Raw genomic sequence first — 72,089 nt, 5'->3', positions numbered from 1 at the left:
TCACTCTGCTAAACAAATAATTCCCTCAACACTGTCAAACTATTTAAGTCTGCACTACTATTACTACTAGTTTTTTTTCATCATTCTTATCACCCATTTCCTTCCATTTATGACTGTATGACTGTAACCTGTTGTATTCTTAAGATTTTATTAATGTTGATTGTTTCCTCATTGCTTATTTGACCCCTGTGACAATAATTAAGTGTTGCACCTCATGATTCTTGGCAAATGTTTCTTTTTCTTTTATGTACACTGAGAGCATATGCACCAAAGACAAATTCCTTGTGTGTCCAACCACACTTGCCCAATAAAGAATTCTATTCTATTCTATTTTGTTCTGTTCTGTTCCGTTTCGTTCTATTCTACCTGGTCCTGAATTCCCTTCATTCAAAGAACCATTGGCCACCTCTATAATCCATTTCACATGACACTGCTCTAGGTTATTTCAACAAGACAGGAGATTCATGGATCTAAAGAGCAAATGGCAAAGTTCATAGTCTGTCAGGTCTCCATAAATCCCTATCGGGATGCTGCCCAATGCTGCTGATGGGGAAGACCAGAATGCTCCTTTACAACCTGGTTTAAAGAAAATTGGCACATAACAGAAAAAAAGAGAACAAAATAACATAAGACACTGTACAAAATGTGGACATAATAGTGTTGTGAGTGAGCCTAGATCACTCCTACTTGGTTGCCAATTGGCTGCCATTTCGAGCCAGGGCCCAATTTGAACTGTTAGTGATGGTATTTAAGGCCCTGTGCTCAAACACACCAAATTACCTGGTGACCTATTTATCTTGGTATACACTATCGAGGGATCTACGTTTGGCAGGGAAGGGTCAGTTGACTGTTCCACAGACACGTACAGCAACATCAAAATTGCGGGCCTTTCAAGATCTGGCCCCATGTCTGTGAAACAGTCTTCCTTTAGAACTTCGGTTTTCTCCACTTCCGCAAGGCATTAAAGACATTCCTCTTTGATTCAGCAGATTGAAACATCCTTGTTCTGGGGATCAGCAAGAGGGAAGACATTGGAGAGGTTGGGAAGGTTTTAAACAAGTTTTGTGGTTTTATTAGTTGTGTTTTAGCTAAGTGTGTGTATTGCCTACTGTCCTTAATTTAAAGCCACGATTTAAAGTGGTAAACAAAGAGTGAATTTAAAGTGTAAAGAGTAAAGAATAAATCTAAACTGGTGAACATTTAGGGCAACTGCCCTTGTTTGCATAGGAATCTTCCCAAAGCCCAGAAAATTTTCTCATCAACCATGCCAAACAAGAAATCAAAAACCTCCACTTACAAACATCCCTAAATGGAAGATACAGCTACCAAACATACCATTTGCTATAAATGCAACAAAAATACCTTAAATATAGAAGAATGTAACCAATGCCAAATGTGCTCAAATTACACCCACAATTCCTGCCTGGAAATAAACAAAAACATAAACAACTCCCTTCAAAAAGGTCCCGCTTTTATTCATTTTACCCAATATGTCTACCCTAGCCAAATGAACTAATTACCATGTCCAATAAATTTTACAACCTCAAATCAACTCTATCCTCACTAAAAAAAATTATTTATTTATTGTTACATTTGAAAGGGACCATTAAGGCCATCGAGTTCAACCCCCTGCCCAAGCAGGAACCCTATAGTACACCAGTCAAGTGGGAGTTCAATCTTCTCGTAAAAATGTCCAGAATGTTGGAGTTCACAATGCGCGCTGGTAGGTTGTTCCACTGGTTGATCGCTCTGACTGTCAGGAAGTTCCTCCTTATCTCCATGTTCCTCCATGTTTAAAGCCCTTCATGGCATTGGACCAGAATATCTCCGAGACCGCCTCCTGCTGCACGAATCCCAGCGACCGATTAGGTCCCACAGAGTGGGCCTTCTCTGGGTCCCGTCAACTAAACAATGTTGGTTGGTGGGCCCCAGGGGAAGAGCCTTCTCTGTGGCGGCACCGGCCCTCTGGAACCAACTCCCCCCGGAGATTAGAACTGCCCCTACTCTTCCTGCCTTCCGTAAACTCCTTAAAACCCACCTTTGCCGTCAGGCATGGGGGAACTGAAACATCTTCCCCTGGGCATGTTTAATTTATATATGGTATGCTTGTGTGTATGTCTGTTAGTATATGGGGTCTTTTTAAATCTTTAAATTTTAAATTTGTCAGATTATTTATGATTTGTTTCCACGTGTTGTGAACCGCCCCGAGTCTTCGGAGAGGGGAGGCATACAAATCTAAGTAATAAATAAATAAATAAAATAAATAAATGTTGAATCTCTCCTTGGTCAGCTTCCAGCCATTGTTCCTCGTCCGGCCCTCTGGTGCCCTGAAGAATAAAGTGATCCCCTCCTCTCTGTGACATCCCCTCATATACTTGTAGACTGCTATCATGTCTGCTCTGGCCCTCCTTTTCTCTAGGCTATCTATGCCCAGTTCCCTCAGTCTCTCTTCGTAAGTCTTGGTTTCCAATCCCTTAATCATCTTGGTTGCTCTTTTTTGCACCTTCTCCAGAGTTTCAATGTCTCTTTTGAAGTGTGGTGACCAGAACTGAATACAATACTCCAGGTGTGGTTAGACCAGGGCGTAGTAGAGTGGTATTAAGACTTCCCTGGTCTTGGAGTGTATTCCCCTGTTGATGCAGCTTAGGATTGTCTTGGCTTTTTAAGCTGCTGCTGCATATTGTTGGCTCATGTTTAGTTGATTGTCCACCAAGACTCCATGGTCTCTTTCGCAGTCGCTATTGTTAAGAGGGGTTTCTCCCAGGTTGTATGTGTGTCCAGGTTTTTTTCTGCCTAGGTGAAGGACTTTGCTCTTGTCGATGTTAAACATCATTTTGTTGGTGTGGGCCCATTGTGTTAGTCTGTCTAGGTCTTTCTGTAATTTGAGCCTGTCTTCTAGGGTATTGGCTACCCCCACCAGCTTGGTGTCGTCTGCGAATTTGATCAGTTGCCCTTCTATTCCCTCGTCCAAGTTGTTGATGAAATTGTTGAAGAGCACAGGGCCCTGTGGTACCCCACTGCCTACGTTCTTCCATGTGGATTTGGAACAGCTGAGGACAACTCGTTGGGTGCAGTTGGTCAGCTAGCTATTGATCCATCTGCATGTGTTGTAGTCTGCTCCTTTTTTTCTAATTTGTTGATTAGAAGATGGTGGTGGACTTTGTCGAAAGCTTTGCTGAAGTCTAAGTATATGAGGTCCACTGAGTTACGCTGGTCTACTGATTTGGTTATGGTGTTGAAAAAGGATATGAGATTGGTTTGGCATGATTTGTTTCTGACAAACCTGTGTTGACTGTTGGATATTATCTTGTTTGTTTCCAGGTATTTATTTATTTTATTTATTTATTTATTTTGTCCAACACATAATACACATTGAAGAGAAAGATATGTAATAATATAAGTAAAGAAAAGAATAGAAGAAAAGATATAAAAGTATAGGTGAATGAGTCTATGGAGAAGGGCGGCATAAAAATCCAATAAATTATTATTATTATTATTATTATTATTATTATTATTATTATTATTATTATTATATTTGAAAGGAAGAAGATAAATGAGATAAGGAGAGACAATTGGACAAGGGACGGAAGGCACACTGGTGCACTTATGCACGCCCCTTACTGACCTCTAAGGAACCTGGAGAGGTCAATCATGGATAGTCTAAGGGAAAAATGTTTGGGGTTAGGGGTTGACACTACTGAGTCAGGTAATGAGTTCCACGCTTCGACAACTCGGTTGCTGAAGTCATATTTTTTACAGTCAAGTTTGGAGCGGTTAATATTAAGTTTGAATCTGTTGCGTGCTCTTGTGTTGTTGCGATTGAAGCTGAAATAGTCATTGACAGGTAGAACGTTGCAGCATATTATCTTGTGGGCAATACTTAGATCGTGTTTTAGGCGATGTAGTTCTAAGCTTTCTAGACCTAGGATTGATAGTCTGCTTTCGTAGAGTATTCGGTTTCGAGTAGGTAGTGGCAAAGCTGTTTTTTTATTATTTTCTCCAGTATTTTTCCAGGTATTGAAGTCGGGCTAATAAGTCTGTAGTTGCTTGGTTCCGTCTTTTTCCCCTTTTTGTGGATGGGAACTACCTCCGCTTGTTTCCAGTCTTCTGGTAGATCTCCAGTGGCCCAAGATTTTTGGTAGATGAGGAGAAGAGGTTCTGCTATGGTGTCTGCCAGTTCTTTTAGGACTCTGGGGTGGAGTCCATCAGGTCCCGGTGATTTGTACTCATTAAGCTCCCTCAAGTAGTCCCTAATGGTACCTTTGTCTGTGTTAAGTTCAGTTCCGGGGCTGTTATTTGCAGTTAGGTTGTAGGTTGGTTGGTTGGTAGTTCTTTTGTGTGTGAAGTAGTTATTGAGCAGCTGTGCTTTGTCTCTGTTGTCGGTGATTTCGTTACCATCTTTGTTTATTAGTATGGTGACTGTTTCCTTGATTTTTGTCTTGTTGTTTATGTGATGGAAGAAGCTTTTTTTGTTGTCATTACTTTTCGTTGCGAGGTGCTGTTTGTGTTGAGCTTTTGCTGTTCTTATGTTTTGCTTGCAGGTTCTGGCTGTTTGCTGATATTCCATCTTGGTTATGAGTCCTTTCCATTTGTTGTATTTGGCTTTTTTTTCTTTTACGTTGTCTGAGAGGTCCTTGTTTAGCCATGCTGGTTTCATTTTAGTTTTTCTGCTTTTCTTTTTTGTGGGGATTGAATTGTTTTGAATGATAGTGTTGATTGATTGAATGATAGTGTTTTTTAGGGCTTCCCAGGCATCCTGTGTGGATTTACTCTTAAGAAGTTCCTTCCAGGGTTTATTCTTCAGGTTTGCTCTGAGCTTGTTAAAGTCCGCTTTTCTGAAGTCTGGGACTGTAGTTGAGTTGGGTGTTGTAGTTAGTGATTGCACAATGCTGAATTTTAGGATGGTATGGTATGGTCACTCTCACCTAGCGTCCCTTCTCCTTCTATTCCCTCAATCATTTCTTCTCTGTTTGTTAAAATTAGGTCTAGTATTGCAGTCCCTCTGGTTGCTGTTTCCACTTTTTGAGTTAGAAAGTTATTGGCGAGGCTGGCGAGAAATCTGTCAGACTTTCCACTTGGTGCTGAGTTTGTTTTCCAGTTAATGTTGGGGTAGTTAAAGTCCCCCATTATTATTGTGCTGTGCTTGTTGCATATTGCTGATAGTTGGGTTGTAAAGAGGTTGTCCATTGTATCTGTTTGGTTTGGGGTGAACTGTAGTGAACTCCAATTGTAATGTTGTCCTCTTTTTCTTTTATGTAAACCCATATGGTTTCAAGGGGGTTATCTTCTTTGGATTGACATAGCTCAGTGGTGGTGTAGTGGTCTTTTATGTATAGTGCAACTCCACCTCCTTTCTTGTTTGACCTGTTTTTCTTGAAGAGATTGTAGCCCTTTATCTGTGTGTTCCAATCATGTGATTCGTCCCATCATGTTTCTGTAATGCCAATTAGATCATATTGGCCCTCGTGCATTAGTACTTCTAGTTCGTCTTGTTTGTTCCCCAGGCTTTGTGCATTAGTGTACAGACATTTTAGGTGTTTGTGTCTGATTCTGGGTGGGTATTTTTTTATCCTCTGAAATGTTAGTGGGCTTAATTTGCACTCCTTTCTTATTTGGTTCGTTGTTCAGTCTCTTACTTTGGTCACCCATCCCTCTCAGATCTAGTTTAAAGCCCTCCTGATAAGTTGTTTCCAAGGAGGTTCTTTCCAGCTCTGGTAAGGTGTAGTCCATCTGTTGCTAGGAGCCCTTCTTGAAGGTATTGTAGACCATGGTCGAGGAACCCAAAGTTGTTTTGGTGACACCATCTCTTTAGCCAGTAGTTTATTTGTGGGATTTTGCATTCTCTGTCAGGATGTTGTCCTCTTGTGGGTAGAATAGAGGAGAAGACGACCTGCAGGGTTTTGAGGTTTCTCTCTAGGTTTTCTATTATTTCCTCAAGTAATTGGATTACTTTACATTTATTGCAAGTGAAGTTTTGGACGTTTGAGGGTAGGAGTGTATACATGGAGCATAGAAACATAGAAACATAGAAGTCTGACGGCAGAAAAAGACCTCATGGTCCATCTAGTCTGCCCTTATACTATTTTCTGTATTTTATCTTAGGATGGATATATGTTTATCCCAGGCATGTTTAAATTCAGTTACTGTGGATTTATCTACCACGTCTGCTGGAAGTTTGTTCCAAGGATCTACTACTCTTTCAGTAAAATAATATTTTCTCATGTTGCTTTTGATATTTCCCCCAACTAACTTCAGATTGTGTCCCCTTGTTCTTGTGTTCACTTTCCTATTAAAAACACTTCCATCCTGGACCTTATTTAACCCTTTAATATATTTAAATGTTTCGATCATGTCCCCCCTTTTCCTTCTGTCCTCCAGACTATACAGATTGAGTTCATGAAGTCTTTCCTGATACGTTTTATGCTTAAGACCTTCCACCATTCTTGTAGCCCATCTTTGGACCCGTTCAATTTTGTCAATATCTTTTTGTAGGTGAGGTCTCCAGAACTGAACACAGTATTCCAAATGTGGTCTCACCAGCATTCTATATAGCGGGATCATAATCTCCCTCTTCCTGCTTGTTATACCTCTAGCTATGCAGCCAAGCATCCTACTTGCTTTCCCTACCGCCTGACTGCACTGTTCACCCATTTTGAGACTGACAGAAATCATTACCCCTAAATCCTTTTCTTTTGAAGTATTTGCTAACACAGAACTGCCAATACAATACTCAAATTGAGGATTCCTTTTCCCCAAGTGCATTATCTTACATTTGGAAACATTAAACTGCAGTTTCCATTGCTTTGACCATTTATCTAGTAAAGCTAAATCATTTACCATATTAAAGACCCCTCCAGGAATATCAACCCTATTGCACACTTTAGAGTCATCGGCAAATAGGCAAACTTTCCCTACCAAACCTTCCCCTATGTCACTCACAAACATATTAAAAAGAATAGGACCCAGAACAGACCCTTGTGGCACACCGCTTGTAACCTGACTCTGCTCAGAATACTCGCCATTAACAATAACTCTCTGATGTCTATGCTTCAGCCAGCTGCAAATCCATTGAACTATCCAGGGATTAAGTCCAATCTTCACTAATTTATCTATCAGCTCTTTATGTGGAACCGTATCAAAGGCTTTGCTGAAGTCCAGGTAGGCAATATCCACGGCACCACCTTCATCCAACACCTTTGTGACATAGTCAAAGAAATCAATGAGATTAGTCTGACATAATTTGCCTTCAGTAAAGCCATGCTGATTTGGGTCCAATAAGTTATTGTTTTTTAGGTGCTGATTTATCCTCTTTTTCAGTAGAGTCTCCATCATTTTAACTACAACTGATGTCAAGCTAACTGGCCTGTAGTTACCAGCTTCTTCTCTACTGCCCTTCTTGTGAATAGGCACAACACTGGCCATTCTCCAATCCTCAGGAACTTCTCCTGTTAACAAGGATTGGTTAAACAAATCAGTCAGGGGGATAATAATGACAGATCTGAGTTCTTTAAGAACTCTGGGGTGGATGCCATCTGGACCCATTGTCTTATTTATCTTTAATCGTTCAAGTTCTTCTAAGACATCGGCTTCTAAGATCACTGGAGCTGAATCCGTACAGCTGGAAGCAACTGAACAGAAGTAGCTATTGAAATGGTCAGCGATCTCCTTATTCCCATTAATGCATGTATTATTCCCGGTACTAAGCTTCGTGATGCCGCAGTTTTTCTTCTTCTTATCACTAATATATCTGAAGAAGGTTTTATCCCCCTTCTTTACAGATTTGGCAATTTCTTCCTCTTGTGTGCAACTCACTAGGAAGTCAGCTCTTTCATCTTCTTTGTGTGTGGTGGGTTTGTCTTCCATGTGGGTAGTAGGAGTGTCTTTTCTCTGAGTGCGTGATTCGTTCTTCATGGTAGCCCCAAATCTTTCCAAAAATTGCTGCCCCAAAAGCTTCCTATCTAGCCCCAAATCTCTCCAAAAGTCACTGTACCAAAAGCTTCCTATGTAGCCCCTAAATAATATATTGAGTCCATGGAAACATGGATAGAAGCACGAATACAAGCATGCTTCACATCCTTGGACAATAAAATCTCAGCACAGGCAAACAGAAATGTAATTGATCATCAACAACCTGTACCTCAACCAATAACCCATCATCCACTACCTCCACCATATCACCACATCAACCACTTCCTCATCAATCCACCAACCACCCAAATAACATATCCCTACTAATCAAAGACACCCATGAAAGGGAACAAAAATGTAACAGTGTCATCTTATTTGGCCTGGATATCACAAATGAACCTGATATCAACAAGATTCACAATATCATTGCACCAGTAATCCCTGTGGATGAAATCATCGAAGTGTCCAGAGACGGTCCTGAGTTCAAATGCAGAAATGGCTCAGCAGCCCCTCAATTCTACAGAGTCATCTGCAAAAATAAAATTAGCAAACGTAAATTCATCAATACTATAAATTCCATTAATCGAAATGACCCCAACCCCAAGAAACTTCATGCAAGATCAGACTTATCCATATTGCAAAGAATCCAATCCAGAGAACTTTGTGCAGAACTTAAAAAACGTCAAGATCAAGGACAAACCAACCTATACATCGACTACCGAGCTGGCTGCATCAAAACCATATTGTTACAATAATATAGTTGCAAGGAGGGGCGAAGCAGCTGTGAGAAGGATCTCTCCTCCCCATGACTGCTATTTCCTTCGATTTCTGAGACCTTTCGGGGCACAGTTCGTTTGGAGGGCGACATGGGCAATGAGGGATCATCCAGACATCGATTGGTAAAGGCATTTCACAATCGGTGCGAAGGACACCCTCTCTATCGGAGATCAAAGTCGTCTGTCAAGCTGTCACCAGCATGGCGGACCTGAAGCCTCAATGAGCCACCGCAGAGGGAAGCAAGTGAGATAAACAGATTTTCAAATCTTCAGCTTATATTTGTACTGTTGTTGTTAACTTTAAGAAGAACAAGCCTGGCACAATTAAAATTAGACTTACTTTTATTTTGAAAAACACCCACCCCTAATCGGAGATCGGAAGAAAAAAAAACCTCACTTAAATTAATAAAAGCGGCGAAGGCGAGAGGAGGGAAATGCCTGATATCTGACCAGATTTGGAACTAAAAGATCTGAGAATCAGATCTCTGTAGGGGAAGAGAATATTTCCAAGCATATCAACTTTGTGATTCTTTCATCTTTGCCTAAAAATAAAAAACTGACGCAGACATCTAATTGACATTCACTTTCGCTGGGATTTATGAACCGGAAATTGCCTGGGTGAGCCGGAGTTCAACGTGGGAACTTTCTCTGTTTGTTATGGTGATCAAAACCTTGAAGACTTAAACTGCAGCAGATAATTATTATACAACGGGAGAGACGGTGATTTATAACTGAAGCGACGGTGAGGTTTGACAAGCAGCCGATAAGAAAAGTGAGTGGAGAAAGTGGGTGGAGAAACCGGAACAGCACAGGGAGAAAAATCTGACAGAGAGAGTGACCCTGAACATAGCTAAACAGAAAGGAAAGATTTGTTTTGGTGAGACTCTGCTGTCGGGTTTTGGATTATTTGAATTAGTGAGACTTTACAAGATCTTATCTGGCGGCAGAAAGACTGTGACAGGAGTAAAAGACTTTAGAATAATGGCAAAATTGCAAGAGGCGAAGAGAACAGTAAATGAACTGACATCATATCCGGCTATTAAGTTGCAGTAGAAGATTTGGAACTTGCTTATTAGGGGAGTAGGAAATGCTAAGCAGCAAAGAAAGTGTTTTCACAGTTTAAAAAGTTAAAAATTTCCTTCTTTCCTTCCTTTTTCTTCCCTTTTTCTCTCCCTTTTTCTATATTCTATGTTACAACATATTAGTTCTCGTTTTATTTAAATTAATACATATATATTAAGTGTTTAGATAAATTATAAAATAGAAGTCTGTATTAATAGATTAATAGCATAGATAATACATAAGTATAGATTTAGACATAGCCTTATAGATACAGTGTTACTTTTTTTTAATATATATATATAGCATATATATATATATATATATATATATATATATATATATATAGTATAAAAATATTAATTGTTTATAATTTTTTTTGATTCTTAGATATATTTACATAAATTGTTAATAGATTAATTGTTTATAACTACACTGATACTCAGATATACTTATATTTAGATATTTAGATATATTTAATATACTAAAATAGTTATTAAGTCATTAAGTGCTATAGAAAGTTTAATTAACTAACTATTATAGAATTTTACATTCAATTAAGATTTGTATCCTTGTAAAAAACGTTAACATTTCTAAGAAAAATAATAGAACTTTTAAAGTGCATAAATATTTCCTATGGTCATATGGAATAGAATATATATTATTTTAGAAAAGCAAAACCAGATTATAAAAGAAATGGCCAATTACCAGCCCAGAGGTGGTAAAAAAACAACCCCAGCCACACCTGCAAATACACTATCTTCAGCTTCTTCAGCATCACAAAGACAAATAGATGATATGTTAAATCCAGAGAAAGAAAAAGAGAAAGAAAGTTCCTCACTAATGCAAAATATGAATAAAACATTGACAGTTATGCAAGAAGCAATGCTGAAACTACAAGAACTTATTACCAATAACCACCTAGAGTTAAAAACTGATATCCTTAGGTTAGAAAACAGACTGGAAACAGCGCAACTTGCAACACAGAAAAATGAACAAAAAATTACACAGGTGGAAGAGAAAATAGAACTGAGTGAGAAAAAAATTGAACATGTAGATCAAAAACTTAAGGAATCCCATAAGGATCTCGAAAACTCCCTGATTCAGCTGGAGTTGGAACGATCTTATTTTTTAAGATTTCAAAATGTGATAGAGACAGAGAATGAAAACTTAGGGGAGATTATGATAACCATAATTTCAGGAATATTACAAACTAGTCGGGAAGAGGTAATAAGTGAACTGGATGAAATTTACAGAATTAACACTAATTATGCCCGTAGAAACTGACTCCCGAGGGAGATCCACCTGAGATTTGCCAGAAGGATCATGAGAGACAGGGTATATGCAATTTCTAGAGGAAGGAAAATGACATATAAGGGTAAAGAATTAAATATATTAAAGCAAATTCCTAGAAAGGTAAGAGAGAGAAGGAGAGATTATAAGACACTAGCCTCTGTCCTAAACAAAAAAGAAATTACATTTAGATGGATTAATCCCGAAGGGATGATGATAAATATTGATGGCAGAAGAGTTAAAGTGGACTCCCTTGAAAAAGCACAAGAAATATACCAACAATTGGTTAACACTGAGATAGAGTTAGAGAGCGGGGAGAGATTAGAATCTAGCAAAGAAGAAGAAATTGAAATTGACAAACAAACAGGTGGAAGGATGGGGGAGACGGGGGGAGAAAGAGAAAGGGAAGAAGGGGCTAAGACCAGATCCCAAACAGCAGCAGCAGACAAATAGAAACAAACAAACAAAAGGAACTAAAAACAACCAAGAAGGAAAAGCCCTCTTTCTTTTATTCTTGTTTATATATTCTCTTTCTACCCATTCAAAGCTAAATGCCACTGGGAACTAAACTAATTTCAATAAACATAAATGGTCTCAACAACGATCAGAAAAGAAAAAAGGTTTTCTCCAAACTCCTGAAACAGAAAGCACAGATAATATGTCTACAAGAAGTACATATCAAACTTGCACACAAAAAAAATTTAGAATACACCAAATTGGGAGAGCTATACACTTCTCTAGATGAAAAAGAAAAGAAAAGAAAAGAGGGGTAGCCACATATGTGAAAAAAGAATTAAACCCAAGAGAGATAAAAACTGACCCAAAAGGAAGATATATTATAGTAGAAGTAGAAATCAAAGGAGAGAAAATATTATTAGTAAATATATATGCACCAAATCATGAATTGAAACAATTTTATAAAAAAATACATGAAATATTATTACAATTTAACCAAACAAATATATGTATAATAGGAGACTATAACGTAATAGTGAACCAAAAACTGGACTACAAAATAGAAACCAAGAGTAAAATAAAAAGAGCCACACTACCAACCACATTTGAGAAAATGACGGATGAACTAGATCTGGTAGATATGTGGAGATTAATACATCCAAATGAAAAACAATTTACATTCTACTCTGCCCCACACAACTCTTTCTCTAGGATAGATATGGTATGGCTAAGTAACAATATGCACAAAAAAAATAAAATCTGTTGACATAGAACCAAATACGTGGGCTGACCATAACCCAATAACAATCACTTGGCAGGGGGAAAAGAAAGAATTTAGAAGATGGTCATTAAATACAAACCTACTTCAAGATGAAAAATATACAGAAATGCTAAACAAAGAAATAAAATTATTTCTAGAGGAAAATAAGAAACACCTCAAATACTATGGGACACAATGAAAGCATATACTAGGGGAGTTACTATATCATATACAGCTAAAAAACAAAAAGAAGAGAAGGCAGAATATAATCACTACGTAAATAAAATAGCCAACCTGGAAAAAACTCTTCAACAAAACCCAACTAACAAACAGATACAAATATCACTAAGGGAAGCTAAATCCAAAATAAATATATTAGAACAGCAAGAATTTATTAGAAACTTAAAACAAACGAAACAAAAATACTTTGAAACAGCTAACAAACCAGGTAGATGGCTTGCACAGAAAATAAAAAAAATGAGAAGCGAAAAATTAATTTATCAATTAGAGGATAAAGACGGGACAATACAACACATGGAACAACAGAAAAAGGAAATAATACAAGATTATTACAACAACCTATATAAAGAAGAACCAATCGAAATGGTAAAAATTACTAAATACATACAAGAAAATAATACCATACAAATTGAAGAACTCGATAAACAAATTTTAAATGAAAAAATTACTTTACAAGAAATTCAATTAGCATTAAAAAAACAAAAAAACAATAAAACCCCAGGGCCGGATGGACTCCCAGGGGAATTCTATAAAGGAAATAAAGATCTATTTGAACCCATATTACTGGAGACATACAATGAAATATTAGAACAAGCCAAAATTCCAGAATCCTGGAGAGAATCATACATAACGATGATACCAAAGAAGGGGTTAGACAAACAGAAAATAAAAAACTACAGACCAATTTCTCTGCTCAACGTGGATTATAAGATCTTTATGGTAATCTTAGCAGACAGAATAAAAGAAATATTAAATAAAATCATCAACACAGACCAAAATGGTTTTCTACCCTCCAGACAAATTTTCAACTGCACCAGGACAGTTTTAGACGTCTTAGAATATGGTGAAGCCCATCCAGGAAAACAAATAGCTCTTGTCTTCCTGGATGCCCAGAAGGCATTTGATAATGTTAATTGGCAATACTTAAATGAGTTAATTAGAGAATTAAAATTAGGTAACAGATTTGAAAACATTATCAAAAATATATATACCACCCAAAAGGCCAGAGCAATAATAAACGGAGACACTACAAAACCAATTTTGATAGAAAAAGGAGTCCGCCAAGGCTGCCCAATGTCACCCTTATTATTTATACTGACACAGGAACCACTACTAAATAAAATAAGAAATAATAAAAATATACAAGGAATTAAAATTTAAAAAGAAGAATATAAATTATAGGCATGTGCGGATGACATGGTGTTCTTTTTAGAAGAACCAACCAGCTCTGGCCCAGAGCTAATCAAAGAAATTGAAAATTTTGGGGAATTTGCAGGTCTAAAAATAAATAAACAGAAAACAATGTTAATGACAAAAAACGTGAGTATACGACAAATTAGGAAATTAGAAGAAACTAATAAACTACAGACTACCAAAAAAATGAAGTACTTAGGATTAATATTAACAAACAAAACAATTACACTTAAAAAAGACAATTATGACAAATTATTGCAAGATACCCAAAAAAATTTTGAGAAATGGAAAGACCTACAAATATCAATGTTAGGCAGAATATCTGTAATAAAAATGGATATTCTTCCCAATTTTTATATCTTTTTCAGACAGCTCCGATTAACTTGGAACCAAACTTTTTTAAAGAAATCAATAAAATCATCTCCAAATTCATCTGGCAAAACAAAAGGCCAAGAATAAAATATGTGTATCTCCAAGATAATAGAATTAGAGAAGGCCTGGGGCTCCCGGATCTAAAATTATACTACAAAGCGGCAAGCCTAATTTGAATAAAAGAGTGGATTAACTTAAAAAATAAGAGAATACTTGTATTAGAAGGCCATGACTTACAAACAGGCTGGCATGCGCATTTATGGAAAGATAAATTGCAAAAACAAACTATATTTGACAGGCACTTGATCCGTAAATCACTACTAAAAACCTGGTACGAAATTAAAAATAAACACTACGACAAAATTCCAAGATGGCTTTCCACTATGGAAGCCATCATCTACCCAAATTTGATTGACATAGCCAAAACCATCCAGTACAGAGACATATTACACCCAAATGGAGAACTCAAATCTAGACAAGAACTGGAAAGATTAAAGCATAAAATGGATTGGTGGACATACGCCCAAATAGAATCCAGATTTAAGAAAGACAATCAAACATCCGGTATTCAAAAATCTATGAACCCATTAGATAAGATTCTGATAGGAAATGAAAACAAACAAATAAGCAGAATATACCAAATACTTTTAGAACAGGAAAGAATAAAAGATACGACCAAAACACCAATGATAGCGTGGGGAAAAAATCTGCAACACGCGATCCATATTGCCGCCTGGGAAAGAACATGGACCACAATATCCAAAATAACCCTTTCGGCAGCATATAAGGAAAACTATTACAAATTATTCTACAGATGGTACCTCCCACCGGCGAGATTAGCAAAGATCCAACCAACATTATCAGACTCGTGTTGGAAGTGTAAAAAGGAAAGAGGTACGTTTTTCCATATGTGGTGGTCCTGCCCCATGATACAAAAAATTTGGACAATAACTCATACTTGGCTCACAGAGATTACGAAAGAGGAAATAGAACTCACACCGGAAGCTATGCTTTTAGGAGTTTGGAGAAAACATTATTCAAAACAAACAATGCTCCTCACAACACATATAAACACCGCCACGAGAATTGCGATAGCACAACTCTGGAAAAGTGATCAGATACCAACGGAAGATTTAATTATAGATAAGATATATGCATGTGTAGAGATGGACGAATTCACGAACTCAATTAAGGGAAATAAATTAATAGAATCAAAAAGAACATGGCAAAAATGGCATGAATGGGTTCAAAAGAGAACATAAAAGCAACATAATATGAAACAACAGTTACCATGTATAATTAATGAACGTAATAGATTTTAGAATTTAAAAATATGAAATACAATGTATATAATGAAATGAAACTGGTCAAAACTTACTGTCAGAATGTTAACTGAGAATATGTATAATCTGTAATTCAAAATAATATGTGATGGGAATGATATAAGAAAAATTAATAAAGAGATTTTCAAAAAAAAAAGAATAATAGGTAATAAGTTACGATATTGTATTATCAATTGGATGCCACCTTAGACATATTAATTTCAGAGGTATGAGAAGTTCCTCTAGGATGTCAAGCATGACTACTATCATAAAAACAACAAAAAACAGGCATTGACTCCATCCTCCACTCCACAAGGATCTCCAGTACCATCTCCATTACAACAAAGTTCAATAACAACTATGTTGGCCAAGGAAAAAGAAAAAGAAAAGGAGAAAGCTCCGACAGAACCAAATTTTCAGACTATTCAAGATTCCTTGGTTGTTATCCAAGATTTCATGCAGAAAACTCAAATTTCTATGGATACAAATAGAGAAGAAGTGAAAAACTACCTTGAAGAAATGAAAGTTGAGATGGGAGATCTCAAAGTTGAAATGGGAGAAGTGAAAGAAAGCATGAAAATAATGGATTGAAAAATAGAAGTTATACAACAAAATCTGAATGATAATGAACAAAGAATTAAAACAATGGAAGACAAAGTGGAGAACACAGGTTAGAAGATGGAAGAATTTGAAGAAGATAGTTACATAATCCACAGAGACTTCGACGAAGCAATAACACATCTGGAATTACAATCTGCCTCACACTGATTGAGATTTCAAAACGTGAGTGAAGAAAAGGATGAAGATTTAAATGAAAAGATGGCAGAGATAATAGGGGAGATTTTGCAGATGGACCCACAAGAACTCCTAAAAGAAATAGATGGAATTTACAGAGTGCAGACCAGCTATGCCAGGAAACACAATCTGTCAAGAGAGGTCCATATTAAGTTTTCTAGGAAAACAATCAGAGACGACATCTTAAAATGGAGAAGAAATCAAAATTTGAAATATAACAGAAAAGACATCATAATCCTAAAACAAGTTCCAAAAAGAGTAAGAGAAACTAGGAGGGAATATTATTTTCTTACTAGAATATTAATTAAAAAAAAACATAACCTTTTGATGGTTGGTCCCAGAAGGACTCTCCTTAGAGTCTTAATCCTAGCAAGGAGCTAGGATTAAGATAGAGAATGTAGAAGAAGCTAGAGCATTTTTTGCACAAAGTGGTTTGAATAGAACCGAACAACCATGCAAAGAACCAAAAGATAAAGAAGAGGAACAGGGGGCTGCCTGTAAAGAGAGGGAGGAAATGCAATATGTCAGAAGGAAACAGCCACAAATACAACAAGAACTGGTATTAAGCAGTAGACTATGAGAGCCCAAAGAAACCAAGAAATACTATAAATAGAGATGTTATCAGATCTAAAAAAAATTCGGTTAACGTAAATGGATTGAATAACCCATAGAAAAAGAAACCAAATATTTACTAAACTCAAAAAACAAAGAACACAAATAAGCATCCTGCAAGAAGCACATATTAAAAAATCAAATAGAAAATTACTAAGTAACCCAAAATTAGGAAATATCTATACAAGTTTAGCTGATTAAAAAAAGAGGTGTGGCAATGTATATTGATCATGCAATAGATTCAAAACAACTATATAGTGATCAAGAAGGTAGAATCTTAATTGTACAATTAAAATTAGAACCAAAACGTCTCATTATTATATCTATATACGCACCAAATCAAAAACAATTTTATAAGGAATTAAATGACAAAATAATTGCATTATCAATAGAAAATATGATAATAGTAGGCAACTTCAACACAATTTCTAACAGTCAAATTGACTATTCAGGTAAAAAGAAAGAAAAGGAAAAAAAAGACAATTCTACCAACAACTTTCTGGAAAATGAGTACTCAATTACTTTTTATTATTTATTATTTATTATTTATTTATTATTTGGGTTTGTATGCCGCCCCTCTCCGAAGACTCGGGGCGGCTCACAACAAGTGAAACAAATCATAATAATCCAATTAATTAAAATATTTAAAGATTTAAAAAACCCCATATACTAACGGACACACACACAAGCATACCATGTATAAATTAAACGTGCCCAGGGGGAGATGTTTAATTTCCCCATGCCTGACGGCAAAGGTGGGTCTTAAGGATTTTACAGAAAGCAGGAAGAGTAGGGGCAGTTCTAATCTCCGGGGGGAGTTGGTTCCAGAGAGCCGGTGCCGCCACAGAGAAGGCTCTTCCCCTGGGACCCGCCAACCGACATTGTTTAGTTGACGGGACCCAGAGAAGGCCCACTCTGTAGGACCTAATCGGTCGCTGGGATTCGTGCGGCAGGAGGCGGTCTCGGAGATATTCTGGTCCGATGCCATGAAGGGCTTTAAAGGTCATAACCAACACTTTGAATTGTGACCAGAAATTGATCGGCAGCCAGTGCAGACTGCGGAGTGATGGTGAAACATGGGCATACCTAGGTAAGCCCATGACTGCTCTCGCAGCTGCATTCTGCACGATCTGAAGTTTCCGAACACTTTTCAAAGGTAACCCCATGTAGAGAGCATTACAGTAGTCGAACCTCGAGGTGATGAGGGCATGAGTGACTGTGAGCAATGAGTCCCGGTCCAGATAGGGCCGCAACTGGTGCACCAGGCGAACCTGGGCAAACGCCCCCCTCGCCACAGCTGAGAGATGGTTTTCTAATGTGAGCTGTGGATCGAGGAGGATGCCCAAGTTGCGGACCCTCTCTGAGGGGGTCAATAATTCCCCCCCAGGGTAATGGACGGACAGATGGGATTGTCCTTGGGAGGCAGAACCCACAGCCACTCCGTCTTAAAAGATGCTTGGCGAGAGTGTCATCCACAAAATAAACAATATACTTTTTAATCAAACCCCCACAAAATTTGGATTAGTATAGACATGGCTTGGGCACCAGCCCACACGATGGAATGGATTACGGATATTGAAATAGAAACTAATAGTTGGGCAGACCCAACCCACTAGTTATATATTGGAAAGGTAAGAAAAAATTCAACAATTGGCATATGAATAGAAACATCTTGCGAGATCCCCTATATAAAGAATGGATCAAAAAGGAATTAGAATTCTTCTTTGACACAAATAAAAATAATGAAAAAACCCCAGAAAATCTATGGGATACAACAAAGGCATATATTCGGCGCCTGACAATTTCTTTTATGGTAAAAAAAAAAAGAGAGAAAAAGAAACAATATCAAAAATTAGAGGAGGAGTTAAAAAAATAGAATTAGAACTGCAACGTAACGAATATGATAATAAAGTTAAAAACCAGATGGAACTATTAAAACATAAAATAAATTTGATAGAACAAGAACAAATAGCTGAAAAAATAAAAGGAGCAAAACAAAAATATTTTGAGCATTCAAATATACTGGGAAGATGGTTGGCTTATAAGTTAAGAAAAAACAGAGAATCTAAAACTATTAAAATATTAGTAGATGGTAAAGGTACAATAAGACATAGAACAGATGAAAAGAAGGAAATAGTGTTAGAGTTTTATAAAAAAAACTTGTATAAAAGAAGAAATAAAAGATGAAAAGATCTTTGATTATTTAAGTTCTATAGACTTACCTACATTAACAGAAGAACAGCAACAAAAGCTCAATAAATCCTTTACAAAGCCTGAATTACAGCAATCCTTTAAAAATCAGAAAAATAACAAAGCCACAGGCCCAGATGCAATACCTGCGGAACTTTACAAATTAGACAGTAACATACTCGCTTCGAACATGTTAGAGATATTTAATTGCAGATGGTAAATTGCCTAGATCCTGGGCAGAAACTTTAATAACATTAATACACAAAGCTGGAACAGAAAAAGAAAAAAATGAAAATTACAGACCGATTTCGTTATTAAACATGGATTATAAAATTTTTGTATCAATATATGCATATAAACTTAAAAACATTATGAATGAAATAATACATGAAGACCAGAATTGATTTTTGCCAGGCAGACAAATTAAAAATAATTTGAGGACAATTATAAACACATTGGAATATTACGCACAACAACCGGAAAAACAAATGGTACTAGTATTTCTTGATGCCAAAAAAACATTTGACAACGTAGATTGGATTTTTATGAAAATGCAATTAAATAAGATGAATGTGGGAACCAAATTTTTTAATATAATAGATGCTATTTATTCAAACCAATCTGCTAAAATTATATTAAATAATGAACAAACAGAAAGATTAGAAATACAAAGAGGAGTTAGACAAGGTTGCCCCATATCACCATTGTTATTTATTTTAACACTGGAAACATTATTAATAAAGATAAGAACAAAAAATGACATTAAAGGATTACAGATAAAAAAAGAATCATACAAAATCAAGGCATTTGCTGATGATGCCGTCTTTATAATAGAAGATCCCATGACATCAATATTAAAATTAATAGATTTAATAGAAAAATATGGGAAAGTGGCAGGTTTGAAAATTAATAAGGAAAAGACGCAATTATTAATAAAAAAATATGATGGATTCACAGATAAAACAATTAGACAACTTAACAAATATGAACATAACAAAAAAAGTAAAATATTTGGGTATCTGGGTCTCAGCCAAAGCTATATCCTTAAAAAAATGATAATTATATAAAACTTTTAGGTCAAATTAAAAATGATCTGGAAATATGGAATAATCTACAGTTATCTTTACTAGGAAGAATTTCTACAATTAAAATGAATATTCTCCCTAAAGTATTGTTTTTATTTCAGGTAATTCCAATAAATCCAGGAGGGAATTTCTTTAAAGAATTAACCAAGATTACTAAAAAATTTATATGGCAAGGTAAAAAACCAAGAATAAAATAAAGTTCACTAGAAGACCGGAAGGAGAGAGGCGGGCTCGCCCTCCCAAATTGGAAGTTATACTATCAAACGGCAGCTTTATCTTGGATAAAAGAATGGTTAACTTTGGAAAATAGAAGATTATTAAATTTGGAGGGTCATGATTTAATGTTAGGTTGGCATGTCTTCGTTTGGTATGAAAAGTTCAAAAATCACTCATATTTTAAAAGACACACAATTAGAAAGGCATTATTAGATGCTCTGGTAATGCCAGAATGGATTTTGCCAATAGAAGCTATAAGTCCCCCAAATTTATTAAAAGAAGGTAAAATATGGAAATATAGAGATATACTTGATAATCAACTAAAATTGAAAACAAAACAAGAATTACAGGAAGTAGGCATAGAAATTGATTGGTGGCAATACGTTCAGATTAAATCCAGATTCCAAAAAGATGTAAGAATATTTATATTTAAGAAAGGTAATAATATATTAGGGAAATTATTAATTCAAAATCAAGGAAAATTGATTGGGAAGGTGTATAAATATTTAATAAATTACAAGACAATAGGTTGGATATTAAAAGACAATATGATTAGTTGGTGTAAAAACTTAGGAAAAGAAATAGATTTAGACATGTTGGAAAAGGTTTGGATATTTAATTGGAAAATAACTAAATCAGTCTCTTTTAAAGAAAATCAAATTAAGATGTTTGATAGATGGCACTTGCCACCCAATAGAATCTCAAAGATGTTTCCAAGTACTTCACCCAATTGTTGGAAATGTAAAAAAGAAATTGGCACATACTTTCATACATGGTGGACATGTCCAAAAACAAAGATCTATTGGAATAAGATGGGAAAATGGTTAAGAGAAATTACAAACAAAGAAATTAGGAAGACCCCAGAATTTTTCTTATTAGATATCAGGTATAAAAAAGAAACATATTATTTAATAATACATATTTTAGTAGCTGCAAGGATTGCTTTTGCACAAAAATGGAAAGAAACGGAAATTCCAAAAGACGAAGAGGTCTTTAGGAAGATTATAGAATGTGCAGAATTAGATATGATGATGAGGCGGTTGAATAACCAAGTTGAAACAGAATTTTATAAAACTTGGCAGAAGGTTTACAACTGGTGGAACACGAAAAAAGATTTTTAAAGCTATCAAATTAAAGTGTTAAATAGTTAAATTTACCAGATTGAATATACCAAATAGAGATACAGTGGTACCTCATGATACGAACCCCTCGTCTTATGAACCTTTCGAGATACGAACCCGGGGCTTAAGATTTCTTTGCCTCATCTTAAAAACACTTTCCGTCTTACAAACCTGAGCCCGGGTTCGTGGGCTATCTTACTGCGCATGCGCTCTTACTGACAGAGGGATTCCCCTGGTGGGAGGTGAAGCGCTGGAGGGGGGGTCTCAGGCCAACCCTCCTGCCTCCCCCGAGCCAAAATCCCAAAGCCTCGCTGCCGCCGCCCCCCGCCCCTCGCGTGTGGCTGGCAAAACTGCCTCCCGAGTGCTCTTGCCTGGCAGGAGGTGAAGCGCTGGGGTGGGGGTGTCAGCCCGACCCTCCTGTCTCCCCCCTAGGGCCAAAAGCCCAAAGGTCCCCACCACAGCAACCACTGCAGGAGACTTAAGCCTCCCGATCCTCCTCGCCCGTGGCTGGCAGAACTGCCTCCCGAGTGCTCTTGCCCGGCGGGAGGTGAAGAGCTGGAGTGGGGGGTGTCCAACACCCCCACCCTAGTGCTTCCCCTCCTGCTGGCCAAGAGCACTCGGGCAGCAGCTTTTGCCAGACACAGGCAAGGGGCTAGGAGGATCGGGAGGATTAAGTCTCCTACAGCAGCTGCTGCGGCGTTTTTGGCTGCGGGAGTTGAAGCACTGGGGTGGGGGTGTCAGGACAGCCCTCCTGCCTCTCCCAGCCAAAAACCCAAATGTCTCTGCCACAGCAGCTGCTGCAGGAGGCTTCCCCACTCCTCACCCGTGGCCGGCAGGACTGCTTCCCAAGTGCTCTTGCCCGGCGGTAGGCGAAGCACTGGGATGGGGGGTGTCAGGACACCTCCCACCCAGCGCTTCACATCCCGCCAGCCAAGAGCACTCGAGCAGCAGCTTCTGCCGTACACGGGCAATGAGCGGGACAGAGGGGCAGGGAGAATCAGGAGGTTTAAGCCTCCTTTGGCAACTGGGGGCTGCCCGGCTTTGTGTTTTTGGCTGGGGGGGAGGCAGGAGGGCCGGCCTGGCACCCCCCACCCCAGCACTTCGCCTCCTGCCAGGCAAGAGAGCTCGGGAGGCAGCTTCTGCCAGCTTTTCTCCCTTAGGTGGACCACCTCTTGGGAAAGAAAAGGAAGGAAGGAAAAGGAAAGAAAGAAAGAAAGAAAGAAGTTAGGAAGGAAAGAAGGCAGAAAGAGAAAGAAAGTGGGCAGAGAAGAAGGAAGAAAGAATTAAGGAAGGAAAGAGACAGAAAGAAAATGCCAGACCGTAAATTGCCTGCGATTTCAAGGAGGGAAAGGAGAAGGTGAAAGTGGAGAGAGAATCAGGTCACCCGGGCGACTGACTTTGCATTGAAGAGCTTTGCATGGAGATAGAGAAAGGGGGTGGGGAAACACACAGCCACTTTTTCAGTTGCAAAGACTGATTTGATGTCCTTGATTGTCATTCGAGGGAACTCCCTTCCCAGCCCCCCCTTCTCCGTCTTCCCAGAGCAGTCCGGAGTAGAAAGCAGGAGGAGGAGGCGTGTGGATTCCGCCTGGCTCAGCAATCATGGGAGCCTCCGAATCAAAAGCGGCCGCCAGGAAGGCTGTGTGCTGGCCAAGCCAAGCTTCCCAGCTGGCTGCTGTGGAGGTGAGGGGGGCGCGGCATCAGGAGCTTCTCCCTGAGCTTTTCCCCACCAATCGGGAGGGCAAGGACACCGTGGGGAGAAACTTCTGATGCCCCCCTCGCCACCACAGCAGCTTCTGCTGGCTGGGAAGCTTGGCTTTGTACGAAGCTTGGGGGAGCAGGAGGGGCATCCGGACCTGGAGAATTGACACCTCCCCCAGCACTTCATAGCAGAAAACTTTCAAGGAGGGTGGGAGCGCCGCCGGTTGACAAGTCGCAAGGCAGCTTCCCTCACATGTCAATGCACCCATGAGGCTTTCTCCAGGCAGCCTGTGCTGTCTCCCCCTTCTCCCCCCGCCTCCCCCCAACAAGGACCCGAATGCTGGCAGCAATGAGGCAAAAGGGGTGAATTTTGGGCTTGCACGCATTAATCGCTTTTCCATTGATTCCTATGGGAAACATTGTTTCATCTTACAAACTTTTCACCTTACGAACCTCCTCCTAGAACCAATTACATTTGTAAGATGAGGTATCACTATATTTGATAGATAAGTTTATTTTTCCGAATTGGCATAAACGACAATTATATAACTGGTGGAAAGTATTGAAAAGTTAAAATTTCTATGATAGCATATATTATATAGAGATATTTTATTGATATGTTTTCTTTTCTGTATTGATCTAAACTATAATTAGTTGGTTTTTTCTGTACTAAGACAACTTCTATGCTGAGCGGAGCAATTGTAGCTCCTTTTTGTGTTAAATGTTGTACGTTTTGTTATGTCCTTTATTTTGAATATTAATAAAAATATTTTTTTAAAAAAATAGAAAACCTCAAATTATTTCCCTAGCTATGTACTATTATTATCATTCAGAAAGAGTTTTTGTCTAAATAAAAGACACATATCAGTTGACTAGCCAAGCCAGGTTTAATAGAATATAAAGAGAAATGAGGTGTCATGCATTCCTTCTATCTCTCTAATTTGTGAACACATTCGCTCTATTTCAAGAACTTCTTTTCTCACAACACTATTTTGCATCCACCTTTTAATAATTTTAAGTAAAATCTCTGGCCCACTCAAGTACAGGTTTATCCTGTTTATTGTTGTTGTTGTTGATGGTGATTATTTTTTCCCTCTAGATCTTTTGAATACAATGAACATTTAAAGGGAAATTCCTCTGCCTCACATTTCTGCATTTCTTTTGGTCGTAAGCTGTTCCTTTGTATTCAGATCTGGCCTCAGAATGATAATGTAGCACTTGGGGATGAAGATGCAACCCAGCAGACCAGCATTGGAGGACAAGATGGAGAAGACCTGAACAGCCACCGTGTATTTTCCTTTGGTACTCAGGTAGGTGGGCACAAATGTGACCCAGACACTGCAGAAGACCAGCATGCTGAAGGTAATCAGCTTGGCTTCATTAAAGCCCCCAGGGAGATTCCTGGTCAGGAAAGCCACCATGAAGCAGATGGCAGCCAGGAAGCCCAGGAAGCTGAGGGTGATGTAGAACATGAAAATGGACCCTTCATTGCACTGAAGGATATTCTCCCCAGGCTGGGAGTGGAGATCAGAGTCAGGAAATGGAGGAGAAACTCCTAGCCAAGTGGAGCAGATGATAATTTGGATAGCAGAACAAGAAAAAATTATGGAGATTGCCAAACTCTTCCCCAACCATTGCTTCATACTATTTCCTGGTTTTGTGGCCAGGAAAGCCAGCACCACTGTGATTGTCTTTGCTAAGAGAGAAGAAATGGCAACTGAGAAGATAATGCTGAAAACCGTTTGTCGGAGAAGGCAGGTGGCTTTTCTTGGTTGACTAATGAAGAGAAATGGAGATAAGAAGCAAAGTAGGAGGGAAACCAGGAGGATGTAGGAGAGGTCCCGGTTGTTAGCTTTGACAATGGGAGTTGATCGGTGTTTAATGAATATGACTAAAACAAGGCTTGTGATTGAGAACAGGAGCAAGGTAACAGAGGCCAAGATAATACTCAGATATTCTTCATAAGATAGGAAGGATATGACTTTGGGAATACATCGGACTCGATCCTCATTTGGATATTTTTCATCAGTACACTTGATGCATTTTTCCATATCTGACAAAAAAGAAACAAAAGATACTTTTTAAAAAATAAGGTCTTAGAAGAAAGTGCTATAAAAGAAACATTATCCAAACCCTTTTCTAACAGCGGTCGTTGGACAATTGACTTTTGTCTCAACATACGTCCTTACACAATCCACTATAATGATGGGTCTACCAAGAACAACTTTGAAAAGGCCAACTGTGACATAATTGAAGCTGACCTCTCATCTCTTAATTGGCACATTATTCTCCAGCTGTACCACTACTGCGGACCACTACAATGCATTTGGACCAAATGATAAAGACTATAAAGATGAAACAGCTAAATCTAACCTCTTTGACACATTCTTCAGCTCAGTCCTCATTAACAGCAATGGCTCATCTGCAACCTTCTCCTGTCATACCATATCCTACTTCAACGATCTAACACAAATTGATTTTACAGAAGAAAATGTTAGAAATACATTTCATAACTTAAAACCAACCCTTTCTATTGGACCTGATGAACTATGTGCTTTAAGAAGCTCTGCTCAACTCTGGCTGAAACTCTAAGCATAATTTATTATGAATCTTTCAGAACTAGTTCCTTACCTAAGCTATGGTCACTAGCAACAGTCATCCCCATCTTCAAAAAAGGAGTTCCAAGTAACATTGAAAATTATAGACCAATCTCTCTGAGTTGTGTCACTTGCAAAGTCATGGAATCAATCATAAACCAATCTATCCTGTAATCTGCACCTCCTATACTGCAAAAACATATGGACCACTCAGCTTGATCAGGGTAAAACAATAGATGTAATCTACATAGACTTTTGAACCAATGATTCAGTAGATTACAATAAACTTCTTCTGAAACTTATATGCTATGGCATCTTCAGAACATTACATGATTGGATAACAGTTTCCTGTCAAACAGACAAGTAGTTAATATAGGAAGTGTCATGTCTAAACTTGCTCCCATCATCAGTGGTGTCCCTCAAGGCAGTGTTTTAGTACCAACATTCTTGAAAAGGAGCTTCACCACATAGAAAAATCATCTAAAAACTGGGAACTTCAAATCTCAACCAGTAAATGCTCTGTCCTCCACATTGGTAAAAAGAATCAGAATACTAAATATGTGCTTGGAGGTAATGAACTTGTACATGACCCTCACTGTCAAAAACCTTGGAGTAGTCATATCCAATGACCTAAGTCCTAAAGCCCACGGTAATAACATTGCCAAAAGAGCATTAAGAGTTGTCAAAATAATCTTACCTAGCTTCTTCTCTGCTAACAATAAACTGCTAACCAGAGCTTACAAAACATTTGTCAGACCAATTCTTGAATACAGATCACCTGTATGGAACCTGCATTGCATATCAGACATTAATACAATTGAGAATGTCCAGAAATATTTCACAAGAAGAGTCCTTCACTCCAACTCCTGCAACAAAATAATCAGCTTCATCCAAGGACCATCAGGGCTAGTGTGCCACCACCTTCTCAACAACCTTACCCAAAATGGGAAGGTTGGAGAGTGGCCTATAGTTTTTCAAATCGGCTGGATCCAGGGATGGTTTCTTAAGGAGGGGTCGCACAACCACCTCCTTCAAAGGCTGCCGGAATGACCCCTCCCTCAAGGAAGCATTAATCAATGCCTACATCCAGCTCCGTTTTATCTCCTGACTGGCTGAAAACAGCCAGGAAGGGCATGGATCCAGTAAGCACCTGGAGGAACTCACAGCTCCCATGGCCTTGTCCACTTCCTCAGGGGTTACCAGCTCAAACTCTTCCCAAATGATGGAACTAAGACCTGACCCTGTCAGCTTGGTCTGAATTGCCCAATTGGAGTCCAGGTCATTCTGAATCTTAGTGACTTTATCTGCAAGAAAGTGAACAAATTCCTCAGCCTTCCCTTGCAAGGGTTCCATTGCTGTTTCCCTCGCTCAGGAGAGAGCGAGTTACCATAAACAGGGTGGCTGGCTGAGAATCTGCAGCTGCAATAAGGGTGGTAATGTACACTGACTTTATTTATTTTATTTTTATTTATTTTATTTATTGGATTTGTATGCCGCCCCTCTCCGCAGACTTGGGGCGGCTAACAACAATGATAAAAAACAACATGTAACAATCCAATTTAATAAAACAACTAAAAACCCTTATTATAAAAAAACCCAAACATACACACAAACATACCATGCATAACTTGTAAAGGCCTAGGGGAAGGAATACCTTAACTCCCCCATGCCTGGCGACAAAGGTGGGTCTTGAGTAATTTGCGAAAGACAAGGATGGTGGGGGGCGTTCTAATCTCGGGGGGAGTTAATTCCAGAGGTCTGGGGCCACCACAGAGAAGGCTCTTCCCATGGGACCCGCCAAACGACATTGTTTGGTCAACGGGACCCGGAGAAGGCCAACTCTATGGGACCTTATTGGCTGCTGGGATTCATGCGGTAGAAGGCGGTTCCGGATGTATTCTGGCCCATTGCCATGTAGGGCTTTAAAGGTCATTACCAACATTTTAAATTGTGACTAGAAACCGACCGGCAGCCAGTGCAGGCCGTGGAGTTTTGCAGAAACGTGGGCGAACCTAGGAAGCCCCATGATGGCTCTCGCGGCCGCGTTCTGCATGATTTGAAGTTTCCAAACACTTTTCAAAGGTAGCCCCATGTAGAGAGCATTGCAGTAATCAAACCTCGAGATGATGAGGGCATGAGTGACTGTGAGCAATGACTCCCTGTCCAAACAGGGCCGCAACTGGTGCACCAGGTGAACCTGGGCAAATGCCCTCCTCGCCACAACCGAAAGATGATGTTCCAAAGTCAGCTGTGGATCGAGGAGAATGCCCAAGTTGCGGACCCTCTCTGAGGGGGTCAATAGTTCGCCCCCCCCCCCAGGGTAATGGACAGACAGATGGAATTGTCCTTGGGAGGCAAGACCCACAGCCACTCCATCTTGTCTGGGTTGAGTTTGAGTTTGTTGACACCCATCCCGGCCCCAACAGCTTTCAGGCACCGGCACATCATTTCCACTGCTTTGTTGACTGGCCATGGGGTGGAGATGTATAGCTGGGTATCATCGGCGTATTGATGATACCTCACCCCATGCCCTTGGATGATCTCACCCAGCGGTTTCATGTAGATATTAAATAGCATGGGGGAGAGGACCAACCCCTGAGGCACCCCACAAGGGAGAGACCTAGAGGTCGACTTCTGACCCCCCACTAACAGCGACTGTGACTGACTGGAGAGGTAGGAGGAGAACAACTGAAGAACAGTGCCTCCCACTCCCAACCCCTCCAGCCGGCGCAGAAGGATACCATGGTCGATGGTATCGAAAGCCACTGAGAGGTCAAGAAGCACCAGGACAGAGGACAAGCCCCTGTCCCGGGCCTGCCAGAGATCATCCATCAACACGACCAAAGCACTTTCCATGCTGTAGCCGGGCCTGAATCCAGACTGCTGAGGACCTAGATAATTGGCTTCTTCCAAGGACCGCTGGAGTTGGAGCACCACAACCTTCTCAACAACCTTCCCCATATTAAATTTTATTTTTTCCCCATAAAGGGAAGGTTGGAGACTGGACAGTAGTTATTAAACACGGCTGGGTCCAGGGAAGGCTTCTTGAGGAGGGGGCGCACAAGTGCCTCCTTATAAAGGGCCATAAAGGACCCCGTCCCCAAGGAGGCATTGACAATCTCCTGGGCCCAGCTCCGTGTCACCTCTCAGCTGGCCGAAACCAACCAAGAGGGACACAGATCCAGTAGACAGGTGGCGGAACTCACAGCTCCAATGGCCTTGTCCACTTCATCAGGTGTCACCAAGTCAAACTCCTCCCAGACTGATGGACAAAGACATTTAGCCCCAGTCACCTCGACTGACTCATTGTCAGCCGATACTGCTATACAATTGGAGTTGAGATCAGCCCGGATCCGAGCGACTTTATCAGCGAAAAACGAGTTAAATTCCTCAGCACTACCCTGTAAGGGCTCCCCAACTCCCCCCTGATTTAGAAAGGAGCGGGTCACCCTAAACAGAGTGGCCAGGCGGGATTCCGCTGATGCAATCAAGGTGGCATGGTACGTTTATCTTGCCGCCTTGAGCGCCACTTACAAGTGTTCGGTCGGATTCAGACTTACTCTTCCTCCATCGCCTCTCTAGACGTCTCTTCTTGCATTTCAACTACCAGAGCTCCTCATTGAACCATGGAGCTATATGGGGTCTAGTGCCACAGAGAGGTCGCAAAGGCGCAATTCGGTTGAGAGCCTCCGCTGCAGCCTTGTTCCAGGCCTCAGCAAGAGACTCTGCCGAGCTGTGGACGAGTGAATCTGGTAAAGCCGAGTCTTCGGAGAGGGGCGGCATACAAATCCAAATAATAAAATAAATAAATAAATAAATAAAACCCCAAGCACCCTCTGAAAGCCCTCAGGGTCCATCAGGCATATGGGGCGGAACCTCCTAATCGGTTCCACCTCACTGCGGGGGAGGATTGGAGCTAGGAAATTGAGCCACAGTAGAAAATGGTCTGACTTTGCCACCTCTATCACCACGAGGTAAGCTGTAATGTAGGCTCTTCCCCGTATTTGGTCAGACTCAAAATTTCTGTCCCTCCATGCTTACTCTAGCTGTCTCTTCTGGCATTTCATCCCCCAGAGTTCCTCAGTAAACCCAAGAGATCTTCCGGGTCTACTAAGTCGGAGGGCCACAAAGGTGCAATCCAGTCCAGAGCCCCCAATCCAGCCTTATTCCATGCCATCGCCAGAAACTCAGACGGACTATGGACAAATGATTTGGGAATTTCCCCAAGCTCCCTCTAAAACCCATCCTGGTCCATTAGGCACCTGGGGTGGAACTTCCTAATTAGTTTAACCTTCCTGCAGTGGGGTATTGGTCGGTCAAAGTCCAACCTCAACAGGGAATTATCTGACCATGACAAGGGTGTGGTGACTACACCCCTTAAATCCAGATCATTTCCCCACTGCTCCGAGAGAAAGGTCAAGTTGCATGTATGTCCCCCTCTATGAGTTGGACCCTGAATTACATGGGTCAGGTCTATGGTAGGCATTGAAGCCATTAACTCCTGCGCTGCTTCCAAGGTTTCATCAAGCAAACAGTAGTGCCTACCATCCCTGTCCTACTGTCCTATTGTCTTTTTAATCATTACTTTCTATGTTATGTTTATATAAATTACTATCTTATACTTGATTGACAAATAAAATTAATTAATTAATTAATATATAAATCCATAATTTAACAATTCCCAAAACAAAATTAAGAAGAATCTCATTTTAAAAAGATATGTACAATATAGTTAAGTCAGTGAAAGAAGGAAGTCCCAGGACATGAAGAATTTCCTTTGTGATTTGCTCAACCCTCATAGGAACCTACATTGGAAATAATAAATAGTTAATATTTTAGATCCAGTTCATAGGATGCTATCTTTTGAAAATTCACTGGTAGAGAAAGTTGATCCTGCAAACAATCTGGGATGTCTACTCAAATAAATAAAAAGGGTGTAATGAGGCACACCCGTAACTGTCCACACCATCTCATTGTCACTTGGGGATACCTTCTCAGTAAGCCTCAAGGGAAGGCCCACGTAAAAACCATTCTTCCTGGAATTGATGTAAGACAATTCCTCAAGTTTCAAAGAACTCAAATGTTCCCAGATAGATCAACATGGAATGATACATTCAAACCAAAAAGCAGAATAGATATTTTATCTGGCACTAGTAAAGTCTGCCAAATCTGCTCAACCCCCCCCCCTCCATTTCTTCCCAGTCCCTTCTTGAAGGTGGTTTTGCTGTTCTTTCATTGCAGTATGAAATTGTGCAATTTCAAAGTAAACTAGAAATCTGATGAACTTCATTTTGTCTTTTAACTTGCATTTTCATGAAGATGTTTTGGACAAATCCAGTGACATGTGGCCTGACACCCCCACCTCGTCTTCCTTTTTCTTTTTTGTTTCTTAACCACCTTCTTCAGTGGATATGGTCCCTTCTGGACAAGGAATGCAGTTGTAGCAGCAAACTGGTTCTCCTTCTCGAGCCTGCTTGACAAATCCTGGGTGACAATTTTCTACACATTTGGACTTAGGCAGAGACTAAGCAGAAAAACAAGAAATGACAAAGAAAGCACATCAAAATTAATCATCTTTAGAAAATGGAGGCCAACATGAACATTAACCAAATTGCCCATGTATTTAATATAAATGTGCATGTGTGTTTGTGTGTGTTTGTGTGCGTGCGCGTGTATCATATTTTTACTGAGAATTAAAAGGAAGGGAGACTAGTATAAATCTATTTCAAGCTATATTACTCTCATCAGTTCACCATACCCTTACTGTGGTTTGAACCTTGGGAGTCAGTAGCTTTAATGTCTAGACCACAGGTTCTCCTTCTCCTTCTGTCAAATCACCCTGCTATACCCAAACATAGAAGGGAGCATACTGCCTAATGTCTATGTTATACACATTTACATAAAAAAATTAGAGCCATAAACACTGTTTCCCGAAAGCTGCGCGTGTGTGCCCGTGCCCCCAAATACCCCCCGCGCATGCTTTTTCACGACTGTGCGCTCCCCATCCCCCTGCCAGCCCGTGGGGGGGCAGAGGAGGGGAGGCGCCAGCAGCAGAATGGAAGGGAGCCGCGGCCGCCCCCGCCTCCCCATGGTGCCTCCGCCCCCCACGGCCTTTCAATGCTGCCCCCCTCCCGCCCGATCCACTGCCTCTGCTCCTCCTCCGCCTCCTGCCTTTGGGCGCAGCTCCTCCCGCACCCGGAACGCATGCCCTGCCCGTCTCCCAGTCCCTTTGCCGAGAGCACTTTCGTCCTGGGCTCTCAGCAAGGGGATTGCAGAAGAGGCGGGCAGGCGTTCTCTCAGTGGAGGCTGGCGAAGGTGATATTCAATGTCGGGGGTGCACGGGCAGTTGCGCACGCTCCCTATCTCCATACCAGTCCACTTGGAACATTCAAAATAAGAAAAATTTTCGCCTGCGAAGGCTTTTCTTATTTTGAATGTTCTGAGTGGGCTGGTATGGAGATAGGGAGCGTGTGCAACTGCCCGCGCGCCCCCGACATTGAATATCACCTTTGCCAGCCTCCGCTGAGAAGAACGGAGAGAGAATGAGAGTGAGTGAGAGCAACAGACAGCAAGATAGAGAGAAAGTGAGAAAGACAGAGAGAGAGAAAGGGGGGGGAGAAAGAGATAGCAAGAGTGAGAGAACAAGAGAGAGAACGAGTGTGAGAAAGAAAACAAGAGAGAAAGAGTGAGAGAGAGAGAAAGCAAGAGAGAGAAAGAAAACAAGAGAGAGAAAGTGAGAAAAAGAGAGAGAGCAAGAGGGGGAGAGAGAAAGAGAGAGAGAGAAAGAAAGAAAGAAAGAGAGAGATGAGAGAGGAAGGAAGAGAGTGAGAGAGAGAGACAGAGAAAGCAAGAGAGAGAGAGAGAAAAGTGGAAGGAAGAGATAGAGAGAAATGATAGAAAAAAGGGATAAAAGAGAAATGAGAAAATGATTGAGGCAGAGAATGACAGGAAAGAGAGAGAAACAGAAAGTGACTCTTGATTTAAAGCATATTGTAAAAGCACTTAAATAATAACAGAGAAAAAAACCCAGCCCTCACCTGTTTTTATTAATAGTTATGTTTTTGGTTTTGCTGGTTGATTTAGTTTTAATAGTGATGGATTTTGGTTTTTTTTTAATTATTAATTTCTTTTAATAAAAAAGAAGGGATTTTTTTCTCATTTATTTATTTATTTATTTATTTATTTATTCATTCATTCATTCATTCATTCATTCATTCATTCATTCATTCATTCTATGCTGCCCTGTCCCAAAGGGACTGTCGCTCAGACACTATACTTTTCCGCCCACAGCGAAAAAAAATTAGAGGGTATATTGGCCATAAAAGGATTATATTTTTTTCTATATATTTTCTTCTGTTTAAGTGGTTGCCATCTTGATCAAATGAAACTAAATCTGACTAGTTTCTGGAAATGTAAGAAAATGACAAGGAGTTGAAATCATAGAAACATAGAAACATAGAAGTCTGACGGCAGAAAAAGACCTCATGGTCCATCTAGTCTGCCCTTATACTATTTTCTGTATTTTATCTTAGGATGGATATATGTTTATCCCAGGCATGCTTAAATTCAGTTACTGTGGATTTATCTACCACGTCTGCTGAAAGTTTGTTCCAAGGATCTACTACTCTTTCAGTAAAATAATATTTTCTCATGTTGCTTTTGATCTTTCCCCCAACTAACTTCAGATTGTGTCCCCTTGTTCTTGTGTTCACTTTCCTATAAAAAACACTTCCCTCCTGAACCTTATTTAACCCTTTAATATATTTAAAAGTTTCGATCATGTCCCCCCTTTTCCTTCTGTCCTCCAGACTATACAGATTGAGTTCATTAAGTCTTTCCTGATACGTTTTATGCTTAAGACCTTCCACCATTCTTGTAGCCCGTCTTTGGACCCGTTCAATTTTGTCAATATCTTTTTGTAGGTGAGGTCTCCAGAACTGAACACAGTATTCCAAATGGGGTCTCACCAGCGCTCTATAAAGCGGGATCACAATCTCCCTCTTCCTGCTTGTTATACCTCTAGCTATGCAGCCAAGCATCCTACTTGCTTTCCCTACCGCCTGACTGCACTGCTCACCCATTTTGAGACTGTCAGAAATCACTACCCCTAAATCCTTTTCTTCTGAAGTATTTGCTAAAACAGAACTGCCAATACAATACTCAGATTGAGGATTCCTTTTCCCCAAGTGCATTATTTTACATTTGGAAACATTAAACTGCAGTTTCCATTGCTTTGACCATTTATCTAGTAAAGCTAAATCATTTACCATATTACAGACGCCTCCAGGAATATCAACCCTATTGCACACTTTAGAGTCATCGGCAAATAGGCAAACCTTCCCTACCAAACCTTCCCCTATGTCACTCACAAACATATTAAAAATAATAGGACCCAGAACAGACCCTTGTGGCACACCGCTTGTAACCTGACCCTGCTCAGAATACTCGCCGTTAACAATAACTCTCTGATGTCTACGCTTCAGCCAGCTGCAAATCCATTGAACTATCCAGGGATTAAGTCCAATCTTCACTAATTTATCTATCAGCTCTTTATGTGGCACTGTATCAAAGGCTTTGCTGAAGTCCAGGTAGGCAATATCCACGGCACCACCTTCATCCAACACCTTTGTGACATAGTCAAAGAAATCAATGAGATTAGTCTGACATGATTTGCCTTCAGTAAAGCCATGCTGATTTGGGTCCAATAAGTTATTGTTTTTTAGGTGCTGATTTATCCTCTTTTTGAGTAGAGTCTCCATCATTTTAACTACAACTGATGTCAAGCTAACTGGCCTGTAGTTACCAGGTTCTTCTCTACTGCCCTTCTTGTGGATAGGCACAACACTGGCCATTCTCCAATCCTCAGGAACTTCTCCTGTTAACAGGGATTGGTTAAACAAATCAGTCAGGGGGGTAGCAAGGACAGATCTGAGTTCATTAAGAACTCTGGGGTGGATGCCATCTGGACCCATTGCCAGAACATGTCCTCCCACAAGTATGAACCTTTTGTTTGAAACACAATATTTAGAACCTAGTATACAGAAAATGTCCTTTCTGTTGAAGAATAACAATCAGTGACATGAATTGACATGGAAAGACAGACCCATATTGTCTCTCCTATATCCCATATATCTTCTCTTCTATCCCTATATGTTTCTTCTATTCTCTCATTGATTATTTTATCCTATGCTCGATCTTCTATTCTTTCTCTAATTTTATTTCCTCGAAGGTGTCCTCTATTACCTTCATTGCGTATTATTGTGTATTGGACAAAATAAATGAATAAATGAATAAAATATTTTCTAATTGTCCCTCATTAATTCTTATATCAAGAAGGACTTTGAATCAAAGTCAAGTGCTTCAGTGTTTTATTTTATTTTATTTTATTTTATTTATTTTATTTTATTTTATTTTATTTTATTTTACTTTATTTTACTTTATTTTACTTTACTTTACTTTACTTTACTTTACTTTACTTTACTTTACTTTACTTTATTTTATTTTATTTTATTTTATTTTATTTTATTTTATTTTTTATTTTATTTTATTTTATTTTATTTTATTTTATATTTTTATTTTTATATTTTATTTTATTTTATTTTATTTTATTTTATTTTATTTTATTTTATTTTATTTTATTTTATTTTATTTTATTTTATTTTATTTTACTTTATTTTACTTTACTTTACTTTACTTTACTTTACTTTACTTTACTTTATTTTATTTTATTTTATTTTATTTTATTTTATTTTATTTTATTTTTTATTTTATTTTATTTTATTTTATTTTATTTTATATTATATTTTTATTTTTATATTTTATTTTATTTTATTTTATTTTATTTTATTTTATTTTATTTTATTTTATTTTATTTTATTTTATTTTATTTTATGTTATTTTATTTTATGTTATTTTATTTTATTTTATTTTATTTTATGTTATGTTATTTTATTTTATGTTATGTTATTTTATTTTATTTTATGTTATGTTATGTTATTTTATTTTATTTTATGTTATTTTATTTTATGTTATTTTATTTTATTTTATTTTATTTTTTTTTTATTTTATTTTATTTTATTTTATTTTATTTTATTTTATTTTATTTTATTTTATTTTATTTTATTTTATTTTATTTTATTTTATTTTATTTTATTTTATTTTATTTTATTTTATTTTATTTTACTTTACTTTACTTTACTTTACTTTACTTTACTTTACTTTACTTTACTTTACTTTACTTTACTTTACTTTACTTTACTTTACTTTACTTTACTTTACTTTACTTTACTTTACTTTACTTTACTTTACTTTACTTTACTTTACTTTACTTTACTTTACTTTACTTTACTTTACTTTACTTTTTTATTTTATTTTATTTTATTTTATTTTATTTTATTTTATTTTATTTTATTTTATTTTATTTTATTTTATTTTATTTTATTTTATTTTATTTTATTTTATTTTATTTTATTTTATTTTATTTTATTTTATTTTATTTTATTTTATTTTATTTTATTTTATTTTATTTTATTTTATTTTATTTTATTTTATTTTATTTTATTTTATTTTATTTTATTTTATTTTATTTTATTTTATTTTATTTTATTTTATTTTATTTTATTTTATTTTATTTTATTTTATTTTATTTTATTTTATTTTATTTTATTTTATTTTATTTTATTTTATTATTAGATTTGTATTACCTATGAGATTTGTATTACCTATGAGATTACATTTTCTCCAAACAGAACAAGCTGAATCTACAAGTTGTGGAAGAAAGAGCGGGAAAATGTGATTATTTCACCCACCTTCCTGAGCAATGTTAGCTGTGAAAGATCATCTGTGTTGTTAATAACTCTCTGTAGATCAAAATTGTTCAGTTTTTCTAGTGCAGAATTATCCTTAGCAGAAGCTCTGCAGCTCCTAATTACCAGATCTCCTTCTACATATCCATTTGGTTTCAAGTACAGCGTGTCTCGGGAAAAATTCCAAAAATCCTTCTTAGCCAGAAAGGGATGGAACTAGAATAGAAACATTCAAGAACCTTAAAAACAGAGAATTTGGTTTCTTGCAACCATCCACACACTGGACAGCTTGGGAGGGGCAGATCAGCTGTCTTGCAAGGAGAAATGTGGCCTTTCAAAAGCCTGCGCCAGGATTAGGTTTTGAGTATGCTACAATGCACAGCTCACTTAGAAAGAACATTGATGCTAATATAACATCTCTAATAAAATGTAACTTTAAGGAAACTCAAGCCTTGGAGGTTTTTTCCCATTGGGGGTGTTTCTTGGAACCCTGACACTCTTCTAATAACTGATGTCCTACGGAGAGGGGCAGCATACAAATCTAATTAATAATAATAATAATAATAATAATAATAATAATAATAATAATAATAATGGTTAAGATTTTTCTTTTTTTAAGACTGTGGGATACACAATGGGATTATATGGCAGAATACAAAGAAAAATATCCTAATGGAATAAGGAGTTTTAGAAGTGAGCCAATAAATCAGAGAAGTTCAGTCTTCCTTTCACTGATTATCTTAATGTCAAGACTGAACAGCTATCAGTTAGAGAAGCTTTAATTGGGATTCCCACAGAGAAGAAACATTGAGCTAGATGCTCTCAGGTTTTCCTTCAATTTTGTAAAGGTAAAAGTCTATGTTGGTAAATACAAACTTATATACAGCAGTACCTCATGATACGAACCCCTTGCCATACGAACAACCCGAGATATGAACCCAGGGTTCGGAAATTTTTTGCCTCTTCTTACGAACATTTTCCATCTTATGAACCCACCCCTGCCGCACGGCTGTTGCTTTTTGAAACAGCCAGGGGGCTTCCCAGCGTCCTCCTGAACCCGAACGCCAAACCCAAATTTCTGGGTTTGGCGTACGGGAGGCCACCAAGAAGGCCCCTTGCTGTTTCAAAAGATGACAGCCAGGTGGCGGGGCTTCTTGGCGGCCTCCCAAATGCTGAACCCGGAAGTTTGGCAAAGATTCGGGTTCGGGAGGCTGTTGAGAAGCCCCGCCGCCCGGCGGTCACTTTTTGAAACAGCTGGGGGGCTTCCCAGCGTCCTCCTGAACCCGAACGCCAATCCCAAACTTCCGGGTTTGGCATTCAGGAGGCCGCCGAGAAGCCCCCCGGCTGTTTCAAAAGGTGACAGCCGGGCGGCGGGGCTTCTCGATGGCCTCCCAAATGCTGAACCCGGAGGTTCAGCAAAAGTTCGGGTTCGGGTGGCCGCCAAGAAGCCTCGCCGCCTGTCTGTCACCTTTTGAAACATCCAGGGGACTTCTCAGCGTCCTCCTGAACCCGAACGCCAAACCCGAACTTCTGGGTTCGGCGTTCGTGAGGCCACTGAGAAGCCCCCTGGCTGTTTCAAAAGGTGACAGCCAGGCAGCGGGGCTTCTCGGCGACCTCCCAAACACCGAACCCGGAAGTTCGGCAAAAGTTCAGGTTCGGGAGGACGCTGAGAAGCCCCACCGCCCGGGTGTCACTTTTTGAAACAGCCAGGGGGCTTCCCAGCGTCCTCCTGAACCCGAACGCCAAACCCGAACTTCCGGGTTCGGCATTCGGGAGGCCACCGAGAAGCCCCCCGGCTGTTTCAAAGGTGACAGCCGGGCAGCGGGGCTTCTTGATGGCCTCCCAAACGCCGAACCCAGAAGTTCGGCAAAAGTTCGGGTTCTGGTGGCCGCCAAGAAGCCCCGCCGCCTGGCTGTCACCTTTTGAAACATCCTGAGGACTTCTCAGTGTTCTCCTGAACCCGAACGCCAAACCCGAACTTCCAGGTTCGGCGTTCGGGAGGCCGCTGAGAAGCCCCCCGGCTGTTTCAAAAGATAACAGCCAGGCAGTGGGGTTCTCGGCGGCCACCCAAACCCGAACTTTTGCTGAAGTTCCGGGTTCAGCATTGGGAGAATGCTGAGAAGCGCCTGGCTGTTTCAATTGAAACAGCCGGGCGGCAGCGTTTTTTTTTTCGTTTTTTTTTTCATTGCACGCATTAATTCATTTTACATTGTTTCCTATGGGAAACCATGTTTCGTCTTATGAACTTTTCGCCTTACGATCCTCCCCTGGGAACCAATTAGGTTCATAAGATGAGGTATTACTGTATAAAGTATTTTTAAATGCATAAATTCTTTTTAAATTGTAGCAGGATTTAATATTTAAATGCCTCTGTTACGGTGCTGGCTCTTTGGAAGATTATGTGCTGAGCAATTATATTGGCCAAATCTGTCAGCGTTTTCTAGCACAAGACGTTTTCAGATAGTTCTCTAGCTTCACCTTGGGATTCTTGTTCCCAAAGAATTTAATTTGATGGACGCCATACCTGCCATGGTTGTAGCCTTGGTTCCCTGAATATATTTTTACGTTCCTTTCTTCTCCTATGGGATATGGATAAATATGCAGCATTCAAGGCATGGGCCAGAGTCAAAATGAAACTGTAAAGATAGGAGTCATTTTGCATCCAGATACTGTTGCTTTTCTTTTCGGTCTCCAGTGCTGCTTTCTGGGTACATCTTCTTCGTCTTTTAACAGAAAAGAATTGCTTTGAAAGATGACAGTGAAATGTCTTTTCTTCATATTTGGGTTCCAGAAAGAATCCTGGTTTAAAGCCATAATCTCTTCGCTTTTTTCTAAATAGAAAATGAAAATTCCATATACTATGAACGAATTTGAGAATGCTATCACTTTCAATTGGGCAATTCACATAAGTTGCCATGATCCAGATTTTCCCTTCAATGGATCCTGGCAAATGCATAAGTGTTAAATGGAAAGGAAGAATTCTGTCCAAAAGGGAAACAAATTCTATGAAATGAACAAAGACATTGACTTGTCTCCATTTGGAGAGAGCATCCCTGAAAGCTGCTCTATGTCCAGTTGTTGAGAATTGGTGTGATATAACAACACAAATTCCATTCCTGACAAATGTAGGAGTTAAAGTCCTCATGAAAATCTCTCCTTCCTCTGTGTCTGAAGCAAAGAGACCAATCAAGGTCCATTTGAAATAGAGGAGCACTTGGACAGTTCTTTTGTAGAAGAATCCCTTTTTGGGTAAAAGCTGATGATGAAAGGGGAATTGACTTTTTTCTTTCAGAGCTTCTGAACCAAATGCACAATTGATCTGGAAAAAACAATGAGAAATGCTCTGGAATCTTTGACATCAGATTAAATCCAAAATATTGACTTTAAACAAATTCAACTCTATTCCAATGTACATCATAGAATACTTTATTGTTGATTAGTTATCAGTCCACTTCAAGATATACAGTATAAAAGATGGGACCTTAACAAGACCTTACTTAATGTAGAATATGAGAAATAAGTAGAAGAAAATAAAGAAAAAGAATGCAAACCCTAAAATTTATTGCACAAGACGCTCATATTCAGATCTCAACTGAAATTATTTGTTCCAATCAAGGTTCACATTAAATGTATTTTTTATTTCTTATTGGACAGAAAATATATTATTTTGATGCAACTATCATCATTAGGTCATCTAATATGCAGTTCAAGACACTGACCTCTCTGTGTGTGTCTTTTTCTTCTTCTTTTTTTTACATAATTCACATTCAAATGATACTGTATGTTTACATTTTCTTGCTCTGGAAACTACTCTCCACTGAAAGAGCCTTGGTTAAATATTCCATTGTGTCCAGCTATTCAAATTTTCCTTCAGTAAATACCAGCCTAAGTTGTTTAGGGATTTCTTCATTCAAATATATGATTTGGAAGGTTATGTATGTAGTGGTATATCCATTTCAAGGTGCCAGTTTTATTGAGGATAGTTAAATCTTTCTCTGCTTTGATATCCTGAATACTTTGTGCAGAAACCTTTTTAGCTTCTTCTCCAGTTACACAAGAGAAAAAGGAAAGCAAAGCTCCTAATATGATTTGTCAATTGTTCAAACCAAGGCCTCTTTAATTGAATGTATGCCTGCTCCAAAGTACAGATGTTTTGGAGTTTGACATTTTCATGGCTTCCACATCAATGATTTTCTTTTTTTATCATATATTTTATTGATTTTCATAAAATGAACAATCAGACAAACATACATTTAACACAAAAAATGGGGTTGTATTTTCCCTGCTTATTTCAAAAGTGTAAATTTGAATACAGAAAAAAGAATACATATTTGAAATTCAATTCATTGTTATAAATGTAAAGAAATGATTTGTTTAACTTTTCATAATAATTCTTCATATATAAACTAATTCTAATATAGTTTTAAAATACTTCTCATAATAATTCTTCATACATAAACTAATTCTGATATACTTCTAAAGTCATATTCTAACTAATTTTAATATAACATATAAATCTTATCTCTACGAAAACACTTCACACATTTATTTGTTTGTTTATTTTAACCTTTTACTGTTTCTTCTTATTAATCCATATATAAACTTTATTCCATGTTTCATAAAATGATTTTCTTAGGGTCTTAGGATGTGTACTTCAAGTTGGTTCATTAGTGCAGGTAAGTCATTAATGGTGAATGACAATGGTTAAATTTTGCACCCTTCTCTTACCCCTTGGAAAGTATCAGTCCATTTACCTATAACTTCATTGAGTCCAAATCAATCTCTCAAACAAGTGCTTGTAGAAAAGGTTTTCACCAAGGCCAACAGTCTCCATTCTATTTTAAGGGTAATCAATTTCTTCCATATTTCTCTTTTTACTGTGTCAAATGTTGCACTAAGATCACCACATGGTTGTTTCTATGGATTGACCTATTTAGTAATTAGATAGTTCAAGACAAAGCAATTCTCAATTACAGATTTCCTCTCTCTGAAGCCTGTTCTTCTGAAATGATGTGTTTTTCATCTACCCACTCTCTTTTTTTCTCTTTTGTATTTTATCTTAGGATGGATATATATTTATCCCAGGCATGTTTAAATTCAGTTACTGTGGATTTACGAAATATCTCATTTCTACTGAAGAGGAATCTAGCATGTATTTTGGCCACAAGATCTATTAGATGAATTGTTCCCCTTTACTCCACCTTTATATAGAGGAAGTACTATTGACATTTTCTACCCAACTGGAAATGGCAGATATTTTTTATATATCTTAAATCAGCTTAGCAATTGAGGGACCCACAACTTGAGATATTTTTGAATAGTTCAGAAAGTGGAATCTTTATTAGCAATTGCAATAGCATTTAGACTTATATACTGCTTCACAGTGTTTTGCAGCCCTCTCTATGTAGTTTTACAGATATTAAGCATATTCCCCCCAGCAATCTGGGTCCTCATTTTACCAACCTTGGAAGGATGGAAGGCTGAGTCAACCTTGAGATTTGATCTGCCAAACTGCTGGCAGCTGGGGATCAGGAGAAATAGCTTGCGGTACTGCACTCTAACCACAGCACCACCGAGGCTCTATTGCCATTCTGATTCTTCTTTGGGTACAGAATACCCCTTCATGTGGTCACACAGCCTCTTCTTACCTACAAAAAAGTGCAATAGAAGCTTCAAAGCAGTGGAGATGGTTTCATGAGAGAATATGGCTACATTAATGTTTGCTAACTCCCCCCTATGGATCCCAATCCTTAGGCATGACATCTACAATGACTAGACTGAAAAACAGCTCTTGAATTTTATAGAGAAAATATGGTTTGATGTATCACTTAATAAACAAACTTTACAAAATAGAAGAGAATACAGACAAACCTGGGGGATTTTATAGCTGCCTATTAATGTTGATATCTGGATAGAGATGTCCAAGAGAGCTCCATCAAGAAGAGCCAAAATGTTGTCTTTCCTTCCACAGCTGTAGTTGGGAACATTGGCTTCTCCAGTAGAGAGAATGTCCATCAAGGCATCTGAAGTACCAATTGTGCTCAAATAGTTATCCTGCACATTGTAGCCAAGTGTGAGATTGTTCAGGACCCACTGATTCTTGTTCACCACTTCAATTCCAAAAATGAACTGCAGTATTCTTGAATTATCAACAGATAAACTAGTGTAAAAAATGTTCATGTTACTCTCACCATAATGAATAGCAGCAATTATTAATATATATATATATATATATATAATCCTATTTATCTCCACACACAAACTGAGTTTTAATCCATGACTGATTTTAAGACAGAGGGCAATGACAATAACCCATCACCATTAAATTTGTATAAGTGTTAAAAAAGATGGGCTGAAGGCTTAATAGTCACAAATATATGATCATTTATAATGGTAGTAATTTTCATTTCTTATTGCTATTTCTCCAAGTATAAGAATTCAAAATAGTTCAATCATTAAAGGCAAACTAGCATAAAAGGAGCAGAATGTTCCATTAGTGCCCCTGAAAAGCAATTCAATTCAATTTAATTCAATTTATTAGATTTGCATGCCTCCCTTCTCCGAAAACTCGTACCAGCTCACAGAAACAAACCATACTCTATTCCTCTAGGATAGCAAAAAGTAGTTATTTAAATATGGAAATGGTCTGGGCACCTACAAATAGAACCCTTCAATCACTTATTCAAACTAAAGTTAGTTTTCAAGTGATGATCTCAGGACTGATTAGTCAAGGAAAATAATCTTGACTTCTTTCAAGTATGTTTCTCTTCCCCATCTTTGGTTTTGAGTGTATCCACAAAATAAGACAAAGAAGGAAGCCATGGAAATCAAAACAATACAAGAAACTAGAGAAATCCTACAATATAGGAGTACATGAAATAAGAAGGAAAGAAGGAGAGTGTTAGAAGTGCAAATAAAGGGAGTGCAATTCCTTCACACTGAGACACGTACAAGTGAGTCTGATTATAAGGAGTCATGTTGAAAACCAAAGTTATATGTGGTATTTGTGTTGCGGTTGTGACTACACTGATAAGATGGTCTCCTGGCCTGTAATAGCTCCATGGTTTTGTTCCACCTTCATGATCCAAAATAAGTGGACACTTCATTCTAAGCTTCCCATAGATTGGCAGGGATACCAGCAGTATTAAAAACAAAAGCAGGAGGCACATTATTCAAGGGCTGAATCTATCCCCTTCCTGTTTCTAAACAAAATTAAGAATAATAGAAAGCACTTTCACCAAATGGAATCTGCAGTGATTTTCCTGATTCACACAGAGACAAACTGAACTTCACCTGGAAAAGGAAGAAAATAAATTCAAGAGTACTGTCCCTGCTTGTCATAAATGTTATGCAAAATACTCAGTATGACTAGAGGCAATTATCTTCTGATGCAAGATTCCTCTTCTGATGCAAGATTGCTTCAATCTGAGGTTTACCTCAAGGGAATATCTGGAGTGTTAGCAGAAGGGATTCTCAAACCGGGATGGTGATAATTACAGTGAGAAGCAACGTCTCATCTGGTGGTTCTGAAGTTCTTCTGGCACACCGTTTCAAAGGAATAGCTGGAGATATATCCCTTGGGGCACGGTCAGGACATGTTCACAAAGTGATGTTGGATGAAGATACTTCAATACCCAGGAAATTGGATTTTGCTGTCCTTCACTGCATTCGATGTCGCCAGAGACTGCTGGGGAACTTTACCCAGAGCTATGGAGTTTGGTGCCACTCTAGATTGATGACATTTAATTCTAATGGTGCCTGTCAATCAAGAGTTGATCCCTGCCTAAAGTTAAGAATAGGGCCTCTTTCTAATTTTCTTGCATATTAGATTGGCTTATATCAGTCTCAAACTGGAGCTGATTTATTTGTTTGTTTGATTGATTGATTGATTGATTGATTGATTTGTATGCCGCCCCTCTCCGTAGACTCGGTGTGGCTAACAACAATAATAAAACAGCATATGACAAATCTAATATTAAAATAACTAAAAAAACCTTATTAAAAATCAAACATACACACAAACATACCATGCACAAATTGTATAGGCCTGGGGGGAAAGGAATATCTCAATTCCCCCATGCCTGATGACAGAGGTGGGTTTTAAGGAGCTTACAAAAGGTGAGGAGGGAGGGGGCAATTCTGATCTCTGATGGGAGCTGGTTCCAGAGGGTTGGGGCCACCAAACAGAAGGCTCTTCCCCTGGGTCCAGCAAAACGACATTGTTTAGTCAATGGGCCCCGGAAAAGACCAACTCTGTGGGACCTAACTGGTCACTGGGATTTGTGCGGCAGAACGTAGTCCCTTAGATATTCTGGTCCGATGCCATGAAGGGCTTTATAGGTCATAACCAACACTTTGAATTGTGACCGGATACTGATCGGCAACCAATGCAGACTGCTGAGTGTTGGTGTAACATGGGCATACTTAGGGAAGCCCATGATTGCTCTCGCAGCTGCATTCTGCACGATCTGAAGTTTCCAAACACTCTTCAAAGGTAGCCCCATGTAGAGAGCGTTACAGTAGCCTCAAGGTGATGAAGCTACATGAGTGACTGTTAGCAGTGACTCCCGATACAAATAGGGCTGCAACTGGTGCACCAGGTGAACCTGGGCAAACACCCCCCTCGCCACAGCCGAAAGATGTTTCTCTAATGTGAGCTGTGGATCAAGGAGGATGCCCAAGTTGTGGACCCTCTCTGAGGGGGTCAGTGATTCCCCCCCACGGTGATGGATGGACAGATGGAATTGTCCCTGGGAGGCAAAACCCACAGCCACTCCATCTTATCAGAGTTGAGTTTGAGTCTGTCTGTTGATGCCCATCCAGACCCCAACAGCCTCCAGGCATGAAGTAAAGCTTAATTTCCAATCTGTCAAAGCAATATCAATTTTTGGATGAGAACCAACTAAGAATCAGGAAAGTGACAGCTTGTGGGCTCTGCCATTGGATAAACAGAAGAAGTTATAGAGGGATAGAAATTTGTTATTTTATTTTTCATTGACACACTCTGTGTTGACTTTCCATATTTATACAAAACCCCATATCCTTTGTCAGTGCTCCAATTAGCATCCAAGAAATAAATCGGAGACCAAAACTTGGCCTTCTTCCAAGTTCCAATTTATTAACAGAGCCATGTTGGTTACAAACTGTTGTCAACTCGATATTAACTTTTCCTTTAGTTTTTAACCCAGGTTAAAGTGGTATCAATCCCTCTTGTCTGCCTCTGTGTCCAGAAAAACCAGGTGTAGGCAATGGTCCCTCTTGTCAGCCTTTGCGTGGCGAGGTGTCAGCATCAGATGTTGGCACTGGCATCAGCCTCTCTCACCGGCCTCCGCGTCATGTGGTGAGCATCAGATGTTGTCGTTGGCCTCTCACACTGGCCTTGCATTATATAATGTCAAACAGCTTCCAGGGTCTCCTGTGTGTTTGGAGGGGAGGTTGACTCTAGCGTCGGCTTCTCTCACTAGCCGTTGCTTCCGCGTCTCTTGGCGAATTAGAGCGTTGGTGCCAATTCCCCTCACTAGCCTCGATATTTTAGAAAACAGCCCCTCACACTGACCTCAATGCCCCTCTCACCAGTCTCAGTCTCAATGTCAGCTTAATCACTCACTCATATGCTCGCTCGCCAGCAGCTCAGTCTCTTTGTAGTTCAGTTTCTTTGCTTAATTCCCCTGTTTGGCTTGTTTACTGTATATAACAATGATAGAAACCATAAGTTTTAAAATAAAGAATGCTAAAGATATTACAACTTTTGTTATCAGACACACAGGTTCATAGGTCAATTAAAATGTTTTGTTCAAATAAAGAGCCATATTGAATATATTTTGATAATTTTGACCAATGAATTTACATTTTCTATATTTAACCATTGTGCCCAGTCCTCAAATCTTGTTTGAGTAAATATCATCTTAAGGATGTTTAGATATTTCTGCTTTGAAATATGTTGATTTGGAAGTACATTTGTAAAAATGCTATTTCGTTGCACTATCCTTATTGAGCATGATTGTGGGTCTTTCTCTGCTTCAATATCTGATGTACTTGTATCAAGCTACAGTGGAACCTCTACTTAAGAACTTAATTCATTCCATAACCAGGTTCTTAAGTAGAAATTTTTGTGAGTAGAAGAAACTTTTCCCATAGGAATCAATATAAAAGCAAACCCATTAGGAAAGAAACAAAAGCTCGGAATTTGGGTGGGAGGAGGAGGAAGAGGAAGAAGAGGAGGAGGAGGACAGTTGCTGCCAAAGGAAGAAGGTGAGGTGAGGGGAATAAAAAAAATCCAAAACTTTAAACCTTAAAAAAAAGAGGGACTCTGAGGCGGCGAGAAGGAGCATGCGCCTCCCATACACCCGGCGTGAGGCTGCCTCCCATACACTGCACCAGACAGAGAAACCCAGGCAGGCCAGAGAGGGAAACCTCCTGCTCCTTTGACCAATAGGTGGCTGCTGCTGCTTCCTCTTCCTTCCCATGCTGAAGGGCTTCCCTCTCCTCTCACTCGCTTGCTTTGTAGCCGGCACTTTTCCTTCACTATGGTGACTCCTCGGTTTGACTGAAGCCAAGTTGATCTGGCTGGGGTGAAGTGCCCCCTTTTGCCTTTCCGTGCCCAGCCATTCTGGGAGGCAACCTCGCGCTGGGTGTATGAGAGGCAGCGCGAGGGAGTTATCACAGCAAAGTGGTTTATTCCCACTCCAAGTGACAAGAGAAGGGAGAATGCTTCATTTGCTCTGGACTGCCAAAGCCTCCTTAAGAGCCACGAAAAGGCTCCTCTGGCAGCCCAGAAAAGCCTGAGATGGCTGTGATTAAAGGAGGAATGGCAGGAAACTGGCCAGGCCTTCGTGCCACTCTCAAATTTCCTGGGAAATTTTTCTGGGCTTGGGTTCTTAAGTAGAAAATGGTTCTTGGCAAAGAATTTTTTTTATTTTCTCTCCAATCACAGTACAGTAAAAAAAAATACCAACATCAACAAATTGCTTTACAATAAATCAATTTCAAAAAATTATGGTATGCAAATCCAATACTACCTCTTTCACTTTTGACATCTGGATAATAATAGCTGCTCAATTTTCTTATGTTATACAAATAACCTATTAGCTAAAACACCTTTTAAGCCGTTCCAAATTTTTAATACCTCAAGATGATTAGCCAGTAATATTTCAAATTTCTCCAAATCTCTTCCATGTCAATTTTCATGTATAGTCAATAACCTTTACAAATGTTTAATGCCTATTAATAAGGAATCCTTAAGAAAAAACATTTAAAAATTCTTCCAGTAGGGAAGTCAAGGGGGGAAGAATAAACCCAATAATATTACCTAGCATTGCCAAATTAGTCGAATTACAAATCTAATTACTAATTCCTTTATATAAAAAATTGAAAACAAATAAAAATTAAATATATAAAAGTTAAAAGAATGAAGAGAGAGTAAGAAAAGAAAGAATTTAAACTAAATAAAAAAGATAAATAGAAAAGTGAAACAACAGCCAAAAAAACCAAGAAAGAAGTGCAGAATGAGAAAAGAAAGAAAAAGAGGAAAGGGTAAAGAAGAATTTTCCTCTTTTTCTCACTAAACCTATCTCCATATGGCATTTTCCAAATTCGCAAAATCTTAAAATTCAGTTAAAAAATACAATATACCCATTAAAATCCTCCAACCCACTCTAAAAGGAGGAATAAACATCCATCCTAATCCTTTTGCTTATCCATATCTCATAAGATCATCATATCCTATTTTCATTTTATTGCTGTGAACTCGACAACATCTTCATACTCCACTTCTACTTATATTAATGCAATCTCAACAGAATACTAATACTTTTTCTAGTTACATATCAATATAGATGCAGTAAAATCATCCAGCCCTATTTTTTTTTAAAAAAAAAGAGAGCAAAGAAAAAAACAACAACCCCTTAATAACTCATTGAAGTCAACTTCTATGTATAATGCTGCATACTCAGCTGAATCTTCATGCCCTAGTCTAATTTTATCGCTGCATACCCAGCGGAATCATCATGCCCTAGCCTAAAGTGTTGATCCCAATGAATAAAAAAGAAAATTCCCTTTCCTTAAACCTAGCTCAACTTATATCCTTTTTCCAGTCTCGGGTTCTTAAGTAGAAAATGGTTCTTAAGAAGAGGCAAAAAAATCTTGAACACCCAGTTCTTATCTAGAAAAGTTCTTAAGTAGAGGCGTTCTTAGCTAGAAGTACCACTGTATTTAGTTTGTTCTCCTGTTGCACAAAATAAAGGAAGACTACAGCTTCTAATATAATTTGTCAGTAATGTTGGGGAACAGAACTTGACCAATTCAGATTCGTACCGAATTTCGTGCCGTTCGTGATGCCAAGCCCGAACCCGAATTTTTTTGAAAATCCGTGCCGGGGTTCGGGGTTCAGGCAATGTGGCGAAGCAGCGGACCAATGGACAGCCTTCTTACCTGAAGCCATGCGGTCTCCAGACATCAAGGTAAATAAAAGGCTGTGATTGGCCATGTGTCCTGCTGACCACTGATTGGCCAGCAGGATGCATGGCTTGGATTGGTCCCTAAGGACACCTGACCTGCCTCTATAAAAGGCAGCACCTTCCTGTCCATCCCCATTGTAAGAGATTCCAGCTAGGGAGGGGAAGTCTGTGTTAGTTATACTGAGAGGAAGAGATAGCTTAGATTCTAAAGACCTACAAAGTTTGTTTCTGCTACACAGAAAAGGAGATATTGTCCTCAAAGACTCTTCATACAAGTTTAAGAGACAAAAAAACTTTGGTGAGCATCCAGGCAGAGCTGAAGAAGAAAAGGACAGGGAGAGGCAGGGGTGGCAGGGGGGCAGTTGCTCTCTGCTACACTTCCACTTTTATATTTTTAAAAACTTATTTCCTTTCATTTATTTTGTGGCCAAAGGCATGGAAGGGCACATCAATATTACTTTGTGGGTAATTTTGGGGTGATTTTCTCTATGCTACACTTCCACTTTGAAATTTTAAAACCATTTCTTCGTTTCATTCATTTTGTGGCCAAAGGCATGGAAGGGCGCAACAATATTAGTTTGTGGGTATTTTGGGGGTGATTTTCTCTGTGCTACACATCCACTTTAAAATTTTAAAACCTTTTTTTCCCTTTCATTCATTTTTATTTTAGGGGCTGCAAGACTGCCACTCAGTATGCCAAAAAAAAGAAAGGTTGCTGAGTATGACCAAGCCTGCTGTTTCTGTCTGCAAAAAAGTTCTCCAGTGTGGTCTGGGTTCCTTCTTGTCTTGGAAAGCAACACCTGCTTCCGGGGCCAAAGCTATTTCCGGTATCCAGAGGGAGGGAGACTCCTGTTCATGTCTGCTAAAAGGTTCTCCAGTGCAGTCTGGGGACCTTCTTGTCTTGGAAAGCAACACCTGCTTCCAGGGCCAAAGCTATTTCTGGAATCCAGAGGGGGGGAGACTCCTGTTCCTTTCTGCTAAAAGGTTCTCCAGTGCGGTCTGGGGTCCTTCTTGCCTTGGACAGCAACACCTGCTTCTGGGGTCATAGCTATTTTCAGTATCCAGAGGGAGGGAGACTTGTCCAACGTGCAGATTGGGTGGGTGGAAAAAGTTTGTGTAGAAGTGATCAATCGAGCCATTCCAGTAATTAAAAAGTGCAATTGCTAACATGTTGAAAGCCATCCTGACTCTAAAGAGTATCGCGGCATAAAAATTGAATAAATAAACAAATAAATATATATATAAAAAGGGGTGGACGGACACTTTTGTCTTGTTACTGACTTCTGGCACTCGTACTTTTGGGTCCACCTCTGGGCCACTTTCTTTCAATTTCTTTCTGTGCATTTCCTTTTTTTCTATATAAAAGAAAAGCCACTAGAGCTCTGTCAATTTATTTTTGGGTAAAACAAGGGCCAATTCCTATCTCTGCATCTCCGTCTTCTGTCTAATCTGAAGCCTCTAGTGCTCTCTGAAATGTTGGGTCAAACATGGGGCCACTTCCTGTATCTGTGATTTTAATGTTTTTCTGTCTACCTGAACACCGCACATTCATCTGTTCCTTGGACCAGTGTCACTGCAGGCCTTGAAACATGAAGAAAACCGTGAAAAGGGGACATGGCTGTGCTGCTGCTGCTGCTGTTGGTGATGTAACTGGTGCTACAGGGGCAGGTAGAGGACGTGTAACATCTGCGTCTCCTACCCCTTCCTCTGGTGCAAGCAGGTGCCTGGGTTTGATGCAAGAAGACGTTGGAGATGACATGGCATGCAGCGCAACCTTTTCCTTGTTATTGCCTTCTACACACTCCACCACATCTGCGTGTTCAGTGCCTGATTCATCACGCACCTCTAAAGCAGCAAGGCCATCTCACCCAGAAGCAGCAGAGTCTTTAATGCTGTTCTCTGAAACTTGCAACTGGGATGCCATGGGGCGTCCACCTGCCCAATCCGTAGTTGCAGACCTTGGGCTTCCGGATAGCCAGGAGCTTCTGCTGGAGAAAGAGAAGGTGTCCATGGCATCATCGGGGAATACCACGATAGATGATGATGAGACCCAGATCCCCACTCCTGCAGCTTACTGCAATATAGAGTCTGAGAGGGAGGCTAGAGGAGAGGAGTTGGTGGAAGAAGATGACGAGGTGCTAGATCCTACGTGGACTGAAGGCCGACAGAGTTCATGGGAGGAAGAGGCTGTGGTAGTCCCACAGCCCCAGGCAGCCAGCAGAAGTGGAGGGAGAAGGCTGCAAACCCTCAGCGCTCAGTCTGCTGGTACTACTGCCCACCATGTCCAGGGGCCGAGCACGCCTCATGTGTCACAAAGAATCTCACCAGCATGGCATTTCTTCAAGCAGTTAACAGAAGACAAGAAAAAGGTTGTTTGCAATCTCTGCCATCAGTCCCTGAAGCGAGGGAGAGGTCTTAATTATCTCAGCACCAGCTGCATGACCAGGTACCTGATTACCTTCAGTGGAGACAATACCTCAAAAGTATTCAAACGCCTGGGTCTTCCTCTTCTGCTGTGGCTGCCTCGGCCACTGCCAATGCCCCCCCAACAACAAGGTTACCTGTCTCTCCCCAAAGGGACAATGATGGATCTCCACCAACACCACCACCAATGGCAGCACCACCACCACCAGGAGCAGTAGCACCACCACCACCATCACCAAGCATGTCTACACCGTCCCAGGGAAGCTGCTGGCATTTGAAATGTTACCCTACCGCCTGGTGGAGACACCAGGTTTCAGGAAATTATTTAAATTGACTGTCCCTCAATACTCCGTTCCCAGCTGCTATTACTTTTCACGCAAGGCCATCCCTGCCCTGCACCAACATGTAGTGGAGAAAATTCGGTGTGCACTGCAAAATGCTGTCAGTTCCTGGGTCCAACTCACCACCGACACGTGGACCAGTAAACATGGCAAGGGCCAGTACATCTCTCACTGCCCACTGGGTGAATGTAGTGGCAGCTGGGAATGAGGTGGGAAACAGTTCAGTGCATATCCTTCCACCACCCAGGATTGCTGGACATCAGTTGGTGCCTGCTGTTGCCTCCTGCTCCTTCTCTGCTTCCCCGTCTTGTTATGTATGTATATAGTCAGTTATATTTTTATGGTGAAAGTTTGGGTATAGTTTGTGTTTGACTAAAGTTTGTGTTCAATAAAACTATTTTTTGCACAGATTTGTTCTGAGAGCCTAAATGGATGTTCCTTCCAAGTTGTGTCACCTATTGAAAATCTGAGATATCCATGTGTTTTTTCATGGGAAAATTTTTAGTGTGTCCTGACTTTGAATCCAGTCAATGGCTGTACTGTGCACCTGGCCATGAAGAAAAAATTTCTTTTGGAAAAATGGTTGAAGGGAGCCTAAATGTAGGGAGTCTTCGGAGAGGGGCAGCATACAACTCTAATAAACTATAAACTACATTGCCTCCCAGAACTGTCACTGTTTGTAGATCTGAGATATGCAGACTTATAGTAATGGGATGTAATGTTCTGGTTTGGGTTTGACAAACACGGGTTGTGTTCTTTCTCCACCAGTTGCAGTTTGCCAGTGTGCCACTCTTGTCCAGTGTGCAAAGCCATCCAGCCATGGCAACAAAAACAAGAGAAAGTGGAGGTGTCCAGGGCATGATCTGGGAAGGATGATGAGACTCAGATCACCGATCCTGCAGCTTACTGCAATGTAGAGTCTGAGAGTAAGGCTAGTGGAGAGGAGTCGGTGGAGGAAAATACCAGGGGTGATGACGAGGTGCTAGATCACATGTGGACCGAAAACCATCAGTGTTCAGTCTGCTGTTACTACTGCTCACACTGGCTAGTGATCCAGCGTGCCACATGGCGCATGCCCTCCAATCACACAGGATTGCTGTGCAAATTCTGGTTGGTGGCTGCTGTTGCCTCCTCCTGCTACTCTGCATCCCCCTGTTCACCCTCCTGCAAATTTAATTTGTGGCCAACCACAGGGCTGCCTTCTTTCTCTGCCTTTTCTTTTTCTATGCAAGAAAAACCTAATAGTGCTGTCTCTCAATTTAATTTTTGGCCAACCACAGGGCCACCTTCTTTCTCTGCTTCCCTTTTTCTGGGTTATCTGAAACCTCAAGCTGTTACTACTGGTCACAGCGGCCAGAGACCGATAGTGCCACAGAGCGCATGGCCTTCCATCACACGCGATTACTGTGAAAAATGTGATGCCTGCCGCATATCAGATTGCTGGGTAAAAGCTGGTGGGTGGCTGCCACCTATCAGATTGCTGGGCAAAAGCTGGTGGGTGGCTGCTGTTTCCTCCTCCTGCTACTCTGCGTCCCCCTGTTCACCCTCTTGCAAATTTAATTTGTGGCCAACCACAGGACCGCCTTCTTTCTCTGACATTCCTTTTTCTGTGTTATCTGAAGCCTCTAGCGCTGTCTCTCAATTTAATTTGTGGCCGATGATAGGGCCGCCTTCTTTCTCTGCCTTTCCTTTTTCTGTGTAATCTGAAGCCTCAAGCTGTTACTACTGGTCACAGTGGCCAGAGACCGATAGCGCCACAGAGCGCATGCTCTTCCATCACACGGGATTACTGTGAAAAAGGTGAGGCCTGCCACATATGGGGTTGCTGGGCAGAAGCTGGTGGGTGGCTGCTGTTGCCTCCTCCTGCTACTCTGCATCCCCGTTCAACCTCTTGCAAATTCAATTTATGTCCAACCACAGGGCCACCTTCTTTCTCTGCAGCTCAATTTTCAAAATGTTTGGGGTTCGAGGTTTGGGTTCGATGATGTCACCTGAATTTTATGCAAAGTTTGCCCGAATCCGCTGAACCTGAACTTTGTTGGGTTCACCCATCACTATTGGTCAGTTGTACAATTCAAGAAATCTTTAATTCAAATTTTGTCCATTCTAAAAGACAGAATTTAACTTTCTTTCCCAGCTTTTCGTAATCTCTTGTTACTGTTTTCAGATTCATTGTTGTGTCATTCATCCCCATGTGTAGGTGAAGAAAGGTATAATAATTCTTCTGAGGAGATGCAAACTATGAAAATGATTCTTCAGCTCCGGAAGGGTTTATTTGGAGTAGAGTAGGGAAGATAGCAGAGGTGAAATCTAGCAGGTTCTGACAAGTTCTTGAGAACTGTAGCAGATATTTTGAGTAGTTCAGAGAACCTGCAACAGAAATTTTGAATAGTTCAGAGAAAGGGCAAATACCATCTCTGGCTGGCTTACACCAGAGAGGGCTTGGAATGGAGATTTTGCAATATCCTTTTCCAACGAGTGGGGAGGAAATGGAAATTTTGCAGTATCCTTCCCCTGAAGTGGGGTGGGAATGGAGATTTTGCAGTATTTTCCCTGCTGTGAAGAGTCAGTTTACAATAACTTATAAAAGTTCTTGGTCCTTTATTCTCTGCCTTGCAAATTCATCACTATCTTCCCTGTTTTGAAGTGTCAATCTTTTTTTCCATGATTTTTTTTCCTCCTACATTTTTAAGAATTTAAAAATTTCTAAAGAATTAAAATAAACTTTTTTCCATTTTTTAAAATTGTAAAATAAATTGAAAAAAATAGCATATTTAAAATTGAAAAATAAGTTGAAAAATTGTAAAACCAATTTTAAATAATTGAAAAAAATTAAATTTTTGAAAAATATAATTTTAAAAAAATTGAAAAATAAAATTTGAAAAATAAAATTTGAAAAAGTATATTTGAAAACATTTTAAAAATCAAATGTATAAAAATTTACTAAGTTTCTTCGCCTCTGTGAAGTGATATGCACTTCTTATGGAAATCTAGGAGATGCTTTGCTCTTAACCTCCTGGCCTTGAAAATTAGCCCTTTCCTCCCTGTTTAGAAGTGTTCAGGGGTGAATCCTTGGGGTTAAGAAGACAGGGAGCTCTAGAATTAAATGACAGAAATCTATACTGGAACAAAACTCCATAGCTCTGGGTGATCTTCCCCAGCAGTTTGTGGAGACAGTGTACCCCAATGGAGGACTTCACAATGAGACAATTCCCTAGGTATTAAAGTATCTTTCTCCAGCATGACTTTCTGGACATGTCCTGACAGGATTGTAGAAGAGTGTCCCCAGGGATGTATCTGTGAGATTTCACAAACATCTTTTTTTTTCTTTGTACATGGAAGAGGCTCAGAAGTCCCAGGGGACAAATGATCATTCACAGTAAATATCCTAGACTGTGAGACATATGCTGCAATTTTCCCAGTGACTGCCTGTGATATAACATTAGGCTAAAGCAACAGTGAATGCATCAGAAAAAAGGGGGGGAACCCCTCTACTTGTGCTGAATGATTTGCACAAGATTTAGGGGCTGTTTTGCTGAATGCGCTGTCTTCCTTTTCTATGCGAAACTCGGTTTGTCTCTGTTCAAAAGGGGAAAGCCACTGGATATTTCCTTTCGTGAAAGTGCTTTGAATTCACGTAACTCTTCTTTGGAAACAGAGGATTGATTCAGCCTCATTAATTATGGACCCCCTGCTTCTGCTTCTGCCACTGCTGGTATCACAGCAAGTCTCTGGGAAGCTTAGAATGAAGTGTTCACTGAACTTGGAGCATCTAGGTGAAAATAGACCATGGAGTTACTATAGACCAGGAGACCATCTCATTAATATAATCACCAGTACATTTACTATGGCAGAGGATATATTGAGTTTCAACGTGTTTCCTCTAAGTAAATCTCACTTGTAAGTCTTTCAGTGTGATGGAGTTGTATTCTCTCTATCTGCATTACTAACACCCTCATTCTTTTATTTTTATTCCACTTACTCCTATATTGTAGGATTGACTAATCTGTGGAATTCACCTCTCCCAATTCCTAAGAGGTCAGAAAGGGGTTGCATAAGTACACTAGCATCCCTTCCGTCCCCTGTCCTAAGGCTTCTTTTTTACTGGTATCATGTATATCAATATTATTATATCTTTGTCTACCACCAATACGTACTTGACAAAACAAACAAATAAATAAATTGTTCTGATTTTGATAGGGTCTCTCTATTTTGTCATTTTTTTTTAATATGACAGAAATATAGCAGAATAAGTGACTTGGAAGGTAAACCGGGAGTTGTCCCTGTCCAAGCAGGAGACTTTATACCATTTCAGACAAATGGCTATCCAATCTCTTCTTAAAATCATCCAGTGATAGAGCAGCCACAACTTGTGAATGCAAGCCATTCCACTGATGAATTCTTCAAACTGTTAGGAAATTTCTCTCCTTGATTAGTTTCCATCCATGGTTTCTTGTTCTGACTTCAGGTGTTTTAATGAATAGATTGTTCATCTCTTATTTTAGATATTGGAACACTGCTATTATATCACTTCCAATGCTTCTCTGCATTGTACTAGAAATACTATGTTCTTGCAACTGTGGTCATATGTTTTTGTTTCCAGCAACCTAATCATTTTTGTTATTCTTCTTTGCATTCTTATTAGAATATCAACCTCCTTTTTTATTGTGTTGACTAAAACTTGACAAAATATTGCATGTGTGCTCTTATCAAGGCATTTTAATGTGGTACTAACGTTTCACATGATCTTGATCCTATCCTTCTGCTAATGCAGACTAAGATTGTGATGGCTTTTTTGGCAGCTGCAGCACACTGCTGGATCATATTTAAATGACTGTCCTAGATCCCTTTCACAGTTATTACTATTGATTGATACAATCTATTGTACACTGGTGCATTTGATACCAAACCCCAAAGGTAGAACCTTACTTTTCTCACCACTGAATTTCATTTTGTTACTTAAGACCCAGTGTTAAAGCCTGATGAGATCATTCTGTATTTTGATTCTATCTTCTGGAGTGTTGTCTATACCTGCAAGCCTGGTGTCATCTGAAAATTACATTAGTCCTCCTTCTATGTCCTCATCTAAAACATTTGTGAAGTTATTGTGAAGTGTACTAAGCCTACGACAGAGCCTTGGGATACCTCACTGCATATTTCCTTTCAAATAGATGCAGTTCAGTTAAGGACTAAATCTTGAGTATGGTTGCTCAGCCAGTTATGAATCCATCTGATGATCATGCTGTCTAACCCAATTTTTTCTATCTTATCAAGTAATAGGTTGTGGTCTTCTTTATCAAATGCTTACTGAAGTCCAAGCAAATTATGTCCACAACATTTCATAGCACTTCAAGGAAGAACCACTCCAAGTCCTCGGAGAGGGGCAGCATACAAATCTAATTATTTATTTATTTATTTATTTATTTATTCATTCATTCATTCATTCATTCATTCATTCATTCATTCATTCATTCATTCATTCATTCATTCATTCATTCATTTATTTATTTATTTATTTATTTATTTATTTATTTATTTATTTATTTATTTATTTATTTATTTATTTATTTATTTATTTATTTATTTATTTATTCAATTTTTATGCCGCCCTTCTCCTTAGACTCAGGGCGGCTTTCAACATGTTAGCAATAGCACTTATTATTATTAAGAGACACAAATGTAATGATAGGATGTAAAAAATACCTGAAAGAAGTCTACATTATTTTCCTCTCTGCCACAAATTATAGAATTAATGACTTAAGAAAGTCATAGTTTCCTTTGACAGCTCATTTCTAGATTTTTATAACCAGTCATTGATATTCAGTTCAGTGCCTAATTTGTGTAGGATTGGAGGGTGACTTGAATTAAAATGGCATTTTTTTCAATCACTTTTGAAATATCCACTTCTGTATTACAGTGCTATAAATAATGGACTATTTGTGATTCTTAACCTTATTGAGTAGAGGACTATCTCCTTTCCAATTTCTCAATATTTACAAATATTTAATGTTGATGGATTATTTGCCTATGGGTTTGGATGAGTATTTGCTTTAGACTCAATAGTCATATATTGACAAAGGGGATGAAATTTCAAAAAAAAGTTATTTGATTACTACTCTTGATTATGCTGATATTAACTATAACTGGGTTTTTTTTTTACAATAGAGTACCTTATAGTAACAGAGAAAAAGAATGCTTTATGTTCACCATCCAAGTGATTAACAAGAATATTCAGCTAATGAATAATCTCACACTTGGGTACAACATCCATGAGAACTATTTGCTCGCACTTGGCACTTCAAATGCCTTGCTGGACATGCTCTCAACTGGAAAAGCCAATGTTCCCAACTACAGCTGTGGAAGGAAAGACAATATTTTGACTTTTCTTGATGCAGCTGACAGGGAAATATCCATCCAGATGTCAACTTTAGTAGCGACCTACAAAGTCTCACAGGTGTGTGTATGTTTCTGTTGCACAGTTGTAAAGGGGAGGAAATGCTGTTGAACTAAAAACTCATTCAGTACAATAGGAAGATGCAGCACTGATGGAAAGTTCACATTTTTGTACATAATCTTAGAAAAAAAATATTTTTCAATGCTGAACGAATCCCATATTCATGAAAAAAAATCTCCATCTTACCTACTTTTCAGAAAACATTCCATATTTTTCGGAGTATAAGACGCACCTTTTTACTCCCTAAAAGAAGCTGAAAATTCAGGTGCGTCTTATATTCTGAATACAGCTTTTATTGAAGCTTTTTCCTCCAGCCCTAACTAGGTGCTAACGATCTTCCCAGGTTCTTTCATTGTTACTGTCTTTGAAGAATGTTTTCCAAGCTCTAAGTCTTTGCAGGGTTTTTTTCATTGATCTAACTTGCTCCAAATGTTTCTTTCCAGCCCTAACCAGGTGCTAATAATGTTCCCAGCTCTTACCAGTTTTCAAAGTCTTTCATTGTTATTCTCTGCAAAGAATGTTTTCCAAGCCCTAAGCCTTTGCAGGTTTTTTTCATTGCTTTACTTGCCTAGAATTTTAACCAGGTTCTAACAATGTTCCCAGCTCTTACTGTCTTGAAAGCTCTTTCATTGTTACGCTCTCCAAATAAGGATTTTTTTTAAAGCCCCAACCAGGGGATAAAATAATTTGCTGAAGCTGACCAGACTAAGGATGCTAGCCAGATGAATATCTGGTAAGCAAATTCTTTTCCCTATTTTCCTCCCCAAAAACTAATGTGCGTCTTATACTCCAGTGTGTCTTATATTCCTAAAAATACAGTATATCTCTGATAGACTCATAGTGATCTATGGCAGTAATTGACCATGTTATTTAAGAAGCTTTAAATATATGAGCCAACATGTCAACAACTTTTTACCTTATTGTATTCATAATCAATAGAGCCCCTGGAAAGGACTTTCGATCAGCTGAATTATTCAAAAAATAAAAGTAATACCTCCTATAGTTGTGAGGAAAATAATAATAATAATAATAATAATAATAATAATAATAATAATAATATATTATTATTATTATTAATTAAATAATAATAATAATAATAATAATAATAATAATAATAATAATTAGATTTGTATGCCGCCTCTCTTTGAAAACTCGGGGCTGCTCACAGCAACAATAAACAATGTACAACAAATCCAATAATTAAAACGATGACTAAAACCCCTATAATTAAAAAAACAGACAATACTACTCAATCACAACCATACATAAATCTTACTAGCCAAGGGATACGTCAATTACCCCATGCCTGGTGACATAGATAGGTTTTCAAAGTCTTGCAAAAGAGAAAAAGGGTGGGGGCAGTTTGAATCTCCAGGGGAAGTTGATTCCAGAGGCAATAATATTTTCTATTTTTAAAAAGAGTATAAAAAGTACCCTAGTTATTATTGCCTCATTGTTCAAGTAGATATTGTGGTTAAACTAAATGCTAGAATCTCTTGAGAAGTGTTGATAGTGGGTAGATGAACAGGGTAAATGTACATGGTGGCTTAGTGGCTAAGATGCTGAGCTTGTTGATGTGAAAGGTTGGCAGTTTGGTGGTTCGAATCCCTAATGCCACATAATGGAGTGAACTCCAATTACTTGTCCCAGTTTCTGTCAACCTAGCAGTTTGAAAGCATGTAAAAACACAAGTAGAAAAATAGGGACCACCTTAATGGGAAGGTAACAGCTTTTTGTGCACCTTTGGTATTTAGTAACTTATTTATTTTATTTATTTATTCATTTGTCCAACATACAAATAAATAGGAAGAAAAATAGACATGTGATAATATAAAAGAGGGTGAAAGTGAACTTAGAGGAGAAGATATATGAAAGGAAGAGAATATATAAGATAGGTGAAGGAAATGAAAGATAATTGGACAGGGGACGAAAGGCACTCCAGTGCACTTATTTTCGCCCCTTACTGGCCTCTTAGGAACCTGGAGAGGTCAATCATGGAGAGTCTAAGGGAGAAGTGTTGTGGGTTAGGGGTTGACACAATTGAGTCCGGTAATGATAGCTCGATTGTTGAAATCATATTTATTACAGTCAAGTTTGGCGCGGTTCGTATTAAGTTTGAATCTGTTGCGTGCTCTTGTGTTATTGCAGTTGAAGCTGAAGTAGTCATTGACTGGTAGGACATTGCAGCATATGATCTTGTGGGTAATACTCAAATCGTGTTTTAGGTGCCATAGTTCTAGGCTTTCAAGGCCCAGGATTGTTAGTCTATTTTCGTAGGATATTCTGTTTCGAGTGGAGGAGTGAAGGGCTCTTCTGGTGATATATCTTTGGACATTTTCAAGGGTGTTGATGTCTGAGATGTGATATGGCAGCGTTTCCCAACCAGTGTGCCACGGCGCACTAGTGTGCCGCGACACACGGCCAGGTGTGCCGCCAAGTTCCAGCTGGGCGGGGCGCTGCCGGTGCCGACCTGGAGCTCCCGCTCACAGCTGTCCCCCGGTTCCTGCTCAATGCCGTGGTTTTCGGCGCTCTCCTGCTGGGCCCCAAAGAAGGAAGGCAGGAAGCAGGAGAGCTCCATTCTTCGCGCCTTTTTCCCGCCTTCCTTCTTTGGGGCCCAGCAGGAGAGCGCCGAAAACTGCGGCATCGAGCAGGAGCCGGGGGACAGCTGCGAGCGGGAGCCCCAGGACGGAAGTACCGGCAGCGCCCCGCCCAGCTGGAGCTTCCCTGGCGTCGGCGGCAAGTGTCCTTTGTGACCTGGTGGGAGGGCACTGGTGGTGGGAGCGTGGGGGGCCGGCTGCAGCGGCAGCAGGCAGTTGTGGGGAGATGGCGGTGGCGAGAGGGAGCTCCAGGCGGCGGTGAGAGGGAGCGCGCTCTCTCTCTCTCTCTCAGCTGACTGCAAGTGGGAGCCCTGATGGTGGCGGTTGGACATGCTGCTGGACGTCGTACATGCTGGCGCTGCGGGCCTGGCATATACGGTGTCCAGCAGCACGTCCAGCTGCCGCCGTCAGGCTCCTGCTTGCAGTCAGCTGAGAGAGAGAGAGAAAGAAAGAGAGACATATAAGAGAGGCAGAGAGAGAGAGAGAAAGAGAGACATAGCAAGAGAGGCAGAGAAAGAGAGACAGAGCAAGAAAGAGAGACACCAAGAGAGGCAGAGAAAGAGAGATAGAGAAAGAGAGAGAGAAAGAGAGACATAGCAAGAGAGGCAGAGAGAGAGAAAAAGAAAGAGAGACATAGCAAGAGAAAAAGAGAGAATTAGCAAGAGATGCACAGAGAGAGACAAAGAGAAAGAAAGAGAGACCTAGCAAGAGAGACAGAGAGAGAGAAAGAGAGAGAAAGAAAGAGAGATAGCAAGAGAGGCAAAGAGAAAGAAAGAGACATATAGCAAGAGACAGTGAAAGAGAGAGAGAGAGCAAGAAAGAGAGAAAAAAGCAAGAGAGATAGCAAGAGAGACACAGAGAGAGAGAGAGAGAGCAAGGGAGAGAGAAAGACATAGAGGAAGGGAAGGAGGGAGAGAGAAAGAGAGCAAAAAAGAGAGGAAGAAAGAAAGAAAGAGGGATGGAGAGAGAGAGAAAGAAGGGAAGGAAGGAAAAGAGAGAAAGAGGGAGAAATAGAGTGAAAGGGAGGAAGAGAGAGGGTTTTTTTTGTCCAAACTTTTCTTTAGCCCGCCCCCCCCGCCCCCGCCTTTCAATGTTCCCCAGGCTTTTGAAAATATGAATAATGTGCCGCGGCTTAAAAAAGGTTGGGAAACACTGTGATATGGGTTCCAGACAGATGAGCAGTAGTCAAGGATGGGTCTGGCAAAAGTTTTGTAGGCTCTTGTGAGTAGAGTGAGATTGCCTGAGCAGAAGCTGCATAGGATCAGGTTAACAACTCTAGAGGCTTTTTTGGCGATATTGTTGCAGTGGGCTTTAGCACTTAGGTCATTTGATATTAGTATTCCAAGGTCTTTTACAGAATGCGGGTTAGCAGTGAGAGATTGTTTATTCAGTTTGTATGTGCGGTTAGGATTCTTTTTGCCAATGTGGAGGGTAGAGCATTTGTTGGTTGATATTTGAAGTTGCCAGGTGTTAGACCAGTCTGAGACAAAGTCCAGGTCTTTTTGGAGGGTGAGTGTGTTATCAGTGGTGTTGAAAAGTTTCACATCATCGGCAAAAAGAACACAGTTGCTTTCTATGTGGTCACAGAGATCATTGATGTAGAGAATGAAGAGAGTAGGACCTAATACACTTCCCTGGGGGACGTCGCTTATGACAGGGGCAGGGGTGGAGATGGCGCTACCAATTTTGACAATTTGTCATGCTGGCCACATGACCATGGAGATGTCTTCGGACAGCGCTGGCTCTTCCGCTTTGAAATGGAGATGGGGACTGCCCCCTAGAGTCAAGAATTACTAGAACATATGTACGAGGGGAACCTTTACCTTTACCTTACTTTAGTTAACTCCATATTTTAATCTAATTGTGGTTAATTGTGGAGGTGTTATTCTAATTTATTTTATTTCTTGTATCTGTTTTTATATACAGTCTTATTAATATTATGGGTTTATGTGTTTAATACTTTAAACAATGACTAATCAATAAACCATTCAAATATATTTATCAAAACAAACCTCATCATTTTTCATTACTTTTTCAGATGAGGGATAAAATTGCTTCAGAGATTCTGAGTGACAAAAGTGATTTCCCCTTTTTCCACCGGATGCTTCCCAAAGAAGGGTTTCACTACCCAGCAATTGTCCAGCTCCTGCTCCATTTCAGATGGACCTTGATTGGTCTCCTTGCTCCAGAAACAGAAAAGGGAGAGAATTTCCTGAGGAGTTTTCCTCCTTTGCTTGTCAGGAATGGGATTTGTGTTGTTATATCTCAACAAATTCCAATGACTATTTATCAAGAACCTCTTGGAGGATGCAGCTCTAAGTGGAAACAAGTCAATGTCTTTGTTCACCTCACAGAATATGTTATTGTTTCGAGCGTGTTCCGTACTTTCCATTTAACACTTAAAGATTTGCCAGGACCCATTGATGGGAAAGTCTGGATCACTACAACTTTGGGAAAATATTCAATATATCATCATGGGTAACTCAAATACATCCATAGTATTTGGAGCCTTGATTTTCTGCAACAATCAAGGCCAAAGTATGGTGATTTTGAACCCTATTTCTTTCTAGATCACCAGTTTTTAGAACAGTCTTTTCACTGTTCTTCTTCAAAATATGCCTTTTCTGTGAAAGGTCGAAGAAGATGCATCCAAAAGGCTTCAATGAAAACCCAAAAGAAAAGGGACGCGACTCAGATTGAAAATAGTGACTCTATTTACATTATGCTTATTACTCTGGCCCACATCTTGAAGGCTGCATATTCATCCAGATCTTGGAGAAGGAAGAAGGTCCTAGAGACATTGGAAGCTCCAAGACTCCAGCCATGGCAGGTATGGGATCCCAACAAAGATCCAACAAATTAAACTCTTTTGGAGAAGAAATCCATAGGAAAAGGAGGACACCCATCTCATCCTCTTTGTGCTACAAAAGACCAACGGATTTCGTGGGTCAAATGAAAGTTTACCAAGGAATTGGCATCAGATATATTTTGATATTAAACACTGTTAATTTTAAATTGTGTGTGCATTCTTAAAGCTATTCCTGATTAATGATTAACATTGTAGAAGTTTACTCTTATAAATTTGACGGAGACTCTGAGAACATCTGATGGCCTGAGCTGGATTCTATTTTCACAGAGCAAGTGGCCAATAAATCATGTTGAAATAAAGAAGAAATCATTCAGATGTTTATTCCTGCAGAAATAAAGAGCCTCATTCTTTGGGCAGAGGACTCAATGAAGGGCTCCGGGGTAAAAGATGGCTCAGATATTTATAGAACTACATGTTTTATTTTGTTATTTACAGTCAATTATATGATGTCTTTCACACTTGATTATTTACATTTATCCTTTTTGGTACAAGATTGTATTTGTTACATTGAGAACAACAGAGTGAAATCCTCGTAAGCCTATCATTGTCTGGAATTTCTGCTGTATGTCTATAGTTTGCTTTTCAGTTTCACAAAGAAACCAGCACAGATGGCAGTTTATAAAGTCAAATTGTTAATTTAATTAATTGCACATTTTTGTGTAGCCTTCTTTAGTACTGTTGGGCGAACCGAACTTGCAAAGTTTGGGTTTGTGCCAAACTGTGGAGTGTTGTGCATGCCGAACCCGAACCCGAACTTTTTAAAAAGTTCATGTGATGTTCGGGTTTGGGTTCTGCCAAACACCGCGAAAACGCCACCGCCCGTGAATAGAGTTCGGAATCCCATCATGGGATTTCCCACCTCCTTTTGCTTGCAACGCTGCAAAGATTAGATTAGATTCGATTTATTGGATTTATATGCCGCCCCTCTCCGCAGACTCCGCAGACTCTGCAAGCAAAAGGAGGTGGGAAATCCCACAAAGGGATTCTGGGGGTGGGCTTTGAAGTCACGGAGACTGCTTCCTGTCCGGCTGAAACGGGGAGGAACAAGTCTCCATGACATCAAAGCCCCTCCCCTGGAATTCCTTTGTGGGATTTCCCACCTCCTTTTGTTTGCAGCGTCGCTGCAGCATCCTTTTCTGTAAAAAATAAAAGGAAGCAAAAGGAGGTGGGGAATTCCCTACCTCCTTGTTTATTTTTACAGAAAAGGATGCTGTAGCGGTGCTGCTGCTGTTCGGGTTCGGCTAAAGTTTGGATTCACGCTAAACTTCGGGTGAGTTCGCCGAACCCGAACTTTGTGAAGTTCATCCAATACTATTCTTTAGATCTTTTTTGTATTACATTTTTAAAACTTTTTTTATTTTATATTTTAATGTTTCAAATAAAATAAAATAAAATTTAAAGGAAAAATGTAACATGAAAATAAGAGGTAGGATAAGAAACAACAGTTTCTGCTTTTAAAATTCTTGGGTGTTTCCATTCTAGTTCCATCCCTTTCTGGAGAAGAATGAGTTCTATAATCTTTCTCATTGGAAACTCCACATGGACCAAAATGGGGAAGTAACTGCAGACATGGACATTGTGTGCTTGTTGGCTTCAAGCGGTTTGAACAGAAGGAAAGTGGGGAGTTTTGAAAGACAGAGACTTGTTATTAACCAAAGTGCTCTTTCATTGGTAAAGTTGCCCCACCAGGTGGGTAAAATATTGCTTTGTTTTCTCCTTATGAGCCATTTCAAGCAGATTAATTTTAGTCATGATGGCAGATTACTGTTTTCTGACACTACTTGTTGTCATCTTTTTTAAGGGTAGGCTGTATATGCAGAGCAACCCTTGAGTTATAAAGGACATGTACCTAGAAATGGGATATTACAGTAGATATAAATAATTATTCAGTTTCTATGTGCATGTCCTTGTTAATTCAAGGGTTGCTCTGTACACACCTCTAACTTAGGTTATGGGCCCAGTGAGATATTGCCAGTGAGATATGTTATGGTGTGAATATTCAGTTTTTCTTTTTTTTGGCGGGAGGGGTGGTGGTGTATAAATTTTTTATTGTTTTTTTTCCTTCATACACTTTAGTACAATGTCAAATATCTTCTATTTCCAGTATAATAAAATGCAGTATTTTGTTAGTAACTCTTGTATAATCCCAGAAAAAAATCATACTACAAAATTATTAATTTCTCTATAAATCTTTTAGCCCTTATTGCAATTTTTTTAAATCTAATCTTGTCGTCCAGCAATCACAATCATCATGTATTACCTCTCTTCATTCATGTTTGGGAAACAGTGGGTTAACTCTATCTTCTTTGCAGCAGCCCCTTAGATATTAGAACACTGATATCATATCTCCTCTAATCCTTCTCTTCACTAGACTAGGTATATGTAGTCCCTGCAAAAGTTCTTCATGTATCTTAGCCTCCAATCCCTAATCATCTTTGATGCTCTTCTGTGCATATGATTATGACTCTGCGTTTGATCAGGTTAGGGTTAGAGTTGATATTTCTCCAAGTGAAGCCCACAAAGCCTACTTCATATATATCTCCATTTTCCATGCAGAAATATTTTTGTGGCATTCCTGATTTGTCTTCTTAGGCTTGGCCTCAATCCAAATGTGTGGAAAACTGTCGTCCTGGATTTGTCAAACGAAAGCGAGAAGGAGAGCCAGTTTGCTGCTACGATTGTGTTCCTTGTCCAGAGGGGACCATTTCCACTCAGGAAGGTGAGTGACACCAAGGAAAAGTGCAGGTTTATGGAAGTGGATTAATCTAGAGCAGGGGTGGGTTCCAGATTTTGCTACTGCCAATTTGCTGAGGGACACCCTGCATGGGCATGGGCATTTTGTGTGCCTGTCCATGCTCAGTACTTAAAAAAATCTACTGAGAAAACCAGCTTAGGGGCATAGCAGGCCTAATCAGAGAAGTTGTGAAAAGTATGCACTGCCAGTTGGGAGGGGAGCTGAAGAATTTGGGAAGGAGGAAGAGCCTCAGCTATCACAGAAGTGCCCTTGGGAACTGAGCCAGGCCCAGCAGGGGCAGCAGAGACATAAGCAGCGGTGTCTGCCAGGCCCACCCTGCAATGGGGATGATTCCCGGGAGGTGTCAAATTCCAATGGTTTCTGTAGTGGGAGTAAAATACAAATGGGAATCCCAAGCCTTTGGGATTTTTCCTGACCCAGGTGCAGAATCACATGCAAGAATATGGAGACGATTTCCCTACAGCAAAAATGTGATGCATTACCATGGCCCTGGAAGGTATCATGGCTGAGTGGACGGTGGGCCTGCATAATGACGATTCCTCAGTGATGAGGAATTATTATGCTTTTATGGCTGCCCTCTGGCTGCATTTTGATGACCCCCTGGCTGAACTTAATGCTAGAACCACGATTAAAATCCTGACTCAGGGGAGGATATTGGTGACTGAATACACAAAAATGCTTTCAACTGCCCCCAGGGTAGTTTCCAATTTTGGGTGCTCTACTTCAGTCTACAGAGGGCACCGGCAACATATATGCAACTGATCAACCAAGTCTTCCATGAGCACTTTTACGAGAGGGTTTTGATTTATTTGGATGATATTCTCATCTACTTGGAGACAATGCACAAACATGTGAAACTGGTGCGATCAGTCTTGAAGAAACTCAGGGCGGATGAACTGTATGCCAAACTGTCAAATGTGAATTTCACCAAAGCAAGATTGACTATTTAGCTTCCCACATATTGCATATAGGATATTAGAAATTTTGCTTTTTTTTTTTAGAAAATACTTTTTATCTCATTTTCTGGAGATGCCTATTCTGGAAAATGCTCCTGGTATCAATTGTCATCCCCCAAAAAGATATTTCATAAGATTGAAAGAATAGGTTACTAATGAAACGTTTCTTCTGGGTTTTCTCAGATACAGAAAAATGCACCAAGTGTCCAGATGATAAATATCCAAATGAGGATCAAGTTCAATGTATCCCCAAAGTTATAACATTCTTGTCTTATGAAGAACATTTGGGCATCCTCCTCCTATCATTTGCCCTTCTCTTGTTCCTAACCACATTGCTTGTATTAATCATATTTATTAAACACCGAGAAACACCCATGGTCAGAGCCAACAACCGGGACCTCTCTTTCATCCTCCTGGTCTCCCTCCTGTTTTGCTTCTTGTCTTCTTTTCTGTTCATTGGTCAACCAAGGAAAGACACCTGTCTACTACAACAAGTGATGTTCAGCATCATCTTCTCAGTTGCCATTTCTTCACTCTTGGCCAAAACAATCATGGTGGTGCTTGCTTTCCAAGCCACAAAACCAGGAAGCCGAGTGAAGATGTGGTTGGGGAAGAGCTTGATCAATTCCATTATCCTTTCTTGTTCCACTGTCCAAATTATCATCTGCTCCATCTGGATGGGGGTTTCTCCCCCATTCCCTGACTCTGACCTCCACTCTCAGCCTGGAGAAATCATCCTGCAATGCAATGAAGGAGCTTCTGGCATGTTCTACATTACTCTCAGCTACATGGGCATCTTGGCTGCAATTTGCTTTGTGGTGGCTTTCCTGGCCAGGAATCTCCCTGGGGCTTTTAATGAAGCCAAACTGATCACCTTCAGTATGCTGGTTTTCTGCAGTGTCTGGGTGACTTTTGTGCCTACCTATCTCAGCATCAAAGGGAAATACATGGTGGCCGTTCAAGTCTTCTCCATGTTGTGCTCTAGTGCTGGTCTCCTGGGCTGTGTTTTCTTCCCAAAATGCTTCATTATTCTTCTGAGGCCAGATCTGAATACGAAGGAAAAGCTTACATCTAGAAGAAATGTTGAAATGTGAGACATGGGAATGTCAATTCTCAACATGTTCTAACAGAAAATGGTCCAAGATCTTCTCCATGGATGACTACGCCAACAGTTTTGCTTCAGAGTGTTAAAGGGCAACTGGAACATAGGATAAAGTCCTCAGAGAGGGGCGGCATATAAATCCAATAAATAAATAAATCGTGAGGAATGCAAGTTCCTAGAGTAGTGGGTGGATTTTAACAAGCTGGGAATTTAGTGGAAACCATGACACACTTGTTTCTCAAAACACTATAGCAAAACTGCTGTGGTATAAGCAACTGATATTTCTTTTTATTTAGACAATAACTCTTACTTAAGGATAGTAACAATAAATGGATTATGAATAATCATTCTTACATCATATGTTAAATATGGGCATGTACTATTATTTTCCTGAAATGTAGATATATGAGTGCATCCTTTCATGTCTTGGATTCCCTCCCACTATTTTCTTGGGAGAAAATTCCTCCAGTGTACACTGAATAAATAATCTGCAGTGAATAAGGATTTTTTTTGGGTGGGTGGGTGTTTCCTATATTTGTTCCTATAGAAATTGGTGCCAGCAATGAGATTTACAATATAAATCTTGGTGATCACAGATATTCAGATTTAATCTTGCTTATAAATGACAAAGATGGAATGTCAGTATTCTCAAATTATTTGGTGGGTCTGAGTTCATTGACACTCAAGGAAAAACATAGTAAAGATGGCATAGGTGAGGGAGGTCTTCCTATAATTTTACAATAATTTTGTTTGTGTGTGTGTGTGAGTGAGTGTGTAAATAGAATATTTTATACACAACCAAATAGGTTACTTTAAAATAGCATGTTTGTTACAGTTTTACTTTTTGTTAATTTGCAGCATACTATCTTAAAAGAGGCTGATTCTTCTCTAGAGGTTACAAAAAGTAATAAAGAAGTGTGCAATATCATATAGAAACTAATGTGTTAGTGCTGGATGTTTGCTTGAGGGCACAGATAACCACCAAGTGGCCTCAGGTGAGCTAAGCGGTGATGGTCATGATGCTAACATCGGGCATCATCTAGCCCAGTTTGCCCCAATCTGAGAAGAGACCACCCAGGATTCCTGGGTCCTGGAAACCATCGATTTTGGTCTCTCTCTAGAATTTATCTCCCTTTCCTAAAGGTTTTTTGTTTGTTGTTCCATCTTCCAAAAAAGCTCTCATGGATAAGGCTGTACAGTACCTGCTGGATATTTGAGCCATCCAGTAGGTACTCTGGACCAATAAAGACAGGTTTTATTCTATTCTTGTTGTGGTCCCCAAAACCTTGGGGGGATGGATGGTGACTCCAGATTTAAAGCATCTGAATGCATACATTAAGTATCGAAAGTTCAAGATGCATCCCCTACTTCCATTCCTGGCTTGTATCCACCAGGGAGACTTCATGGCCTCTCTACATCTTGTGGAAGCCTAACTGCACTTTCCGATTTCCCATCATCATCAGAAATATCTTCGGTTTTGTTATGCAGGTAATAAGCACTTCAAATATTGGGCCCTACTCTTTGGGCTATCATCCACGCCCAGGGTATTCACCAAGACCTGGCGGCCCTCACGGCTCACCTGAAGAACTTACTCATTCATGTCCAGTGTTACCTGGGTGATATCCTGGTGCATGCACCATTGTGCTGCATCATCTCCAGGTAACTATCAACACCATGATTTCTCAATTAACCTAGTGAAAAGCCACCTTTACACCTCCATTGTTCATTTGGGAATCATTATTAATCCCCTATAGTGTAGGGTTTTTCTTACCCAGGAGAGGCAAGATTGTAGTATGGGACCAGAATATAAAGTCCAACAGGGATGCAGGATCCCTCTGTCGCTTTTGTCCACTCTCTTTGGGAAAATGTTTTTCATGCATCTCTATCACACCTTGGGCATGCCTTCATTCTAGGGAGCTTCAATGGTTCCTCTTACCTTTCCAGAAGTTGAGCCACAAAACATCACTCTATATGGTTCCTAGTTCCACTGCAAATACATTGATCCCTCTATTGGTGGCAGACATCGGCCATATCCAGTGGCTCCCTCATCAGGGAACCTCCTAGAACTACCATCACAATGGATGCCAAGCTCACGGGGTCAGGCCAGATTGCTCATGGACAGATTGCTCAGGGTCTTTTGTCAGAGGCAGAAGCCAAGTGATCGATCAATTGGTTAGAGCTGCAAGCCATGTCATTAAGAGCACACTAGATGGACCATGAGGTCTTTTTCTGCTGTCAATCTATGTTTCTATGCTTTTAACTAATGATTGATCTTCAGAATGCTAACAACCAGATGGCTGCTAGAATATAAATCTGCCCACCCCACCTCACCCCACCCCATCCCCACTCAGTCAGAACTGAGGACATTTCTTGGACAAGAACTGAAATGTCTTCAAAGAAAAAAAACAAAAACACACACATCCTTTTGAAAAAAATGTATATCAGTCTTCCTTAATACCTACAATTTCTTGGTTAGCACCTGATAAAAAGTTGGCCACAGCTGAAGCTGACATCTCATAAAATCTGTGCACAGCATAAAGAGGGAATCTCATTCACACACAAACATACTAGACACAGGACACAAATGGTATAGGGTACTTATGTGAAGTCCCTAGTTCAAGCAACTGTTGGCCCCAAACTCCCTTTACTCTCTGTGCTGAGTCCAAGTTTAGGTTTAATTTAAGGTTTAATTGGATTTGTATGCCGCCCCTCTCCGAGGATTCGGAGCGGCTCACAGCATATACAAAAAATTAATAAACAATTCAATTAATAATACATTAAAAACAATCCTTAAAATTCTGATTTAAAAAACTATCATTAACAATTCATTCGACAATCATACTAAGAAACATTCAATGGTCAGGGGAAAGATCTAAAACTCCCAGGCCTGGCAGCAAAGATTAGTTTTTAAACTCTTTCGGAAGGCAAGGAGGGTGGGGGCAGTGCAAATCTCCAGGGGGAGCTGATTCCAGAGGCCCAAGTCCCCCACAGAGACGTTTCTTCCCCTAGGTCCTGCCAGCCGACCTTGTTTGGTCTATGGGACCTAAGAAGACCAACTCTGTGGGACCTCACCGGTTGCTGGGATTCATGTGGCAGAAGGTGGTCTCAGAGGTAGTCTGGTCCTATGCCATGCAGGGCTTTATAGGTCATAACCAATACTTTGAATTGTTTCTGGAAACAGATCGGAAGCCAATGCAGTCCACGGAGTGATGATGAGATATGGGCATGTCTTGGAAGGCCCAATACTGCTCGCACGGCTGCATCTTGGATGATCTGAAGTTTCCGAACACTCTTCAAAGGTAGCCCCATGTAGAGAGCATTGCAGTAGTCGAACCTTGAGGTGATAAGGGCATGAGTGAACATGAGAAAAGACTCCCTGTCCAAATAGGGCTGCAACTGGTGCAACAGGCAGACCCGGGTAAATGCCCCCCTTGCCACAGCTGAAAGATGGTGCTCTAAATTTAGCTGTGGATCATGGAGGTTGCCCAAGTTGTGAATCCTCTCTGAGGGGGTCAATAATCCCCCCAGGGTAATGGATGGACAGATGGATGTGAGCTTGGGAGGCAGTCCTCACTGCCATTCCCTCTTGTCTGGATTGAGTCTGAATCTGTTGGCATCCATCCAGACCCTGACA

The 72,089-nt window shown here is 39.6% G+C and overlaps 2 protein-coding genes across 2 annotated transcripts; one reads left to right on the top strand and one right to left on the bottom strand.

Moving 5' to 3' along the window:
- Nucleotides 1-24,242: 24,242 nt before the first annotated feature.
- On the bottom strand, nt 24,243-42,682 carry LOC139159159 (vomeronasal type-2 receptor 26-like). Its single transcript, XM_070736511.1, has 7 exons — nt 42,374-42,682; nt 39,027-39,821; nt 36,506-36,718; nt 31,095-31,221; nt 26,862-27,001; nt 25,732-25,765; nt 24,243-25,153 (listed from the first exon to the last, which is right to left on the bottom strand). Exons 1-7 carry the CDS (start codon nt 42,680-42,682, stop codon nt 24,243-24,245), a joined length of 2,529 nt encoding a protein of 842 aa, XP_070592612.1.
- An 8,978-nt stretch (nt 42,683-51,660) lies between these two features.
- Nucleotides 51,661-70,616, top strand: LOC139159158 (vomeronasal type-2 receptor 26-like). The gene is made up of 11 exons (XM_070736510.1): nt 51,661-51,904; nt 53,003-53,166; nt 55,381-55,622; nt 57,888-58,176; nt 62,812-63,154; nt 63,344-63,603; nt 65,125-65,313; nt 66,235-66,361; nt 67,537-68,443; nt 69,850-69,943; nt 70,476-70,616. The coding sequence occupies exons 1-11, from the start codon at nt 51,661-51,663 to the stop codon at nt 70,614-70,616; spliced, it is 3,000 nt and encodes a 999-aa protein (XP_070592611.1).
- The last annotated feature ends 1,473 nt before the right edge of the window (nt 70,617-72,089 follow it).

This window comes from Erythrolamprus reginae, chromosome 2 (genome assembly GCF_031021105.1).
Source record: "Erythrolamprus reginae isolate rEryReg1 chromosome 2, rEryReg1.hap1, whole genome shotgun sequence".
Lineage (NCBI taxonomy): Eukaryota > Metazoa > Chordata > Lepidosauria > Squamata > Dipsadidae > Erythrolamprus > Erythrolamprus reginae.
The sequence above is the reverse complement of the archived record's forward strand: the minus strand, read 5'-3'. Positions and strand labels throughout refer to the sequence as shown.

Excerpts from the sequence above, each read along its gene's own strand:
- LOC139159158 (XM_070736510.1), top strand. The coding sequence starts at position 51,661 with ATGTTACCCTACCGCCTGGTGGAGACACCAGGTTTCAGGAAATTATTT. Across the intron at positions 55,623-57,887 it reads CCTCTAAGTAAATCTCACTT|AGTACCTTATAGTAACAGAG; the intron begins GTAAGTCTTTCA and ends TTTTTACAATAG. Across the intron at positions 68,444-69,849 it reads TCTAGAAGAAATGTTGAAAT|GGAGACTTCATGGCCTCTCT; the intron begins GTGAGACATGGG and ends TGTATCCACCAG.
- LOC139159159 (XM_070736511.1), bottom strand. The coding sequence starts at position 42,682 with ATGAACATTTTTTACACTAGTTTATCTGTTGATAATTCAAGAATACTG. Across the intron at positions 36,719-39,026 it reads CAAGGCTACAACCATGGCAG|TTCCATCCCTTTCTGGCTAA; the intron begins GTATGGCGTCCA and ends TTTCTATTCTAG. Across the intron at positions 27,002-31,094 it reads GACCATATCCACTGAAGAAG|ATAAAGTCACTAAGATTCAG; the intron begins GTGGTTAAGAAA and ends ACTTTCTTGCAG.